The 72,089-nt window shown below is 44.4% G+C and overlaps 1 protein-coding gene and 1 long non-coding RNA gene across 2 annotated transcripts; one reads left to right on the top strand and one right to left on the bottom strand.

Annotated features, from left to right (window-relative positions):
* Window positions 1–29,487: 29,487 nt before the first annotated feature.
* Window positions 29,488–42,757, bottom strand: LOC101471004 (plexin-C1). The gene is made up of 16 exons (XM_014408373.4): window positions 41,686–42,757; window positions 39,849–39,971; window positions 37,557–37,691; window positions 37,382–37,482; window positions 37,200–37,305; window positions 36,956–37,121; window positions 36,590–36,692; window positions 36,339–36,414; window positions 35,843–35,884; window positions 35,589–35,722; window positions 31,942–32,121; window positions 30,936–31,044; window positions 30,598–30,768; window positions 30,354–30,521; window positions 29,904–30,003; window positions 29,488–29,731 (listed from the first exon to the last, which is right to left on the bottom strand). Exons 1-16 carry the CDS (start codon window positions 42,688–42,690, stop codon window positions 29,673–29,675), a joined length of 2,778 nt encoding a protein of 925 aa, XP_014263859.3. The 5' UTR covers window positions 42,691–42,757; the 3' UTR covers window positions 29,488–29,672.
* A 5,217-nt stretch (window positions 42,758–47,974) lies between these two features.
* On the top strand, window positions 47,975–49,446 carry LOC143413183 (uncharacterized). The gene is made up of 3 exons (XR_013093802.1): window positions 47,975–48,230; window positions 48,684–49,211; window positions 49,290–49,446. It is a non-coding gene; the product is annotated as an uncharacterized LOC143413183 (long non-coding RNA).
* The last annotated feature ends 22,643 nt before the right edge of the window (window positions 49,447–72,089 follow it).

Below are 72,089 nucleotides of genomic sequence, written 5' to 3'. Positions count from 1 at the left end.
AGAGTGGACAGCTTCAAATACCTCGGAGTTCACATCACGCAGGACCTGTCATGGTCCTGTCACATCAACACCGTGGTGAAAAAGGCCCGACAGCGTCTCTACCACCTCAGACGCTTGAGAGACTTCCAACTGCCCTCCAAGGTGCTCAGGAACTTCTACTCGTGCACCATAGAGAGCATCCTGGCGGGAAACATCTTAACCTGGTTCGGGAACAGCACCATGCAGGACAGACGAGCTCTACAGAGGGTTGTGCGGTCAGCTGAGCGCACCATCCGCTCCGAGCTCCCTGACCTGCGCTCAATCTACAGCAGGCGGTGCTGGACCAAGGCCAGGAAGATCGTGAAGGACCTCAGCCATCCCGACAACAGACTGTTCTCTCTGTTGAAGTCAGGAAAGCGATTCCGCTCCCTGAAGACCAACACAGAGAGACTGAGGAGGAGCTTCTTCCCGCAGGCGATACGGTCTCTCAATCACACCACCACACAGTACTGACCCACACATATGGTTCTTACACACACACTGGACTTTCTGGACATTGTTTTTGCACAACACTGGTCACTATATTCTTCATTTCCGGTTAATACTTGTACAGCTGCTGTTATTGTGTATATATTTATTTATATTTAGATTTCTTCATACATTCTTATATAGTTCTATATTGTGTATTGTGTATTTTGTTGTACAGTTATTTTATTTTCAACTTTAATTTATATATTTTATCTTATTCTTCCCAGTTAAATTTACCCTTCATTCTAATTTGTGTTGTACAGTTATTTCATTTTTAACCTTAATTTATATTTTATTCCTTCCTAGTTAAATTTACCCTTTTTAATTTTTCATATTTATTTCCTATCTTATTCATAGCCTTTTCCTTTTTTGTTTTCTTTAGGTCACGAGCAGTTGTCCAAGCATTTCACTACATATCGTACTGTGTATGACTGTGTACATGACAAATAAAATTTGAATTTGAATTTAACACAAACACTAAATCCTCCTGTTTGTAGCAGTGTGTACACCTGAGGCTGTCACCTGTCTGTCTGTCCTGCACTCGCTCTCTGTTTCTTTCTCTCTGATTGTGGAATAAAAGTATGAACATGTATTTATAAGTTACACTTGTGTTTGAATCCTGCAGCTTCTCACACATTTGATTTCCATGTGTGACAACTGCAAGTGTCCAGAACGAGGACAGACAGAGGGACCCACTGCTGCACATCATCTGTGAGGCTTTGCACCCCTGATGATCCACCAGGACAAACTCAGCAGTGTGTGAGGAAGAGGAGGAGGAAGAGCCAGCAGCAGCTGACAGATGGAGAGAATAGACAGACTGTTCCCTGTTTGTGAAGGACTGCTAGAAAAGTTTAAAATAACTAATTGTCTGTCCTGAATCAGTCTTATTAGGTAATGTTCAAATAATTATATCATTCCAGTGTTTTCAGTGTGGGAGAAAGTACTCACGGCCTTCAGGTTACACACTATGAAAGGCAGCAACAAGTTTAATATTCAGAAACCTAAAGTATGTATCAGCAGCAGAATGGACCTAAAAGTAAATGTTTGTTTCAGTTCTGTGAAGCTTTGAGTATTTTGGATTAGTAGCACTGCTGTGTTTGTTGCATCATATTGCTGTAATTGTTTATATGCTTTATATATTCTGAGGTAAGTTGATCTATAGTGTTACATCATATTCAATAAGGATGTTATGTGTTTGGATACTTTCTGCCCAGTTTGACCCATTTAGCAGAAGTCAGCCTGTTTAAGGCTCTGATATCTATTCTGTGTGACTTAAAGCAGTTATGACATGGTCTGATTTTCTCACCCAATAAAGGAATATTTCATATATCAGTCTACTCTTCATTCTATCAGAAACAGTTATCACAGCTCGTACATTTGCTTTTTACACATATATGTAAGCATTGAGCCAAATTTAGTAATGCCAGTATACTGAAGGAATAACATTTGTCTCTTATATATAATACATCTATATATACACTGTCAAAGATACTTGAGTGTCTTTGAGTGAAGATTTAAGGTGATAGGACATATAAATAAATGCAACTTGAATCTTTACTGAAGCTCAGTATTTGACACAGAGTTCACTCACATGAATTTCACTCACATGTGCTGTACCAGTGTACCTGCACATGTGATGTGACAATAGAAGTGATTTGATTTGAGAGTTCAAACTCACTGCTGTAATAACTAATAATGATTAATATAATAACTATAATATTGGCCATATCATATTTACACTCATGTAACAGTCTCATGAACAACATTAACTATTTGTTATTTACAAGCTAATCTTATATGACTGTTCAGTATCGATATGAAGCCCAACAATCATGTTTTACAGTCCTGTGGTTTCAGCCTCAGATACTTATTAAATCACACAAAGCTCATGTAGAAACAAACAAACGAACAAAATATGTTCTCCTTCATTTCTGTCAACCACACGTTTCCAGCTATCATGGTTGCTAGTGTTACCTTTTCACAGTTTCACCCGGTTCGTAGATTCCTCAGGCCTCCAGAAAGAACACCGGGGACTCAGTAGTCAATTCACAACACTTTTATTAATTCACACTCATTGATCACACTTATTGATTACACCTATTGATTACACCTTCTAGAAGGGAGATGTACAGGACCCCGGAACTCCTCTGCAGATCTCAACTCCTTTGTCTGTTACATGCAGTTTTGTATCAGTGACCCCCCTTCTAAACCCTCTACAACGTGCCATAAAACTAAGTACTATGTTTACATACTTTCACTTGTGCCTGTGAATGCCTACATGTGCGCGTGTGTAACTGTGTACGCATACCTGTGTGTATGTGTGAGTGCACATGAGTGAGTGTGCGTGTGGATGTTGTGTGCGTGACAGTTAAAACACTGTGGGTGTAGGTAACTCCCTAGAGGTCATAAAACCCCTCTCCCTTCCAGACCACAGTTATCCTGTTATAAATGTTGAGACCCCCACCTTAAAACATCCTCTGGGGAATTTCCACTCAGTGGGGGAGAGGCCTTTATTACTTTAAGGGCAGTATCAATGTCTCTACAATTAGTTCTACATTCTATGATAAAACATTTCTAAACTCTAAAATAAGCTAAACATTCTACACTAGGCAACCTGGGCAGCGCAACGGAGGCTAGACTGTCCCATTTCACAAGCCTCACACTTCCAGCCTTAGCGGTCTTTGAGTACGCGGCCCTTGAGGACCATTGAGGCTGCGTACTTTAAGGCTGCAGACCCTGAATTGGGATACAGCCAAAGACTTCGGGAATGGACATGTGATTGCATCTGCTTATTTGAACAACATTCACTCATGGCCACTGATTAGATTGGAAGATGGAAAAGCTCTTCAGGCAAGGGCATAGATTTGGTTTTGGCATTGGTGGGGACGGATGATTCAACCACCGAACCCTGCCCTGTTTCTTTTTTCCCCCTTTTTGTCTTTGCTTCTTGTCAGAGTATTTTTGCTTTTAAAGGTTTTATTATTCATATAATGATCAGCTAAGAGTGTTTATATTTCTGTTCTGTACTCAACCAGCTGCATATTTTAATTGCTGGCTCCCTACTTTATAACGGAAACTGCTTGCCTTCACATTATCAGTCTTTGCCTTCACATTGTCACTGTTTGCCTTCACACTAGCAGGAAACCGCCACCCACGAGTAAGAAACAACCTTGTAGAGAACACGAAGTTTTTTGATAAACCACACCTGTTTTCTTGACAAGATAAGGATGATATTTCCTTTTTCTGTATGCTTCATGATGTGTATAAATAAAGCCAGACTGCACCAAGGAGGTGTGTGAGTCTCTCCCTGAGTCTCTCACCCGTGCACGTTTAAAACTGCTCTAAGTGTCTGAGTGATATTTCATTGCATCTGAGTACTTTGATAATAGAATATCTTTTACACTTCTTGATAAAAAAGGAGAAATATACTTGCCTACATATGCTATTCTACATGCTTTTAAACCATTTAAAATTACAATTCATAGTTTTATACTTGAATTATATAATGTTAAATTACTGGCTTTGGCCCACATCAGTCTAAAACTGTATGTAACCACGAATAACGTGTTTTGGAAACTAACTGCACAACATGCAGCACTATTAGTTCTCTAAGTCTCCCACAGTAGCATTTCTAATTTTGATTGAAACTGTCAGAGAAAACGGCAGCCTCGAGCAAACCAGGATATTAGTTTACAGAGGCTGTTAAAATTATATGTCTAACGTTAAATGTTGGTGACACAATAATTTCATCCTAATGGTACTGACATATTCATAGGGTTAATTTTTGAGACAAAATATCATGAGGTAGTCATGATGTTGCAAATATTCCAATCAACACAAAGCTCAGACAGTAATGGTGATACAAGATCACAGGTGAAATTGGATGATGACTTGATGGTTCATGACTGTATTTGAAGCACATATGTGACTGCATGTATCTGGAATGTCTCATTGTTATTTATCAGGTGACAGAGGCAGCTCTGCCATGTTGTAGCTCATGTGAGATTATAATATTATTTTATGCCATGTTAGACCCCTAATTAAAGATTGTGAATTATTATGTAGTTTTAGTTTGCATTATTCTCCTGAATTAGAAGAAGGTGATAACTCTTGCATTTGTTAAACTGATTTGCATTACATTAGACTGCTGATTTATTGTGAATGAATGATATTGTTTTATGATGCATTATACTGTTGAGTTATAAGAAATACTGTTCGCAGAAAGTCATCGCCTTATTTGTCTGATTAGAAGAGAACAGAATATACTGGAGTTTTCTGCCCCATCTCAGCAGGAGCAGATAAACAGGGAGCCAAGGTCGTACCTTAGGCGCCGTGTGAGAGAAAAGCATGTGAATGTTTAGGCTTTTATGATAAGGTGGGGGCCACTAGAGGCTATAAGAGTTTGATCAATGCTCCACCATTTTGAGATCCGATGCTGTCTGCGTACGGTGTCCATCTTCCACGCGTGTGATCATTAAAATCATTGTTTGACTCAACCCGGCCGGACCAGTGTTGTTCTTTTGGTTTTTCCTCTTGTATCCATCCCCAATATTTGAATCCGTAACAGTTTGGGGGCTCGTCCTGTGGTATTGGGGTGGAAGTTGGAGGTTTGGTCGGTTCGAGGTTGTCGAACGGACAGGCACAAGCCAGTGGTCTGACGTGAGTGGGCATAAGCCGGCTTATACAAAGGTAAGGCACTACCTGTTGAATTATTTCCAAAGTGTGCCAAATTGGACATGATTAAATTAAAAGTCTACTCACTGAAATTACTGGTAGAAGGCCTGTTTTGATTTTAATGAAAAATCTCATGAGTTGAAGCAGTTAAAGTCTGCTAAAGCAGTTAGAGTCTGCTAAGAAGAAGTTAAAGCAGTTAAAGTCTGCTAAAGCAGTTAGAGTCTGCTAAAAGTTTAAATACTGGGTTAGAGTCCCAAGAAATTGAGTTAGAGTCTCAAGCAGTTTGATAGGGAATTGGTCATTTTGTTGGTTAGAGTCCAAATTGGTTATAAGAGTGGACCTGAGTGGTCATTTTGTGAGTTAAAGTCTCCATTGACCTCTAGGTTGCACCTGCCTCAGTCATACCCTTGTTTTGGGGGGTTGACTGTTGTTTTAAAGTGTTATAAATTATTATAGGACGGCAGTTAGAGTCTGCTAGGAAGCGCAGTGCTCAGAGGTAACGCTTGCCAAGGTCGGGGACGCCTAGGCCTTGTCCTCTTTGAGGGATAGTCAGTTGGTCACTGTGGAGTTTGGGGCACTCCAGAATAACTAGTGGTTGCACCACTTTACCGTTTGGAACGGTATCTGCGCTTTTTTGGACACTGTTAAATTGAGTTAGGGACTTTAGAGATTAGGCCAGATACAGTTAGAGTCTGATACTGGTTAATTGATTACAAAAAAGTTGGACTTTCTTCAGTTGGACCCGTTAACTTAAATTTGTCAAAATTGTGTAGGCGCTAAATCTGTCGGGCCTTACAGTGACTGTAAATATAAGACGTCTTTGTAACATAAAATAACAGAGCTTTGTGTGAGACTGTGTGTGTGACGACAGCGCGCTGCAGCGCTGCGAGCTATTTTTAAACTGTGTGTGAACATGCAAATGAGGTGGCTGCTGTGAAGCGCACAGAGGACTTTTGCTTCCTGTTTAGCGTGTTTTTGAGTTTTATAATTATGATTTGCAAACAATGATACATGCCTGTAATTAAAACGCTGATTTTGCTGATTATAATATTACAAATAAGGTTTTGAATGACTACGGTGAATATTTGATGTTTGGCTGGGTTTTGATATAGAAGAGACAAATCGTGCATGATTTAGACCGGCACTTCAGTTGGCAGAGTAAGATTGTGTGATAATTACGGGGGTGATTTGTTTCAGTTTTGTGGTGTGAAATATGTTGGGTTTTAAAACTGAAGTAGAGAAAGGAGAAATAAAGGGAGAGTGGAGAATTATTGAGAAGTAGAGAGAGGAGTGTGTTGGGAGACTGGCATGTAGTCTGCACTGTAAAGGTGGGCGTGTTGCCTGCTGGTCTATTTAACAGTGATGAAAATGATATTAAATAAATCTCTTAGTGTGTTAATACAGGTGGCTACGGGCCTGGACCAACTGCCCCCCACAAGCACAGCGGCCGAAGCAAAATTATAGTAATGGAAACCACACTCAGCAAGAATCAGCAGCTGTGGAAAAGACAGCAGCGAGGAGAGAATTAGAGGAGAAATTAAGAGAAGTTTTTAACACATAAAATTGGGGCCGACAGACTTGTGGAGGTTGGGAAGGCGTCCGGAGCATCACAACAAAAGGTGAAACAAAAACACACACAAGCAGAGAAATGTGAGAGAAAGGCACGTGTTAGAGAAATGTCTCGTTTAAGAAAAAGTTAAATTAACCCACCTACAAACGCACACACACGCAATGAAGAAACAGCTTACATTCATGAACACGTGAAGATTTTCCAGCAAGGTTAAAGCAGCGAAACTTAACATACACCTGTTGTTAAATGATAAAGTTTATCCACTACTAACAAATAAACTCTCTGGGTTGTAGGACAACAACTTAACTTCAAAAAAAAAAAAAAAGACACTGTGATGACACAACAAATTTAGTGGTAAAAAGATTCAAATTGTGACATGTTTTCTGCTGATTGATTAATACAAGTGATTACTGAATGAAAGAAAATTCCATTTTTGGGGTTTTAAACATGATCTTAAGAATTTTAACATGTACCTGTGTTGTCCTGTCAACTTGGTGGGTTATGAGTTGATTATATGGTGAGAAAAAACAAAAAAAGGGGGAGAGAAGGCTGACACAGGGCCTGGCCCCGTTGTTTCTCCCTTCTCTGAATAACACAGCCAACACAACATCATTTTCCTGTTCGTCCGTTTTTGTTTTGTTTTTGTTTTGTTTTTTCTCTTTATGCTTGATTACAGGCTGCTTTGTCGGCCCTGAAAGCCGAGGCTGACCTGGACTCCTGCTCTCCCCTCTACCATCTTTGCTCACTCCTCTACCATCTTTGATGTGACCCTGACCAAATGCTACAGCAGCTGGACCCACAACAACAACCTGAAAACGTCAACACTGCTGCAGGAAAACGATCTCATGCAGCGGAGACGGAGAGCGTTAAATCCAAGGCCCGTTTCACTACACGGGGGAGATTTCCAGACAACTTCAGCTGACAGAGCTGTGACAAGATGCCCATTAAGCCCGGATGAAAAGTGAGGCCGAGCAAAAGAATGCTGACCTTAACAACTCTGCATTAAAACTGTGCAGGACAGTGACGGACCAACACTGATGATCAGGCAGCAAAAAGGGCGTGCCAGAGACAGGAGGAGTAACTGAGGTCAGGAGGCACCTCAGCATGGACAAAAGCACAAGAAGGAAATAAGCTGAAGGCACAGGTGTCGGGGCTCGGCCAGGAGCTGACCTCTGAAAAGAGCCGAACAGCAGAGCCGCAGAAGGCCGTGGAGCAAAGCAAGGAAAACATCAATAAACTTCAATCTGATGTGTACGGAAAAGACTCTGAGGTTTCTGCCCTCAGTAAGAGCTCAAGGCATCAGAGCAGAAACTGAGCATGGCTCAGGAGGAGCTGGCTGATAATCGAACCCATCAGTCAGGCTTGGAGTCCCAGACACAGGACTTGAAATCAGGCCGGAGCTTGCTGGAGCAGGAGGTCGCCAAACCTGACGAAAAGCTCCACACAAATCGAAATGCTGATTCAATTCACTGAGAAGTGATCCACACACACACACATGCACACACTTGTGCAATGAAGAGTGATACACACACACGCTGATGCAATGAAGAATGCTTTACTAACAAATGCTGCACACAAACATCCAAATACAGAATCTGTTACAACAACAAGAAGCCATTGATTGTTTATTGGTTAAATGCAGTTCATGTCACCCAGAGGGCACTTGTGTAGATTTAGGGGACAGGGTCCAAGGCAGTTTGGTTATGAAAACAATGTCTGTGCGTGATGTCTGTTTATGGCTTAAGGCCTCCACTGAATTGTTTACTGTGCTTCACACGGCCTGATAAGGAGCAGTGGTACAGAGTAAAAATGATGAATTAACGGTGTGAGTTTTATTTCGGAGCGCCACATTGTTGTGAGATTTAATTGAAGGAGGAAAACACTGAAGTAAAAAGGGGCCAGCCCTTGGATTTACGTAAGCATCTCACGTGTATTTAACACAATTGCCTCAGGCTTTAAAGATCTGTACGAAATTCTGGTTTCCAGTGTGAGAGAAAAAGTCATGCAGTTATTAGAGCTAGGTTAATGGATGATTCTAAATTATCCATGAATGTAACTGTAAACGGCTGTTTGTTTCTATCTGATAGACTGGTCGGCTGTCCGGGGTGTACCCTGCCTGATAACCTATCACTTCAGGGTTATTTCCCAGCCCTGCTGCAACCAGGATAAAGATAGGAGGATGGTAGTTGTTGTAGACCCATTCATTTTTTATGGTAACCAGGATCTAGATTTTGTTGAACCGCATGCAATATGAAGACAACATGTAGTATTTAAGTGACCAAGTAGTATTTGGATAAAAGTTATTGAATAGTGTTGAAATAAACTGACATAATTGTGAAGGCTTAAAATATTCCAGGAGCTCAACTTACTCCATCTGAACATGTTTCAATCGTGTTTTATGAACACAAAATGCACAGGTTTACTGAATATGAAAAGGTTGTGTTGATTTAACTCAGTTGTTTAAGTTTCTGCCAAAGCAAAACATTTGTGTGCAACCAGTGTCCACTATTGAATCAAGACCTCCTGCTTTTCATGTATTTCATGTCTGTGGCTTATGTTGTCAAGTTCAGGTTGTCATGTCTATGTCTCACTCTGTTTCCTGTTTTATTGTGAAGAGGTCTGGCGTTTCTGTGTTCATCGTGTTCAGTTTTACTCTCCCACTGTGACGTCATTTGTCGTGTCCAAATTCATGGGCTGCATTCTCCTGAGGCCGCATTTGTAGACCGATTACGTCACAGCGACGCGCCGAAGGCTGTCCAAATTCGTAGACCCCTCCGAATGCAGCCGACAAATGCGTGCTCCTTTTTCCGAATTTGAAGGATGGGTCGGGTGTGTCCTTCATGGCCCACCATATCCCAGAATTCATAGCGCGGCCCAGCCAAGCTCCAGTTTCCGGCTAATGGCGGCCGCTACTAAGTTTTAAAATTACTCTTATTAATCCTTCTGGGTCACAAAATAAACTTTTAACATATTTTCAGGCGAGAAAGTAGCTGTGTAAACATCAAATATCTGCTCGGTTTATCAAGATATCGCATCTTTGCTAAAGTGCTTCGACGTTTTCGGAGACGTCTGCTACCCACCAGCTCGATAGCTAGCCGGGAGCTCGAGGGTTACTGATGCGGCCGAGAATGGCACAACTCCCGGCACATCATTTTCAGATCACCGCGGACTTTCGCTGCTCGGGTTAAACGTTGTCAGCCGGTGATCAGCTGTGATCAGCTGATCACGGGGCCGGGGTTAAAAGAGAGACGCCAGACATCATTCTCTTCGTGTCAGGAGCTCCGAAACTCTGCCGACGTCAGTCTCCGCCTGATTCAGCAACCGTGAGTGATTATCCCTTCAATCCTTTTTCTCTTTCCGGCTCCGCTCGCTCTCTGTCGGTAACGACCGTTCCGAAGCCACGCTTCGTGCACTGATCGTTACTAGAATAACTGCGTGCCTGCTCCAAACCCACCGCTAGCCTTCGCCGCGCTTGGGTCTAGCCAACACGCCACACGGGCACGCCGAATTACTGTGTGTAACCCGCCCGGCCGTGACAAACGTAATATATAAGTCACTTAGACAACCTAAAAATGTTATTGTTGGGCTTTTTTCAGTGTTTTGTTTGTTCGTGAGTAAATCGGTTTGGCTGAGATTAAAGTTATTAGATTAGATAAAATAAAACTTTATTAATCCCCAGGGTGGGTTCCTCCTTGGTTTTTACACAGCTGACTAAACGTCAAACAGAAAACTGATTAAACAGAAGTGTGAGATGGCCGAGAGTTTACTCCAGTGTCCTGTTATATTTTAGACAACAAGGAGCAGACGGCTGAGTTTATTAAACTCCACCGAGACAGCGGTGACGCTAATCAGAAGGCTAGCCCGTCCAATTTCACGGCCGTTTACTTCCGGCCTACCCGATCTTCTGAGGACCCGGCCCACGTAGACCGCGAAGGCCGGGTCCTCAGGAGAATGCAGCCCATGAATTTGGACACGACCGTTATGTTCATGTGTGCCAGCTGTTTCCCCAGGTGTTGCCACTTCCCTCATTATCTTCCTGTGTCCATTTAGTCTGTGTGTTCTCAGTCATTCTTTGTCAGGTCGTCCGTTGTATTCACCCGTTGTACTCGTCCGTTGTTTCCTATGTCTCCGCTCCAGCTATCCCTGTCAGTTTGTTATGTTTAGAGTTTTCTATGTTTTGTTTTAGTTCACCCAGTTTAGGTCATTGTTTAGTTTTCATCGATTCCCTATTATTTTGTACCCTCGTTTCTTTCCTTAATAAACGGCTTGTTTTGTTATTCACATCTCATTTCGGTCTGCGCTTGAGTCCTTCCCTGCAACATACGGTCTGCCCTAGCCAGACCGTGACACATTTGTTAAACTGATTTGCATTACATTAGACTGCTGATTTATTGTGAATGGATGATATTGTTTTATGATGCATTATACTGCTGAGTTATAAGAAATACTGTTCGCAGAAAGTCATCGCCTTATTTGTCTGATTAGAAGAGAACAGAATATACTGGAGTTTTCTGCCCCATCTCAGCAGGAGCAGATAAACAGGGAGCCAAGGTCGTAGCTTGGGCGCTGTGTGAGAGAAAGGATGTGAATGTTAAGGCTTTTATGATAAGGTGGGGGCCACTAGAGGCTATAAGAGTTTGATCAATGCTCCACCATTTTGAGATCCGATGCTGTCTGCGTACGGTGTACATCTCCCACGCGTGTGATCATTAAAATCATTGTTTGACTTAACCCGGCCAGACCAGTGTTGTTCGTTTGGTTTTCCTCTTGTATCCATCCCCAATATTTGAATCCGTAACACTCAGACAGAGGTGAAGAGGCGAGGTCACAAGTGACTGACTGATGATTTGGTGCTATAGATTAACTAGTATCCTAGCATAGCCTGTAACGTTATTATGACGGACACATTTTATGAGTGAACTTGGGTTTAAGTGACTTACAGGTTTCTTTGAAAAATACTTTCTTATATCCAGGTTCTTCCTTTTTGCTGCCATCCTCCTCTCCTCCTCGCAGCGCGGGCTTGCCGCTGCTAAAACTAAACAGAGCTCCCTGAAAGGCACAGCCAATCACATTGGCCATATTTGTCACATGACGTAGGACTCCAGTAGAGAACGTAATTTAACTCTTTCTGCACCACTAGGTGAATGAGACGTCTACAGATGTTTTTTTTCTTTCTATCGGGTTAGTTTTTCTTTACTCGAAGAGATCAAATTATTGGTGGGGACAATTCAATAATCGCTGGATATTGGTGGGGACATGTCCCTTCCGTCCATGCCAAATCTACGCCCTTGTCTTCAGGCATATTGTTTGTTCCTATGTGGATGCTGCAATGCAATGGAAGAGATGACTGATCTCTTTGAATACCTGCCATGTCCTCCCTCTACTGCATGACTTTTTAATTTTGGGGGAGCTTTAGGGTCCCTAATAATATATCAATCATAAAATTTGACACCCTGACACCAACAGATATTGGTTTGTTGCTTCAAGGCAACACTGTGCAACAAGGGTAGTAAAATGCCAAGTTATTCTATAATAAGATGTATTAGTACAACAAGGATGAACAAATAAATAAACAACAAATTGTCATGGTCTCCGCTCCTCGACAGCTGACAGCTGTCAGGTGCTTTGTTTTTGTTTCCCTTTCTCTCTCGCCCTCTTCCATTCTCTCTTTCTCCTGCCGGGGCGGAGCACAGTATGGGCTCCTTCCCCTGGCCTACACACCTGGAGTTGATCAGCACATCTGTTGCTGATCATAAGAGATTGGAACCCTTCTTAAGAGGGCGAGTCTGCTCTACTCGTCGCTGGATCGTTGAGCCATCAGCGTCAGTCGTCCTGTATTTTGTAAAGTTAGTTTGTGAGCCTATCTGAACCAGGAAACTAATGGTTTTTTTCTGCCTGTGTATAGATCGCCTCTGGACCTGTTCTTTCCCTGTGCATGGCGACTGAACGGAAGCAAGAGAGATAAAGGAAAGGAGAGGAGATGTGCGAGGGCTGAATGAAAACCTTCCCTTCCTGGACTCCTGCCTCTTTCACTCCTGGACCCTGGAACCCCGGCCCCTTTTCCCCTTGACATCACTATATGTATATATGAATTCCACTGTAGAGGAACACTGTAAATAAATGCACCTTTTGAAGACACTAGTGGTCTGCGCGTGAGTCCGATCTACAAAACCTGACAGAACGATCCAGCCACAACATGGACTCAGCAGATCAGAATACCATCGGTCAGGCACTGGCTGCCCAAGAAGCGGCGCTGACTCGCCACGAACAAATGCTACATCAGCTGCGAGGTGAGATCGCCGCACTAACTCAAGCTGTTTCCGGTTTGACTACGCCAGGGGGAGTACAGCCAGGGACCCCCCAGCCGGCTCACCCTGCCCCGCAGGAGACACTCGCGGCGGCTACGGCAGGTCACTCCTCGGCAGCCACCCCATCCTCTGACGGTCCCCTGCCTTCGCCTGAGCCCTTTTCGGGGGAGACAGAGAAGTGCCCTGGCTTTCTGGCCCAGTGTTCATTGATTTTCCGCGAACAGCGGCGTTTTCATAACAATGACGGGGCAAAGATTGCTTTTTTGGTACAGATGCTTCGTGACCGGGCTTTGAAATGGGCCCAGGTCATGTTAAACTCCAACCCGGAGATCTCTTTTGAGAGGTTTGTGATTAACTTTAAGACCGTGTTTAATCAGGGCTCTGGAGTCGAGGCTGCGGCGCTCCACCTCCTTAACTTTAAGCAAGGTAAGCGGAGTATGGCAGACTATTCAATCGATTTTTGGATTTTGGCAGAAGAAACCGGCTGGGGACCGGATGCGCTGAGGAGCACATTGTTAAATAACATCCGGGAAGATCTGAAAGATGAATTGATTATGCGGGACCTACCCACTGCTTTTGACGAATTGATGTCGTTATGTATTAAGGTGGATGAGCGGCTATGAGCTCGTCGGCAAGCACGGAACTCCAGTTCCCAGGAGGCCGCAGGGCCACGAGGGGCGGAGGCTTCGGCCGATTACCGATCCTCCCGGACATCAGGGGGCACCGACGGAGAGGTACAGCCCATGCAAATCGGCAGCTCTCACCTAACTGCTGCAGAACGTCAGCGACGCATCACGGCCGGTGAGTGTCTGTATTGTGGTAATAAGGGACACATGATTGCCTCCTTTCCGTCGCGAGCAAAAGGCCGTGCCCGCCAGTGATGGTAGGAGTACTGGTGGGTGGTTTGAATCAGGATAAATCTCCTCCACGTTTAGCCCTGCCGGCTAAGCTTTTGGTCCACTCCAAGTGTCATTCACTTTCTGTGCTTATTGATTCTGGAGCAGAACAAAATTTCATTGACTCTGAACTAGCAAAACAACTCTGTGTGACTGTGGAGTCACTACCCCACGCCTTACGCGTCACGGCTTTATCAGGGCAGCGCCTCCCCGACATCACACACATCACTGAGCCGCTCACCCTCACACTGTCTGGTAATCATTCGGAGGAGATTAGCTTTTTTGTTTTTCACTCCACTCAGACGCCGTTAGTTCTCGGTCATCCCTGGCTCCAGCAACACAACCCCACGATTAATTGGCAGAAAGGAGGCATCACGGGCTGGGGAGAGGAGTGTCATATGACTTGCCTTAAGGCTGCTGTTCCTCCTAACAAATCGGTCACCGGCCCAGAGCCACCGCGGTCTTCCGACTTAGCAGATGTGCCGTCTGTTTACCACTATCTCGCTGAGGTGTTTCGGAAGGACCGAGCCCAGTCGCTGCCACCCCATCGGCCCTATGACTGCGCCATAGACCTGCTGCCGGGAGCTCCCTTACCGACCAGCCGCCTCTATAGCCTCTCGCTGCCGGAACGGGAGGCTATGGAGAAATATATAACTGAATCCCTCGCTGCCGGCATCATCCGTGCCTCTTCCTCACCCGTCGCAGCAGGTTTCTTCTTTGTGGAAAAGAAGGATAAGACCCTCCGACCCTGTATTGACTTTCGGGGACTCAATAACATTACGGTCAAGAATAAATATCCACTGCCCCTGCTCACCTCCACTTTCGAACTTCTCCAGGGAGCCGTCATATTCAGCAAGCTGGACTTGAGAAACGCTTACCACCTGGTTCGGATTCGGGATGGCGATGAATGGAAGACGGCGTTCAATACTCACCTTGGACATTTCGAGTATCTGGTAATGCCATTCGGCCTCACTAACGCACCTGCAGTATTCCAGGCTCTGGTCAACAATGTTCTAAGGGACTTTATTAACCGATTTGTGTTTGTCTATCTAGACGACATTCTGATCTTCTCTTCCTCCCAGGCTGAACACGAGACCCAGGTCCGGCTGGTACTGCAACGCCTTCTGGAGAACCGGCTGTTCGTCAAAAGCGAGAAATGTGAGTTTCATGTGCCCTCAGTTGCCTTCCTAGGGTACATAATTGAGTGTGGAGATCTCCGACCCGACCCTGTGAAAGTCAAGGCTGTTGTGAACTGGCCCGAACCAGACAACCGTCGCCAGTTGCAACGCTTCCTTGGCTTCGCTAACTTCTACAGGAGATTTATACGGGACTTCAGCAGGATTGCCTTACCATTAACCCAGTTAACCTCTCCCAAGCTTGCTTTTCAGTGGAGTGACGCTGCCCAATCAGCCTTTCAGGAGCTCAAGAAACGGTTTGCTTCAGCGCCCATCCTGGTCCAACCTGACACCACTCTTCAGTTCGTGGTGGAGGTCGACGCATCCGACTCAGGGGTGGGGGCCGTCCTTTCCCAACAGAGGGAGGGTAAAATGCATGCTTGTGCCTATTTTTCCCGTCGTCTCACCCCTGCAGAACGTAACTACGACGTGGGCGATCGGGAGCTCTTGGCGATTAAGCTCGCCCTGGAAGAATGGCGGCATTGGCTGGAGGGCACCACTCAACCCTTCGTGGTCTGGACCGATCACAAAAACCTGGCCTACCTTCAAACGGCGAAACGTCTTAACGCTCGACAGGCCAGATGGGCCCTGTTTTTCACCCGTTTCCACTTCTCAATCACCTACAGACCCGGTTCCCGAAACGTCAAGCCGGACGCTCTCTCCCCTCAGTTCTCCGCTGCTGACGAAAAGGCGGATCCGGATTTCATCCTGCCGGCAACCTGTACTATCGGGGCCATCACCTGGGAGATCGAGGCGGCTGTCCGGGCGGCTCAGGTAGGCGAACCGGATCCGGGAGGGGGGCCCGCCCACCGACTCTATGTTCCGCGCTCTGTCAGATCCCAGGTTCTACAATGGGCTCACACGGCCCGGTTCTCATGCCACCCAGGGATACATCGTACCATTAAGTTTCTCCAGCGGTGCTTCTGGTGGCCCTCACTCACCCAAGACACTCGGGAATACGTCACTGCTTGTACGGTCTGTGCCCGAAACAAACCATCGAACCAACCCCCGGCGGGTCAGCTACATCCGTTATCCACTCCTTCCAGGCCATGGTCTCACATAGCACTGGACTTCATCACCAGACTACCTCCATCAGCAGGTAACACTGTCATTCTCACCATAATCGATCGTTTCTCTAAAGCGGCTCATTTCATTGCTCTGCCTAAGCTTCCCACAGCTCTAGAGACCGCACGCCTACTCGCCACTCACGTCTTCCGCCTGCATGGGATCCCGGAAGACATAGTGTCCGACAGAGGGCCTCAATTCACTTCTCGGGTCTGGAAAGAGTTCTGCAACTCCCTGGGCGCAAAGGTTAGTCTATCCTCGGGTTATCATCCTCAGAGCAACGGCCAGTCCGAGTGGGCCAACCAAGAACTGGAGACCGCCCTGCGCTGTGTCGCCTCCACCAATCAAACCATCTGGAGTGAGGAGTTGCCGTGGATCGAGTACGCCCATAACAGCTTGACTGCCTCTACCACCGGCCGGTCTCCATTCGAAGCGTCCTTGGGATATCAGCCTCCTCTTTTTCCTGCTGTGGAAGGTGAGCACTCTGTACCTTCCGTCCAGGCTCATCTGCGCAGGTGCCGCAGAGTTTGGCGGGCAACTCAAGCGGCCCTACTACGCACGAAGGAGAACAACAAACGCATCGCAGACCGGCACCGGACTCCAGCACCCGAATACTCTGTCGGCCAGAAGGTATGGCTCTCTACCCGCTTTGTTCCGGTCAGGACTGAATCTAAGAAACTTACACCCACCTTCATTGGCCCTTTTGAAATCTCTGCCTTGGTCAACCCAGTTTCTGTGAAGTTAAAACTCCCTCGCAATATGAGGATCCATGACGTTTTCCATGTTTCACAGCTCAAACCTGTCCGGTCCAGTCCTCTGTGCCCTCCTTCCAGGCCCCCTCCTCCCGCCCGGCTCGTGGATGGGTTGCCGGCTTACTCCATCTCTCGCATTATGGACTCTCGGCGCCGGGGACGTGGCTGTCAGTACCTGGTTGACTGGGAGGGCTATGGCGTGGAGGAGCGCTCCTGGGTCCCTCGGGCGGCCGTTCTGGACGTGCCCATGCTCCGGGAGTTTCACCGCCTGCATCCGGACAAGCCTGGTGGGTCGCCGGAAGGCTCCCGTTGAGGGGGGGGGTACTGTCATGGTCTCCACTCCTCGACAGCTGACAGCTGTCAGGTGCTTTGTTTTTGTTTCCCTTTCTCTCTCGCCCTCTTCCATTCTCTCTTTCTGCTGCCGGGGCGGAGCTCAGTATGGGCTCCTGCCCCTGGCCTACACACCTGGAGGTGATCAGCACATCTGTTGCTGATCATAAGAGATTGGAACCCTTCTTAAGAGGGGGAGTCTGCTCTACTCGTCGCTGGATCATTGAGCCATCAGCGTCAGTCGTCCTGTATTTTGTAAAGTCAGTTTGTGAGCCTGTCTGAACCAGGAAACTAATGGTTTTTTTCTGCCTGTGTATAGATCGCCTCTGGACCTGTTCTTTCCCTGTGCATGGCGACTGAACGGAAGCAAGAGAGATAAAGGAAAGGAGAGGAGATGTGCGAGGGCTGAATGAAAACCTTCCCTTCCTGGACTCCTGCCTCTTTCACTCCTGGACCCTGGAACCCCGGCCCCTTTTCCCCTTGACATCACTATATGTATATATGAATTCCACTGTAGAGGAACACTGTAAATAAATGCACCTTTTGAAGACACTAGTGGTCTGCGCGTGAGTCCGATCTACAAAACCTGACACAAATAAACAATGTAAACATTTTACAAAACAATAAAACACCAAAATACATCCAACATTTCACCCTAACCCCATGCACGTGCGCGCGCGCACACACACACACACACACACACACACACACACACACACGTTGTGTTTCCATTACTTTTGGGGACATTACTTTAACTTACATTAATTTCCTGGAGACTTATCCTGACTCTACCCATCACAAGTCCCTGCCTGAACCTTACCCTAACCCTGACTCAAGCCTTCACCCTAATATTGAATGATTTACCTTGCAATTTGTCCCCATAAAGTAGGCGAGACCTCACAATATGAGTGTGTAAACAAATTTGTGTCCCCACAACATTAAGTAATACATGACCAGACACCCTGGTCGTCCTGTGCTGGCCCATGTGTGGATTACCTCTGGCAAACCTGATCTGGGCCACCAAAGGGCCATTATTCCTTGCGGTATGTGGGCCATCTGTAGGTGGTGTGCAGCCACGGGCCAGTTGTAGACACACTGCTGGCCCTGTGCTGGCCCAGAACGGTTTCAGCTCTGGCCCCAGATGTCAGCATAATGTGTACCTTAATCAAGCCATGCAATAACAACATGTGCCGGAACATGCAAAACAGTGCAAAAGTAACATGCCGAAACTCTGTTCAGACAGTGAATGGACTGATTTTTATGTAGCGCTTTTCTACTCTCCCAGATTACTCAAAGTGCCGGCTTGATACCAGATCCTGGCCAGACCTGCTTGCTATGTGGGCACTAACACACACACAGACACGGTTACTTTACCAACCGACCCCTGAGCTCCTAAGTGTCCCTCAAATCTCATTCAGGGATCCATTCCTCTACTTCACTGTCACTCCCTGAAAGCTCACTGTCCTCACTTTCTGAGGACAGAAAGTGCACATTCCCTTGGTTTCCTTGCATAAAAAGGTTTTTACATCCATGTCCTGTAATTATGAGTAGATTGTAAAGTAAAAAACATTGAGTATGATCATATAAATGCACACAAACACATCTCTACACACATATCCAAATGCATTATATTGCCTGAAAAAAATTGGGCTAACTGCGCAGTGTTGCCTTGAGGCAACGAATGAAAATGAACAGTTTTACAGTATAAATAAATTTAAAAAAGTAGAACAAACAATCAAATATGCTTCTTAACATATTCATGCACATACAAGTATTTTTTAATATACATTTATTTCACTATAAACATGCAAAATAGTGATCTTTATCTTGCCTCCTAATGGAGATGTCTCTCATGTAGTGCAGCTTGCAGAAAGGGGCCCTGCCCCCCCCCCCTAAATCAAAGTCACACCACCTTCAACTCATCATTTTATTGGAAAGAGATGTGCCTGGTAGCATTGTTTGAAAAAAAAAGTTGTTTTTTTTGAAGGGCCACCGTAAGGCATGAAAATGTGGTTTGTTGCCTCAGGGCAACGCTATGCAGTGGAGGGTTAAGACCCAAGGGGGTTTCTGAGCTGCTCGAAACTGTAATGCCCAAATCTAATTGATTATTTCTCTGCAATTACAAACTCTGTCCTTACAATCTTGGTATCAAAATAAAGCTAACATTTGTGAAATTGCAGCTGAGGTGTAAATATTGAAGCAGATGTTACTGTGTCAAAGTTACTGAAACTGGAACACAGAAAAAGTGAGTCGATTTTATCCTCGCCTATTTTTTTTTTTTTTTTTTTTAGCATATGACCCTTTTCCATACACACGGCCCTTTTCTGCCGTGGGCATGGAGCATTTAATTGGCCTGTGGGCCTTTAAACTCTGAGGGGTTGTAACTTTGGTTTCTTTTGGTCAATTTGCATGATTGACACCTCTTTTTAATCGTTTGAGCCAATAGAATCACAGTAATGATGTCACGTTCACGTCACTTCAACCAATCAGACGTTGCAATGAAAAAACCCCAAGTGGGCCAAAATTTACTGCATGTAGCATCTGTCCAGTAACGTGTATGTAGGTGGGTATAAAATGGAGGTTGTTGACGGAAAAAGGTTGCCTACCCCTGATATACACAAATCACAGGGGTTTTATACAGACAAGTTGAATCATGCTGGGAGGAAGACAAAGATTCTCCTACGCACCATGGGACAGGAGAAAGAGGTGGAGTTTCATTGTACCTGAACTTGAAGTTGCTGGATTGGACAGTGACATCTACTGTGATATGCCTAACCTCTTCACTCAACATAAAATGCCTGTAGATATTGGTAACATCCCAAATCAACAGGACCTGGATGACTGGCCATAATTGAGGCATGTTCATTTGCCAGAAATTAAGGCCAGTGTGGAGCCTTTGATTGGCATGAATATGCCCAGAGCTCTAGAACCTTTGGAGGTCATCCGGAGTGTAGGTGATGGACCTTTTGCCATTAGGACTGTGCTTGGCTAGACAGTGAATGGGCCACTTAATCGAGAATGCTGTGGAAGGCCAGGATGTTTGGCAACAGTTACTGCCAACGGAGTTTCTGCTGTCACACTGGACAAGCTATGGAAACAGCAGTTCAAGATGGACTTTCCTGAGAGCAGCAATGATGAACAGATGGGGCTGTCAAAGGAAGACTTAAAGTTCCTGGTGTTGGCCAGCAAGATGGTTACCTTGGGGGATGGGCACTACAGCATTGCCCTGCCACTGAAAGACCGAGACATAAGAATGCCTGACAACCGTGCAATTGCTGAGCAACGGGCCTTAGGTTTGAAGAAAAGGTTCATCAGAGATAAAGACTTTCACATAGACTACACTGCCTTCATGACAGATCTCATATCTAGAGGATATGCGAAGAGAGTGCCAGTCGCAGAATTAGAGCGCAGTGATGGGAAGCTTTGGTATATCCCTCACCATGGGGTTCACCATCCTACCAAGGGGAAGATGCGGGTCGTCTTTGACTGTGCAGCATCATTCCAGGGTGTCTCTCTTAATGCGCAGCTCCTGAGTGGTCCTGACTTAACAAACGGTTTGGTTGGCGTACTGACGAGGTTCAGAAAAGAGCCTATTGTTTTGATGTTTGACATCCAGGCTATGTTTCACCAGGTGCGTGTGCCAGAAGAAGATGCTGACCTTTTGAGGTTTCTTTGGTGGCCCGATGAGGAAAGAGCAAATGAAGTTAAGGACCTAGACCTGGATTGTGACCTTTTACCTGTTGAGCTGGCATTGGGAGTGAGGTGGTGCCTACAGTCAGATGCATTTAAGTTCTTCATACCCATCCCAAACAGGCCATTGACTCGGAGAGGGATCCTATCCACAGTAAGCTCCTTCTATGACCCTCTGGGTTTCCTTGCTCCTGTTATCTTCACAGACAAGAGGATCGTTCAAGATCTGTGCCAGAGGGGGATAGGATGGGATGATGCTGTACCATCAGCAGTTGCTCAAGAGTGGGAAAGCTGGGTAGAAGAATGGCATCTGTTGAACAACATCAGCATCAGGCGATGCTCTAAACCTCCTGATTTTGGAGAGACGACCACTGCTCAGTTGCACCACTTTGCAGATGCAAGTGAGAAGGGCTATGGTGCTGTTACCTACTTGTTGCTGCACAACAGTCACTCACAGACTCACAGTTCCTTCATAATGGGAAAATCCAGGGTGTGACCTTTAAAACCAGTTGTGGCGGAGGTGTGGTCCGGGGCGCGGCTGCAGGGGAGGAGTGGTGCAGTGAGCTCAATGTGCTGGTAAGAACAGCTGATGGCGATTTTGGACTGATGGTGGTTTTCCTTTCCTTTATATAGTGAGGTGGAGAGGAGCGGAGGGGAGAGACGCTGGGGAAACCGACCGCTGTCAGACGGTGTTCTGTTGTGATTCAGTGCACACTCTTAATAAATGTGGGATCTGATGACAACGACCTGTGTGTGGGTGTATCTGTGCCTAGCGTGTGTCACAAGTGGTGCCGAAACCCAGGAGCCTGCCGGTGTGGGGATGTCCGACCCGCAGGCTGCGCCGCCCGCCCAGCCTTTGCAGTTTTTGGCGCAGATGCTGGCGGGGATGGCGAAGATGAGCCACGACCATGCGGCGGCCCAGCGGGCTCACCTGGCTGCGCTGCAGGAGCAGACGGACCGGCAGACTCTGGTTCTGGAGCGGCTGGTTGGCGCCGCTGCCCCGCCGAAGCCCCCACCGCTGTCGGTGGCGGTGCCCCGGATGGGGGACGGGGACGACCCCCAGGTTTTTCTGGAGACTTTTCGTGCCACGGCGGAGGCCTGCCAGTGGCCGCAGGTGGAGTGGGCTCCGCGTTTGCTTCCTCTGCTGTCGGGGGAGGCTCGGACGGCGGCCCTGAGTCTGCCGCCGGCTTCGAGGGGCAGCTTCCAGGACGTGAGCCGGGCGGTGGTGGACAGGTTGGGGCTCACCGCTGAAGATCATCGCCGGCGGTTCCGGGCCTGTCGGCTGGCCGTGGCGGATCGGCCGTTTGCTTGGGCCCGGAAGCTGCATGACGCGGCCGTACGCTGGCTGCAGCCGGGATCGTCAGAGGGCGAGACGCTGCTGGTGGACAAAGTGGTGCTGGAGCAGTTCGTGGAGGGGCTGCCTGCGGAGACGGCGAGATGGGTCAGGTGCCACCGTCCCGCGAGTCTGGAGGTGGCGGTTACGTTGGCGGAGGACCACCTTGCCGCTAGAGCGGGGGAGCCCGGGGACAGCGGCCGGAGGCCGAACAGACAAGCCCCGGTACCGGCACTGAGGCGCCGGGTGCCTGCGCCAGCGGACGCTGGCGTTGGGCCCCACTAATCCTTTTGCTGCGTTTGTGCCTTCCCAGGGATCGGACCTGAGCAGTGCCGCCCCTGAGCCACGGAGAGCAGCACAGACACCGGGGCAGGAGTGCTGGAAGTGCGGACAGCTGGGACACCTGAGGAGGGACTGTCCTTTGATGGAGGTGGGGCAGGTGTTCCGCGTTGCCGGTGCTCCAGCACCCTCTCCCGGTCCGGGAGGGACATACAGCATTCCGGTAAGGACTCGAGGGGGTATACGCCATGCTTTGGTGGACACGGGCTGCACGCAGACCCTCGTGCACCAAAGCTTGGTTCGCCCCGGGGCATTGCTGGAGGCAGAATGGGTGGTGGTGAGGTGTGTGCATGGTGATGTTCACAGGTATTCCATAGTGCCGCTGTTATTAAAGTATAAGGGCAAAACGCATAGAGTAACGGCTGCGGTTAGCCCGCGCCTGTCGCATCCCCTAATTCTGGGTACGAATTGGCCGGGGTTTCATCATCTGTTGGGACAGTATGCGGGGGTGCGGTCACGACCGCTAGTAGCATGTAGTGTCTGCGCGGCGCTCAGTGGTGACGCGGGGTCGTCCGACACTGACTCTGGGGAGGGGGAGACGGCGGGTCCTTCACAGGTAGCCCTGCCGGCTCCGGAAGTTCTCCCCACGGGTGATTTTCCACTGGAACAGTCTCGTGACGACACCCTACGCTCAGCCTTTGACCAAGTGATTGAGATTGATGGTCACGTGGTGCGCCCCGAAGCCGTGCGGACCTACCCACGCTTCATTTTATCGAAAGACAGGTTATATCGAGTGAGTCGTGACGCTCGCACGGAGGGGACACACACCCAGCTGTTGGTGCCGCAGGGCCGCCGGGAAACGATTTTCCAGGCAGCTCATTATAACCCCATGGCAGGGCATATGGGATACGAAAAAACTCTGGAGCGAATAACGGCCCGATTTTATTGGCCGGGCATCCGAGCAGATGTGCGCCGCTGGTGCGCGTCCTGCCCGGACTGCCAACTTGTTAATCAGCCGGCCATACCAAAAGCGCCTTTGCGTCCGCTTCCACTCATAGAGGTCCTGTTCGAGCGCATTGGCATGAACCTCATCGGGCCGTTTCACCGGAGTGCACACAGCTACCGCTTTGTATTAGTCCTGGTGGATTATGCAACGCGGTACCCGGAAGCAGTCCCGCTGCGCACCATCTCTGCAAAGAGTGTGGTGCAGGCACTGTTTCAGGTCATCTCCCGAGTCGGAATCCCGAAAGAGATACTGACTGACCAGGGCACGTCGTTTATGTCTCGTACACTGCGGGAACTGTACGAATTACTGGGCATTAAATCTATTCGGACCAGGGTCTACCACCCTCAGACGGACGGGCTGGTGGAGCGGCTGAATAAGACCTTAAAGTCCATGATTCGTAAGTTCATTAACGAGGATGAACGCAATTGGGATCACTGGCTAGACCCTCTGTTATTCGCAGTGCGGGAGGTGCCCCAGGCCTCCACGGGATTTTCTCCCTTTGAACTGCTGTTCGGCAGGAGGCCACGTGGGGTGCTCGACCTGATTAAAGAAAGCTGGGAGGACGGTCCGAGCCCCGCCAAGAATGAGATTCAGTACGTGTTGGACCTGAGAGCAAAACTCCACACTTTGGGGAGGTTGTCACGGGAGAATTTGCTCCAGGCTCAGCAGCGTGAGCAACGCCTGTATGACAGAGGGGCTAGACTCAGGCAATTTTCACCGGGAGACAAAGTGCTTGTATTACTCCCTTCTTCTAGCTCAAAGTTGCTCGCCAAGTGGCAAGGACCCTTTGTGGTCACACGGCGAGTCGGGGATGTTGACTATGAGGTCGCTCGGTTGGACAGGGGAGGGGCCACGCAGATTTATCACCTCAATCTCCTTAAAGCGTGGAGGGAGGTTGAAACCGCTTCTCTGGTGAGCCTGGTTAAGGAGAGAGATGAGTTGGGGCCGGAGGTGCCAAATTCCATCATCCCCGCCTCCCTCCCTTGTGATGACCATCTCACACAGGCCCAGAGAGCGGACGTTGTCGCGTTACAACAGCGTTTTGCTGACGTGTTCTCCCCCCTGCCCGGCCGGACGTCTCTCATTGAGCATCATTTTGTAACGCAGCCTGGCGTGACAGTGCGTTCACGGCCCTACAGGCTTCCTGAGCATAAACGGCAAATCGTGCAGAGGGAATTGGCTGAAATGCTGAGAGTGGGAGTGATAGAAGAGTCGCACAGCGCCTGGTGTAGCCCCATCGTTCTGGTGGTGAAGAAGGATGGGTCTATACGGTTCTGTGTCGACTATCGCAAGGTGAATGAAGTGTCACGTTTTGATGCTTATCCCATGCCCTGGGTCGACGAGCTCCTGGATCGGCTGGGCACGGCCCGTTTTTTCACGACCCTGGATTTAACCAAGGGCTATTGGCAGATTCCCTTGTCTGCCGAGTCCAAGGAGAAAACGGCCTTCTCCACTCCGTACAGTTTGTACCAATTCGTTACGCTTCCGTTCGGCTTGTTCGGGGCCCCTGCCACCTTCCAGCGCCTCATGGACCGGGTGCTGCACCCGCACGCTGCGTATGCTGCTGCCTACTTGGATGACGTGATCATCCACAGCGACACCTGGGCGGAGCATGTGCAGCGGGTGGCCACGGTCCTGGAGTCCCTGAGGCAGGCGGGGCTCACGGCCAACCCGAAGAAGTGTGCGGTTGGACAGTATCTGGGGTACCACTTGGGGGGCGGGCAGGTGCGTCCACAGGTGGAAAAGACGGCGGCTATCGCATCCTGCCCGCGCCCCAAGACTAAAAAGGAGGTGAGACGGTTTCTGGGGCTGGCGGGTTACTATCGCCGGTTCGTGCCAGGGTTTGCGCAGCTGACCAGCCCCTTAACCGATCTTACCCGGAAGGGTGCTCCAGATCTGGTTCAGTGGACGGGGCCGTGCCAGGCGGCGTTTGTGCAGGTGAAAAAGGCTCTCTGTGGGGAGCCGCTGCTTCACACCCCTAACTTTTCCCTCCCTTTTGTTCTGCAGACTGACGCCTCGAACAGAGGGTAGGGGGCCGTTTTGTCCCAGCAGGTGAGGGGGGCTGACCGTCCCGTTCTTTACATCAGCCGGAAGCTGGCAGAGCGCGAAAGACGGTACAGCACCGTGGAGAAGGAGTGCTTGGCTATCCGGTGGGCGGTCGACTCCCTTCGCTATTACCTCCTGGGGCGCTCATTCACCCTCTGCTCGGACCACGCCCCGCTACAGTGGCTCCACCGCATGAAGGATGCCAACGCCCGGATCACCCGGTGGTATCTGGCTTTGCAGCCTTTTAAGTTCAAGGTGGTCCATGGGCCGGGGGGGGGAGTAGGTTCGGCTGGTGGGCTTCCCGGCCTCAGTCGGGCGGTGGGGGTGTGTGGCGGAGGTGTGGTCCGGGGCGCGGCTGCAGGGGAGGAGTGGTGCAGTGAGCTCAACGGGGCGGTGCTGGTAAGAACAGCTGATGGCGATTTTGGACTGATGGTGGTTTTCCTTTCCTTTATATAGTGAGGTGGAGAGGAGCGGAGGGGAGAGACGCTGGGGAAACCGACCGCTGTCAGACGGTGTTCTGTTGTGATTCAGTGCACACTCTTAATAAATGTGGGATCTGATGACAACGACCTGTGTGTGGGTGTATCTGTGCCTAGCGTGTGTCACACCAGTCACATTCCCTCGCATGGAATTGACGGCAGCAGTGGTAGCAGTTCGCATGGATAGAATGTGGAAGAGGGAATTGAGACTACCTTTCCTAAACTCTGTGTTTTGGAGGGACAGCACCACAGTGTTGAAATATATAAACAATGAGACTTCTAGGTTCCATGTTTTTGTGGCAAACAGAGTGTCAGAAATCCTCAAGGCTTCAAGTGCCTACCAATGGAGGTATGTGAGCACCACACATAATCCTGCGGACCTTTCCTACAGAGGTATGAAGGCAGAGACCTTTTCACGTGACACTGAATGGATATCTGGTCCTGCGCTCCGACAGTGGGACCAACTTTGTGGGCTGAGACAAGCTATGGTAGAGTGGAATCAGGAAAAGATCTCTGATGCTCTGTCTTTGAAGGGAGTGAAATGGATCTTTAGTCCTCCACCTGGATCGCATCATGGCGGCGCATGGGAGAGGTTGATTCATTCTGTCAGAAAGGTCCTTAATTCCACTCTGCACACACACCGTTTGGATGAAGAAGGGCTCCACTGCTTTTTGTGAAGTGGAGTCAGTCCTCAACAGTAGACCCATTACTGTGGAATCCACCGATCCAAATGATTTAGAAGCCTTACCACCAAACCATCTCCTCCTTCTCAAGTCCAACCCGTGTTTACCACCTGGCCTGTTCCAAAGAGATGATCGCTACACACATAAACGATGGAGACAAGTCCAATATATATATCTGACCTGTTTTGGAAAAGATGGACTAAAGAATACTTACCACAACTTCAGCAGCGCCAGAAATGGGGAAGGATTAAACGCAACTTTGTTCCTGGAGATGTGGTTCTCATAGTGGATGACTCTGCACCTCGTGGTTCTTGGACCATTGGCAGAGTCACAGCAGCTGTGCCTGACAAAAGGGGCCTTGTACGTCATGTCTGGATTAAGACCCCAACCAGCCATGTGTGCAGACCCGTCACAAAGATATGCCTTCTTCAGGAGGCCTCTGACCCATGACGATGACAATTTGGCACAGCGTGACATAACTAACTTTGAATTGACTTTAATGTTATGAGATGTACATCACAGACTGACTATATTTAGGCTAAGTGCTGGTAACCTTTGGCCTATGACTGACCGTCCATGTGCAGACAGAAGAAAAGAAGAGAAGAAATGAGAAAATAGCTTTTTTTTTGAGTATGTTATGCTGTCTCACTGGGTGTCTGTGATATAATGAAGTGTATGTCTTGAGTTATGGTGTTGGATGTGTAATTGTCATTGTAAGAATGTAATAATTAGGGGCCGGAATATTGTGGATAGGCGTAGCTTTGGGTCATGTGGTGTTGGTAATAGTACTAGTGATTGCTATATCATCTGTTCACGGCCCGAGGGAATTTTTGTGAATGAGTTGGAAGTCGACTTTTGCTGACCGCTCAAGCCTGGAATGTTTTTTATCACTGTTTTTCTATGGGTTTTAAGGATTTTGATAATAAATAAAGGAGTTTTTAAACTGGAACTTTGACTTGCGTTTTGAACAGGGGGTGCGTCAACATTATTCCCCCATTCAGCTGCTCGGCGACTCAAAGGCTTGATAGTCGCCAATAATATCTATATATTAGACTCCAATTTGTTAATGTAAATGGAGAGTCCTCTTCATACACTAAGGTCAACTATGGTGTTCCATAGGGTTCAGTGCAAGGACCAATTCTGTTTACATTATACATGCTTCCCTTAGGCAGTATCATAAGAAGACCGGCATAGCATTTTCACTGCTATGCCAGTGACACCCAACTTTATCTGTCCATGAAGCCAGATAACACACAAGTTTAACTTTTCCAATTAGTTAAACTGCAGGAATGTCTTAAAGACATAAAGACCTTGATGGCCGCTAACTTTCTGCTTCTTAATTCAGATAAAACTGAGGTTATTGTACTCAGCCCTGAAAACCTTAGAAATATGGTATCTAACCAGATTCTTACTCTGGATGGCATTACCTTGGCCTCCAGTAACACTGTGAGGAACCTTGGAGTCATTTTTAATCAACATGATGAACATGTCCTTCAATGCACATATTAAACAAATATGTAAGACTGCTTTCTTCCATTTGTGCAACATCTCTAAAATTAGAAATATCCTGTCTCAGAGTGAAGCTGAAAAACTAGTTCATGCATTTATTACTTCCAGGCTGGATTACTGTAATTCATTATTATCAGGATGTCCTAAAAACTCCCTGAAAAAGCCTTCAGTTATTCCAAAATGCTGCAGCAAGAGTCCTGACAGGGACTAGAAAGAGAGAGCAGATTTCTCCTGTATTGGCTTCCCTTCATTGCCCCCCCCCCCCCCCCCCCCCCTTTAAATCCAGAATTGAATACAAAATCACATACAAGGTCTTAAATAATCAGGCCCCATCTTATCTTAATGACCTTGTAGTACCATATCACCCTATTCGAGCACTTCGCTCTCGCACTGCAGAACTACTTGTTGTACCTAGAGTGTCTAAAAGTAGAATGGGAGGCAGGGCCTTCAGTTTTCAGGCCCCTCTTCTGTGGAACCAGCTTCCAGTTTGGATTTAGATTTGATTCTACTCTTAAGATTAGGCTTAAAACTTTCCCTTTTGCTAAAGCATTTTGCTAAAGGGCTGGACCAGGTGACCCTGAATCCTCCCTTAGTTATGCTGCAATAGACGTAGGCTGCTGGGGGATTCCCATGATGCATTGAGTTTTTCTTTTCCAGTCACCTTTCTCACTCACTATATTATAATAGACCTCTCTGGATTGAATCGTACCTGTTATTAATCTCTGTCTCTCTTCCACAGCATGTCTATATCCTGTTTTCCTTCTCTTACCCCAACTGGTCACAGCAGATGGCCCCATCCCTCCCTGAGCCTGGTTCTGCCAGTTTTGTGATTTTTAATTTATGATGATTATTTTATTAACACAAATCCTGTGAGGTGTAAAACTTCCTAATTTATTTTTGCCACCAGGGGTCACTGTTGGCTTCAATACAACATTTAGCATGAAATAAAAGTTTTGTTTTGCTCTCTTTATGAAGAAGAACCAAAGCATCTGAAAATGTAAACTACGAAGAAAAATAGTTTCAATTCCTAAATAACTTCGTAATAATTTTGTTAAACTTCATGAACTGAAGCAAAAATTGTTTCTTTATCCCAATACTTATGGACCCAGATGTCTCATTTTTACATCTGAACCCCCCCCTATCCGATTTAAAACCTGTTACACTAAACATGGAAAAGACAAAGGATACAACAGATAAAATATTTTTTTATTTGTGTCCTGATAATATGACTTCAGCTAAAACACATTTGCAATATGATTAACATCGTAAAGACAGAAAGAAAAAATAAAACAAAGCAAACTCTGCAGGAAGCTTTATAATGCCTATCTTGAGACAAACTTCTTCCTAAGAATACTCAGGCCAGTCAGTGGTCAGAGCTTATTCATCTCAATGGTGAGTCTCTTCTGCCAGAAATAGATGATCACCAACACTGAAAGACAAACAGTAACTCACTTAAACTGAAACACCATCCATAAAGTGGAGAAGAAAGATTTTCTATTATTTCTGCTGAAATCAAAGTGGAAAGTGGTGTAAAACCATCATTTTGCCTAAGATTGTCTAATAATCCGTAAATGTAGAAAAGAAACAATTCTCTCACTTACCTGCAATAACACAGGGTATCAGCATGAAACGTAATATCTGCAGGGCTTCGTGTAACTGGGAATCAAGCCCAAGACTTACTGTCCTGTCACCATAATTTATCTACAAAATAAAGAGAAACATTTTACAGAGAGAGTTCTCACCAGAGCAACAGGCCAAAAATTGTTATTGTATGCATAAATATCATTTTGAAGTTTGAAAGGCAACTGTTTGTTACCAATACAGATGAAAAAGTCTGTTTGCCCTCAGTTTCAGGTTTCTCCTCTAGAAAACATCAAACTGAGAACTTTGATGTTGTCATCTCCACAAAGAAAGGATGTTTTCTAAAGAACACCTCACCTCACCTCACCATACATTTCAATTCAATTTTATTTATATAGCGTCAACAAGTTCGGTTTGTTTTTTTCCGGTGATACTTATCTAGCTGGGGGTAGCATGAAAGAAAGATTTACCAGCAACTCCTCAAATTCAGGGTTGGTTAGTCTTTTAATCTCACAGATGAAAGAGTCAGAGTTGTTACTGGTTTCTTTGGCTTTCATGATGCACTGGTATTCCGTATTGTCTTGAACGCCCCACGCTGATAACTCATCTATCATCATCTCCAGCTTGTCTGTCTTTTTCTAAATGAAGAAAAACAAAGGCTAGCTGTCACATGTTTGTATATGTATGAAAATTAAAAAAAAAAAAAAAACTAACCTGAATGGTGATGCGCACATCTTCCCCTGTCCTTATAACTGTGAAGCTGGTAAACTCAGGGTCTGGATAGTAGGGGAGTTTAATGGAGCAGGCCAAGGTTTCATTGGCTACTTTGACAAACATAGTGCTGCTAGAAATGCTCCCAGCTGCAGGTGAATTGTAGGTGAGATACTGCAATGAAATTAAATAAACAGAAAAGACAGCATGACATGACTAAAGCAGGACATAAGATTATGACATGCGTGTGTCAGATGTCCACATCCGAAATGTTCAGAGCTCATGTATGAAAACATCTTGATGTCATTTCAAAGGCACATTGTTTGTGTCTACAGACCAACCTCAGAGCTGATGTTTCTGGGAAGTCTGACATCCTGCATTGCGTGGCTGTGGAAGACCCCTTCAACAAAGTTAAGGTGAGACCCCATGAGTGTGATCTTCCTCTTCCCACTGCAGGACAGGAAGCGGGCTTTAGTCAGAGCAGAGGGACTGCAAGGAAAAAAATCATCTGATCCCACACTCCTTTCAAACAGTTAGCATAACCCACATTTTTGTCAATTCTCAACAGTGTGAATTATTCAAACTGTGTTTTAAACATGATTTGATAGAGTAGTGAGAGATGTCCAAAAACATTTCCTCCAGATTTAACAGTTTTCATTTAATAAAGATCTTTTTATGTTTAGATGTTACTGTTGTTTTCAGCTTGATTAAAAGCTCACTAATAGGAGTTATTGCTATCTGGGACTGATCCAACATGAAAGCATAAGCAAGGTCTGGATGAGAATGAAGGCACGATCATTCACATACGTGCACAGGTAGGGGAAGGAGTTGTAGGAGGTAAAGAAGATGCCAGTTTTATACTAGTAAAAATATTTCACTGGAAAATTAAGAGCTCTCCACACGTAGGCTGCAGTCTGAACACTGAATCATTATTTTAGCATAGATAATATGCCTGTAAACTAAAGTGTGTGATGGACTCAGAAGCTAAAAAGTACCCCACGTATTCATTCTGCAGACAGCAGAGCAAAAAAAAAGAAAAAAGGCTGGTGACTGAGGCTGCAGAGCTCAGAGGTGTGGACTCCAACAGGAAGTAGTCGGGTGACAGATACTGCTTTCTCAACCATGAGGTTCAGTAAAAGCGGAAGAGGTCAAACCAATGCAAAAGCTTCCTTCCTCTTATGATAAATATCTCTGTTCTCTCACAGCAGGATGTAGCAGCACGTGATACTGCACACAAAAGACACACACACATGTACTGTTTCTTTGGTCAAAACACTTTCTGAGACATTAGCAGATAAACGTTCTGTATCTTCTGTGTTTTTTAGGTTTCAGCAAAACTGAACATACCTGATCCAGCTGCTGCTTGGAGTAATATTGGTGCATGATGGTAATGAGCTGTAGGTGATTTTAGCTTTGCCATGGCAACGACCATCTGGGAGGAGAAGACATACGTTGACCACGCCTTTGATATTTGAACTGGGAATGTGGAACGTCAGACTGAAACCAGTGTTGTCCCAAATGGAAGATCTGACCAGAACACAAAGAGAGAAACAGAGTCACTAACATCATCACAACATGCAGAAAACCCCAAGAAAGACTAAAGCTGAGCAGCAAGGTCTTCCTTAAAATTATCAAATTGTGTGTTTTTATGAGTTTAACACGTCTTTGATTTCATTTGGATTACAAAGTAAACAGTAAATCCAGATTTAACCCTTTCACACACAGTGGCCACTACAGTGGACAGCTAGTCAAAGGCTGTTTTTTTTTGTATTTGTTTCAGTGTTTATGGTATACTTGCACATAAACACAACAGACAGTGCATATTATTTATTTGTTTGTCAAATTCATGAATCAAAATGTATGTTGTCCACCTAAGTGGACATGTAAAGAACTCTTTGAAAAGTACATGTTTAGAAAAATGAAGTTCAAAAGTCTTTTTTTCCATGTCTAATGATGAATAAAAATACTTAAGAAAAAAATCCTAATTGTGGTTGTCATAATTCATGCAAAAACGGGTCAATGATTGATTTTGTAATCGTATCACAAGACCGGAGGCCATATGTTTTGGACACTCGGGTAAAGAGAGGGGCTGAGCTGTCAACTGATCACCACCTGGTGGTGAGTTGGATCAGGTTGTGAGGGAGGACGCTGGACAGACCTGGTCAGAATCAGAATCAGAATCAGAATGGGGTTTATTGCCAAATGTTGAGCAGGTTTACAACATTAGGAAATTGCTGCGGTGCTTCAGTGCAAACATAGTGTCATAAATAGCACTTAAATAGACATGAGAAAATAAAAGTAGGAATAAGAATTAAAAGTGCTATGTAGAAAGATATGTGCATGAGATATACATGAGATATATACATGAGAATAAGAATTAAGAGTGCTAAGTAGATAGATATATACATGAGTGCAGGTGGTGATCAGTGACAAACATGGAATGATGCAGTGACACAGCGTAGGGTCATGTGTTAGTGGCAGGAACAGTCATACGGTTATTGTTCATGAGTCCAACAGCAGAGGGGAAGAAACTGTTCTTATGGCGTGAGGTTCTGGTGCGAATGGACCGGAGCCTCCTGCCTGAGGGAAGCAGGTCAAACAGACTGTGTCCAGGGTGAGAAGGGTCAGCTGAGATCCGAGCTGCACGCCGCAATGTCCTGGAGGTGTACAGGTCCTGCAGAGATGGGAGTCTGCAGCCAATCACCTTCTCAGCAGAGCGCACAACACGCTGCAGTCTCTGTTTGTCCCTGATAGTGGCTCCAGCATACCACACGGTGATGGAGGAGGTGAGGATGGACTCGATGATTGCAGTGTAGAACTGCATCATCGTCCGTGTTGGCAGGTTGAATTTCTTCAGCTGCCTCAGGAAGTACATCCTCTGCTGGGCTTTCTTGATGACGGAGGTGATGGTGGGCTCCCACTTCAGGTCCTGGGTGATGGTGGTACCCAGGAAGCGGAATGAGTCCACAGAGGTGATGGGGGTGTCAGTCAGGATGATGGGGGGGAGTGGGGCTGTGTGCTTCCTGAAGTCCACAATAATCTCCACTGTCTTCTGGGCATTCAGCACCAGGTTGTTGTGGCTGCACCAGGACACCAGACGTTCAACCTGGTGTCCTGGTGGGAAATCCCATCACTAGTCGCCCCTTCTCCCAGGCGGAAGTGACGTCCACACTGCCGTCAGTTACCGGCAGATTCAGTGAGTCAAGAACAGTGTTTTTGTTTTTTTCTGCTCCATCTGAGCCTGCATTCACGAACACTGTCAGTTATTCCTGAGTCTAGAAATTCAATGCCAGTTAACTCAGGTTTATTCAAATTTGAAAAGATTAATTTAGAAACAGTTAATACTTTGTCAAACACTTCAAAGTCTGTTAACACCCGCTCTGAGGATTTAAAGGACTACTTTCATTTTGCTTCTTCCGAGTCCAGTGTTATGCTAACCAGGACTTTTAGTCCGAAATCTGAAAATGAGAAGGACTATCTACTGACTGCTCAGTCAGAGCGTGGAACTCTTCCCACAAAGACTGGTTCTTCAATGTCTGCAGCTCAGTTAGCCGCCCGGCCAGAAGCTCAGTCTCCAACTCCACCACCGTTGTCATCCCAACCATTATTTCAGTCGCCCTCAGTTCAGCCTCATGTTCAGCAGCCACTAGCCCTGCGTCACTTGCTCCTCCTGTACAACAATTCAAGTCAATTCAACCTGAAGTGAATTGTTTTTCATCCATCCATTCTAAGCAGAGAGACAAACCCATTAAAACTTATCATTCCTCAAAAGCTGTCCAGTTCTGAGACTATGATGCACTCCAGGGCCTCCCCAGAGGCTGGGGTTCAGCCCCAGCAGACTCTGGACCCCTGGAGGTTAAGAAGCCAGCTGAGGACTGCACCCGGCTGTCGCTGCCTGAGCAGAGTCAATGCTCTGCGCAGCTGCAGTCTGCTATGTGTTTGCCAGAGGCCACCGTGCCTGCTGGTTCAGCCCTGCGTGTGCCAGGGGCCCCTGTGCCCACTGGTTTTGGGACTGTTTTTGCTGAGTGGCCCGAGGAGCCCATCCAGCAACCTGCCTCGTCAGCTGGGGGGCCCGAGGAGCCCGTCCAGCCACCAGCTGCTCTACCATCAGCTTCACCCACGCTGTCGCCTGGTCCAGCGGCAGCCTCTTGCGCCTCGCCTGGTCCAGCGGCTTCAGCTACATAGATCACTTAAATTACACAAGCACTCATATATATTCAAATAATTTAAAAAAAAACATGTTCATTTACCTGTTACTACCACACACCAAATCCGGTCGTTCTTAATTGCTGGCTTGTGTAGCCTCTAGCTAACAAAAGCTCAACACTGCGCCTAGCATCCTGGAGCACTTCTGTTGTCTTTTGTTTTGGAGTTTGTACGTGCTTTGTCTCTAGGGGCCAGCGTAAATATACTTTTATTTATTCACTCCACATAAAATGTAATAAATAAATCATTTAATACAGAAACCAACTATTCACATTTCAACTTTTAACTACTTAAATTTTCAGCTTTTTCCTTTTAAACAAATTTAAAATGAAACAACACAAAACACTGCAAACCACAACACCATTAAATATAAATTAAAATATGAAAACAAAAAGAAGATGCACATTCTCTGTCATATGGGCCTGCATGAATAAACTTTCTGAATCCTTTAACATCCACAACTATGATTACTATACCTTTCTAATGTGACGTTGTTGTCCCTGGCTCTCTTTCTCTCTTTCCCTCCTGCTCTGTTCCTGCGCTACTGCGAGTGTAACTACCACCCCTCCCCCCTCATCCCAGGGAAAGCACAAGGCTCGCGTGCGGAGTGAAGTGGAAAAAAAGTGCGAGAGAGAGAGATGGTGTGAGAGAGAGAGAGGGTGAGAGAAGGGAAAAACAAAAAAACACGGCTTGCAATAAGGAGCCGGCTCGCGTCGTTCACGTCAAAGAGCCGGCTCTAAGAGCCATTTCGTTCGCGAGTGACACATCACTAGTGTAAAGTGACTCACTCTTTTGGAGTACAGTCAGTATCGGCCTGCATCCTCACTGCAGTCACATTATCGAGGTTACGACCTGACAGCACTGCGTGGTTTCTACCGTAGAAAGACACCACACTGGGAGTGATGGAGGAGATCTCTGGGATCTGACAGTAAGACAAAAAATGATCAGCTTTAATCCACGGCCATCAGCTGATGTTGGAAGCTTTGAACACGAATAAGGTGTCAGAGGAACAATGAGTTTGAGGACTGAGGTTCAGACTCACAGAGAAGTTCTTCCCAGACTGCACATTTTGGCAAACGCTGTCCTGCAGGAGGAAGCAGAGGGAATCAATATGGCAGGTTTACTGTCATTGTCTAAAGAAACTATGTAGGACTGATGAGAATGGAAGTTCTGTCTTATTTACAAGGAAAGAATTTAATCACGATTTTTGTCAAGCAACTGAATTGGTATTTGTGAGTTGTCATAATCACTTAACATATTATTGCATATAATATTGCTGCTTTTGAGAAGCAATAGATATTTGAACATTAGACCAACCCACCCTTAATAATGATTGAAAAATCTCAAAAGTAATATAAACTTAAAGTGGAAGACTTAATTATATGATAAGATAGACTTTCTTATTCCCAAAAGTAGATTTAAAAAAGATACATCAAAATAGCCTAAACATGTAGAATGGTATCAGCGAAATAAAATTAAAACAAATATGTTAATGAGGAAAAACCTGAACTAGGTAAACTAAAGGCATGAATTATTACATTGATCTCTGTTTGATCGGCCCAGGAACATCTGTTTGTGTTCCATCCACAACCAGCTTTGATGCACTGCTGACACCTGAAGAGAAACAATTACATATTAGTGTTGAAATCATCAAGAAAACGATAATGTCCAAAAATACAACATAAAACAAAGAGACTCCTCAGTAGTAATACATTTTACTTGGTGATGACACATAATGTTGTGTTATTAGTGATCCATCTTCATAATCTTTATAATTGATTGGACTTACAAGACTGAACTTGGTGGTCCACTGATGTCAGAGCAGTTAGTCAACCTCAGCTGTTCTGACAGTTGTGTTGAACCAAGTCTAAATTTCACTGTGACATGCAGACCTGTTAAATAAAATAAAAAAATAAAAAAAACATGATCAGTGTCATAGCCTTCAATTGCTAATTTTTAGACATATATGTTTAATGAGTTGCAACAGTTTGTAATAACGAACAGCTCAGATTTGTCAACTAGTAAAGAATATTTCATCTGTCAGAGTCAGCTCTGTAATGTTTCTATTTTGCTTTTTGGGAAGTGTTGCAGATCAGTAAGCAGGTCTGACTGCAAAGTATTTCATTCGTTGGATTATTTATGAAAACTCACTGACCATCAGCAGGAAGTGTACGATCAGACAGGATGCAGGTGCATTGTGGGAACTGTGGAGGAGGGTTATTCAAAGCACAAATCGAGCTGGACCTTGCAGTGAACTGACAGGTAAAGTTGGACGACACTTCCTGGCCCACAGTCAAGTGTGTGTGGATTTTTAGTAAAATCTGAAAATGAAGAACATGTGTGAGAAATACCTGAAAGCCACAAATGATTGCAGTCCCGAGTGTGTTTGTAAGCTGTACCTGTCCGTTTGTGTCCTTTTCAACTTTGTGGGAAATCATTTTGTGCTGGGACTCATCAGGAATGGACAGCCAGTCTGAATCTGTGCAGTCATCTTCAAATGTGCAGCTAGGAGAAGAAGGAGAAATGATCACCAAGTTCAGAATAGTTTGGAGACATCAGCTGCAGATGTTGTTTCTCTCACCTGCTTTTAGAGCCACACCAACCACAGTATGGATCCTGTGCAGACCAACACTCCTGCACATTTGTGTACGTGCTGCACTTTGACACAGGAACTCGCCTTATCTAGAACAACAAACACTTTAAAATGCAACACAGGTACATGTGACATTAAGATAATCAGTAAATAATTTAAGTACCTGGTTTCTAAATGGCACATACACATGTTTATGACCCACTGGATCCAGATGTAATTTGGGAAACACTTTGCGATCATCACTTGTCCTGTAGAGCACCGTGGGACAGGCAGCGTGATAGTTCCTGTCCACAGACAGCTGACAACAAGAATTTGTGAAAATAAGAATTCACGTTTTTATGTTTAATGAACATTTCAATTGCTTATTTTTCTCTGACCACTATCTTCCAAATGAAAGGCTGTTTATTTTAAGTTTTCCCTCGTTCATAAGAAGTTCTCATGTGTTTGTGCTGCTTGGATTCAGTGTCATGCTGATATCTGCTGTATATGTTGTGAAACAGTCGGTATTTCTTATCTGTAAAACAAACTTTCCGACTTAATCACAAACTGTGATCAAAGAGTCGATATTAGGGCTGGGTATCGTCACTGATTTCTAGAATCGATTCAATTCCGATTCACAAGGTCCCGAATCGATTCGATCCACGATTCGATTTAATTCGATTTGATTCGATTTAAATCTGGGAAATTTTGACAGTCAGAGATATAATTCAGATCAGGACATTTACATATTTTTGTATCTATAAAAAGGAAGCTGACACTCTCAAGACTTTATCCAAGGTGTGAGCATCACAGCAGATGCCTTTGTGTCAAAGTAGCTGAAGATAAAACACAGAAAAACATGTAGGTGATTTTCCTGGCCTGGGATTTTATAAAAATATTCTGCAGTACATCAAAAACGAAAGAAAACCATTAATTAATCAACATTACCTCTGACGTTACAGCGGTTTTATTAGAGACATGGCTAAGCATTTTGCATTTTGAATAATTTTAAAAAGTTTCAATTTGTTCAGTATTGAACAGCAGAAATGAGGTTTTCTTTTCGGAAGAATGTAAAAGGGGAAAAAACAGCGGCCGACAGCGCTGTAAGCAACAGTAGACTTGTGTAACAAGCAAGCGAATAATGAAGAAAGCGAAACTGTTCGAGAGAGGGGGGAGGGGGAGGGAGAGAGGGAGAGAGAGCTGCGCATCGCAATGGAAGCAAAACAGTAAAAGAGTGAATTCATGACAATGTTTATGTGAAGCGTTTGGATCTTCTTTTGCTGCTGATTCGGTCAATATTGTTTGGAGAGAGATCAAACTAACTGCTTTAGAATCAGCGCATAAAGGGCGTGAACACAAAGCGCGGACCCGGATCAGCGAGCTGTCGGCTTTCAGCCCCGACTGTGAGAAAGGCGACATCTAACTGATTCTGATCCGCGGGTCGCGCTGTGTGTTTAAGTCTATGTGCAGAATCCCTGTACCTGCTCTCATTTACTGTTTGGTGGTTCTTGAAATTTTGTGAGATGTCACCAGAGATTCTGGCATTTCGGACAAAATAAATTTATATTAAAAAATCGATTCAGGATTTTAATGAATCGATTTTACGTTATCCAAGCCAGAATCGATTTTAATCGATGAATCGATTATAAAAACCCACCCCTAGTCGATATGACCGAAAAACTCAAACCATGACAACATCCCTCTCAGCTTGTTTCTCTATCTCTTGCTCTCGTCATCCATCCATCCATTCGCTTCCGCTTATCCTTTTCAGGGTCGCGGGGGGCGCTGGAGCCTATCCCAGCTGTCATAGGGCGAGAGGCCGGGTACACCCTGGACAGGTCGCAGGGCCAACACACAGGGACAGACAACCATTCGCACTCACTTTCATTCGCACATTCACACCTAGTGACAATTTGGATTATGCAATTAACCTGTCCCCACAAGCTGCATGTCTTTGGACGGTGGGAGGAAGCCGGAGTACCCGGAGGGAACCCACGCAAACACGGGGAGAACATGCAACCTCGCTCTTGTCATATTCAATAAAATACTTGTTGAAGCTTTTTGAGCTTTCAGGGTCACAGCTCTCATCTCTCCACTCCACAAACAAAACCTTGCAGTGTGTGAGCAGATGAACTCACAGTGAGACTAAGAGCACACAAAGAAGCTACAGGGACCACAAGTGACTGCAGTTTGCAGCAGACTTCAACAATGAAATAAAATGAGACTAGTTCAAATAAGCAAGCTAAAAAATCATGAATAATTTGCCTCTTAAAAAGTTTTGGTTTTTATTTATCTTGGGTCAACGGTTGTTCGTGATTTTATGAATAGATGCTAATTCAACAAATATATTTTGGTGACAGAACTATCTTTCATGTTTGTTTCATGTGAGGAAGCCAGTGCATTTCAGGATGATGAAATGGCATCTTAAAATCAGGCTGGTAAACTAAGTACTTTAGATGTTTCATTTCATACACACCTTAATGAGCTGGCCGTCTCCTGTCCCAATGAAGAAAACCATCCAGCCTCTCTGCCTCACTGCCAGCACAGAGGTCATGTAGCTGTGCCTGAAGAGGACTGCCTTAGGTTTTAGGATCTTTGGCTGAGAAACAAACACACTGATCATCAAATCTGATATTGTAGATATGTTAAGATTAGAACTCAAGATGGTTAAAATAGAAATAAGTTGTATTCCCTCCAAACCTAATGAAGTGCTTTAAATCTATGAACCCAAACAGCATATTCATTAATTGTGTTTACACCTTGAGAAATCACATACTCAGCTTGAAAATCATTCAAATATGATTTAATGGTGAATAAACTGAATCAACTATGATGCAATTTTCTTATATATAATTAAAGAATGTGCTATTTCAAGGGTTCACAGAATTTCATGAAGTATGGGAGTAACTATTATACAGATAATGAATCTTTATGAAGTCACATGAGAGCAATGACCACAACTGACATCTGTCACCACAGCAGCACCTCTGCTAGTGACTAATTAACTGACCTCTCACTAGGAGCATGATAGTGTGGGGACAGTGGCACTGAGAATTTAGAGACCCATTGATATGAGGAACCGTGGTAATGTAGGGATGGAAAGTGTCTTTTTGTTTGCATTTTTAAAAATTATTTCCAAGTAATCACTGTTATGGTTAGAACGGCGTGGTGGAGTGACTGAACTATAATTCCAAAAAGGTAACGGCTCTTTCATACCGCCTTCACCCTTTACAAATGATAAACAGTAGTTTAGTCCATTTCGTAGTGGGATGTGCCTCCACATCACAGAAACAAAGCAACATCTGGGTATCAAAGAAAAAAAAAGTAGAAGTCAAAGCAAACTGATCAGCAGCCGTTACGATGGCAAAATATTGTAACACAAGGGGAACTCCTACAGAAGCAAATAGAAGTTTTTCCAAGTAATGATTTGTACTCTCAGCAGTTTCAGCTGAAGGTTTAGCATCACTGAGACCAAGCAGCATTTTGCTTCAGGATGGTGAAGTGCTATTTTTAAAATATTATTTCATTGTATATTTCTAATATTACATTTTTTTACATTTCAAAGTTTGTCATAAATCAGAAAACTTTATTGTAGGACAGAAAACTAACCTCCAGTGCAATGGTTGATTTTAATTTCTTTTTGTTAAAAATATAAAATAAAAAGATTTGAAACTGATGTTGATCAAATAGTGATGAAGTCAAACATCATTCAGTGAAACTCAGTTTGTTTGTCACATGCACCAGCAGACATACCAGCAGCTTAAATAATTCAGACTCCTTTTTCTTGTGTCTTCAGTAAAACTTTTGAATTTCTTTGATTTTGTGTAGAAATTAACAGAGATATTGTTTTTTAAACCGCTTTTTGCCTCATATTTTCTATCTATCTTATTTTTTTATCATGGTAATTATTGGCTTCTCCTTTTTATATTCATAAAAATACAAATATGAATTCATTTACTATATGTATTTTTACATTATATAAACCTATTATACATATATATATGTATAATAGGTTTATATATATATATATATATATATATATATATATATATATATATATATATATATATATATTTCTTTTTTTTTTTTTTACGGGAAAGTTTGAGCCTAACATTAACTGTTTATGTGAAGTAGCAGACTGAGTCTGAATCGATTGATGTTTCTAGTTTTGTGACCACACTGTGTGATAAAGTAATCTGCCTCTCTGTGAACATTTTGCTTTCATGATTGTCCACGTGAAAATGTGGAGGCACAGGTGGAAACTACATTCAGGAACCATTCAGAACATGTTTAGAAGTTATACAGCGACCCACCGTCACTTCTGATGGCACAGAGGTATAGAAGTCTGGATCTCTGTCGGTGTTCCTGCTGTAATCAGGGCTGATGTCAAACACCATCAGCTTGGTGTCGGTATCTCCTCCATCCACACTGAACACGCCGCTCCAAAGCACCGGCTGCTCCCCCGGGATGACCGAGGAGGCCACGAGTCTGCTGCTGTCACCGTCAGAGACACTGAGAGTCGCGCCCCGCAGAGACTTGAGTGTATCAGTTTTGCTTTTTTCGCCTTTGAGCCAAATGAGACGGACTCTGTTTGTTTGAGCTGAGAGCGCGTTGGAGAACAGATAGATGGTTGAATTAAGCTGAAACCCGTCAACAAACTCCACATCACCTTTACTTGTGATCTGAGGTGTGCCTGAAGCTCTATCAGTTACAGAAAATATACCTCCACCTTGTTTGTTATCTGTATTTTGAAGGTTGATAGTCTTCTGATTGACACCACACTTGTTGTTTTCGGGCTTTTCTCTGTTTTGTTGGATCGCGGTCAGAATGTAAGTGTCAGTCTGAGTTTTCTTCTTCACATCCACCAGAAAGCTGACTGACCTGCTGCTGCTTTTCAGAGGTCCCACCTGGATGTGTTCTCTGTACAGAAGGTTGGAGATGTTCTTCAGGTCCAGAACCTCGCAGTAACTGCAGTCATCGTCAGTCACACCGCAGCTGATCAGAGAGTCATTGCTTGTAAAAGGCAACAACACGTTGATGCTGAAAGTTGTGTTCCCCTCAGCTGTGTCAGAAACCCGGTGAAACTGCACATCATCCTGCTGGTTTCCGGTCTTTATTATTCCCCTCTGGGTCAGACTGTTGATCAGAGTCAGGTCGTGGCTCAGCTGGTACAGCCTCTCCTCTGTGGCGATGTAAACCGTGTTGGAGGTCATGGCGAATTGGCGGATATTTCCATCAAATGTAAAGCCTCCATCCTCCACCAGGCACAAACTCGGTTTTCCCAAAAGAACAGAAAGCAGAGCGAGCAGCAGGATCATCTTGTAGCAGCAGTGATACTTGTGTCTGGGACACCGTCATACACTGAAGGTCTGCACGGCACTCTGCTCTGAGACACAGTGCCTCTAGACTCATGCGTAAAAGCGCAGTGCGCCTCTGCTGAGAAGAGAAGTGTTGAAAGTGGAAGGAGGCCCGCCCAGCTAATAGAAAAATCAGATTCCAATTTTAGGATTTAACATTTAATATTTTCTCTCAGCTGTTTTCTCTACTTTCTGCCATGTTCTGAGAGTCTGTACAGTTTAGTGTTCATTAGAACCTCAACAAAATCAAAACAGTTACAGCACTCAGCTACTGAGAAAGCGTTTGTTGAACCTTCAGTAAGTTGTTACACACTGAAGGAAGACAATGTTCGTGCAGGTGCACACTGAGGTTTATTAATCTGAAACATACCAGAATACTAGTTCTGTGTTGCTGTTGACTTCCATTACCATGACTGGCCTGCGTTACTTTTGTAAGGGATTACTTTATCAGTCACTCATTTGTCTGAGCAGCCACTGCCACCTACTGGAGACACTGAAAATCGCCTTAGAGCCACATCAGGTGAGAGCAAATGAGCTTTTTCACTCTGTACTGTGATGTCAAAGGATACACACTGTATGGTTTTAATGAAGACAGAATATTTTCATTCGATGTGTTTTTAACATAATCTTTACATCAGTTGCATTGAACACAGGCCCACTGATCCATGCAATCACGAAGTCTGTGCTGGCTTTGAAAAGTCGCAGAACTTCCTACAAGTTCTAATGACAGAACCACTAAGGCGACATCTAGTGTCACCTCTGTGAAATTATTTTCTCAAGTTTCTGGCATCTTATATCATATTATTGATCACCGACCAATAATATGATAATATGACTTCTTCTACTCTGACAGAGACCACCAGACTGTTATTACCGACAAATGTCAGTAATAACAACCTTTTTATTTATTCCTATTTCTGATGCTAGTCTGAACAAAGTGATGGTAACAACACAACTGCGACACACCAACCAGGACCAGAGCCCCAGCCAGGAGGCAGAGCACACCCAGAACCCCAAGTCCCCAAGCCAGGGCAGCCAGGCTACCAGGCCAGTAACCTATGTCTGCCAGCACAGACCCATCCCCAGCCCTGCTCCATGCATTCACTAGAAAAACACCACCCAAAGAGCCACCAGATCGTCATCCAGGTTATGACCACAGCCCCTGGGTTGAGCCCCCCAAGAAACCCGTCCCTAGGGAATCCCCAGACACCCCAAGCCCATACCTAGCCCCAATATCAACCACAATAATAAAGTCAGGACAAAACCACGACCCCCCCCCCCCCCCCCCCCCCCCCCCCAGAGGGATTGATCTAATGTTGTGGCAGAAGCTTTATCAAGACTAATATGATCTAAAATGAATTTAAATGTTTTTAAGCATTTCTGAGACTAGAAGTTTTGGTCTAGGCTCACTGATAAATCTGCATCCCACTTTGCAATAGAAAGGCATATTGATTCACCTTTTTTGGAGAAGTAAATTTGTAAACTTCAAACCCCAAACAGTAAATTTGGGGTTTGAAGATTAAGGAATTGTACCACACTTGATGGTGTTTGTAATTCAACTGGATTAGGTTTACATTTCTTTTTTGTTATAGACTTGATAATAGACTTAGAATTAGAATTTACTATAGATAGAGGTTATAGACAGAGCTATAGAGCTTTATAAGATTTAGCAATTTAAACTTCAATTTAACAATTTGATATTGAAGAATGTTTCAGTGATTACTAATTCATGTAAGGCAAGACAAAGTGTGACAACCAACCAAGGTCTATCTCAGGCTGGACTGGGACAAAACAATTGGCCCTGGCATTTTTCATCCAAGTGGCCCAGGATGATAACGAGATGATGATGGATCGCTGGACAAGAAATGAACAAATGGGCTGCTGCAAATTTATGGCCACTGCCCAGAGGCCCAAATGTGCATTGGAAAATGGCTGATTACGAGTTCATGTGTGATCTTCCCAAATTATTACACTGGTGTAATATTTATCGGCTGGAACGCAGGAACCTCATCTTTTTCTTTGATGATACTACTGATCTACTTCTGGATTTTCATTTGGTACACATGTCACGTGAGACATATTTCAATGAATGGGTAGGAAATATCACTGGTATGGCCTTTTCAAGGATTTTAACTTAACTTTTTATTTGTGCTACTGTCTCCAGATTATACATCATAGCAAGTCTCACTACCATCTTAGTAAAATTTAGCTTTCATGCTTGCTGCTCTGCCTATGCCACCAAAATCTCTTACACCTGTCTATTCCCACTCCATCCTACCTACACTCTTCACCTCTCTTGTACACTATCCATTGCTTTGGATGGTTGACCCCATGTATTTAGTTAACTCATCTGCTTTCACTACATACCTCTATCTACCTCTCGCTGCAAATCACATAGTCATCTGTGAACATCATAGTCCATGGAGACTTCGGCCTGACCTTGTCTAAAATCACTTCACACTTCAGTGCTCTCCTGCTGATAATAATGCAAATTTCAGTTCGGAAGAAAAGAGTTAATGTGATTTTTAAATTACGGTGATTATTTTATTAACACAAATCCTGTGAGGCGTAAAGCCTCCAAATTCATTTTAGCCACCATGGGTCACTGATTTATTTGGCCCGTTTATGAAGAAGAACCAAAGCATTTGAAAATGGAAACTACAAAGAGAAATAGTTTCAGTTCCTAAACAGCTTTGTAATAATTTTCTTAAACTCCATGAACTGAAGCAAAAATTGCATCTTTGTCCAAATACTTGGACACAGATGTCTCAGTATTACATGTGAGAAGAACATAATTACAACCTGTTACACTAAATATACAAAAGACAAAGGATACAACAGATAAAATATTTTTTTTATTTGTGTCCTGATAATATGACTTCAGCTAAAACACATTTGCAGTAAAAAATAAAATCTTAAACAGAGAAAGAAAAAAAATATAACAAAGCAAACTCTACAGGAAGCTTTGTGATGCATATTTTGAGACAAACAGTGAACTCCTTCCCAAGAACACTCCGGCTGGTCGGTGGTCAGAGCTTATTCATCTCAATGGTGAGTCTCTTCTGCCAGAAATACAGGGAGTGCAGAATTATTAGGCAAATGAGTATGTTGTCCACATCATCCTCTTCATGCATGTTGTCTTACTCCAAGCTGTATAGGTTCGAAAGCCTACTACCAATTAAGCATATTAGGTGATGTGCATCTCTGTAATGAGAAGGGGTGTGGTCTAATGACATCAACCCCCTATATCAGGTGTGCATAATTATTAGGCAACTTCCTTTCCTTTGGCAAAATGGGTCAAAAGAAGGACTTGACAGGCTCAGAAAAGTCAAAAATAGTGAGATATCTTGCAGAAGGATGCAGCAGTCTCAAAATTGCAAAGCTTCTGAAGTGTGATCATCGAACAATCAAGCGTTTCATTCAAAATAGTCAACAGGGTCGCAAGAAGCGTGTGGAAAAACCAAGGCGCAAAATAACTGCCCATGAACTGAGAAAAGTCAAGCGTGCAGCTGCCAAGATGCCACTTGCCACCAGTTTGGCCATATTTCAGAGCTGCAACATCACTGGAGTGCCCAAAAGCGAAAGGTGTGCAATACTCAGAGACATGGCCAAGGTAAGAAAGGCTGAAAGATGACCACCACTGAACAAGACACACAAGCTGAAACGTCAAGACTGGGCCAAGAAATATCTCAGGACTGGTTTTTCTAAGGTTTTATGGACTGATGAAATGAGAGTGAGTCTTGATGGGCCAGATGGATGGGGCCGTGGCTGGATTGGTAAAGGGCAGAGAGCTCCAGTCCGACTCAGACGCCAGCAAGGTGGAGGTGGAGTACTGGTTTGGGCTGGTATCATCAAAGATGAGCTTGTGGGGCCATTTCGGGTTGAGGATGGAGTCAAGCTCAACTCCCAGTCCTACTGCCAGTTTCTGGAAGACACCTTCTTCAAGCTGTGGTACAGGAAGAAGTCTGCATCCTTCAAGAAAAACATGATTTTCATGCAGGACAATGCTCCATCACACGCGTCCAAGTACTCCACAGCGTGGCTGGCAAGAAAGGGTATAAAAGAAGAAAAACTAATGACATGGATTTATATAGTGCTTTTCAGGGCACCCAAAGCGCTTTACAATACCACTATTCATTCACTCTCACATTCACACACTGGTGGAGGCACACAGCCAGCCTTGACATATAATTGTTCTTTCAATTTTTGATAAATATTAATTGAGATGTAACGTGGCCCAGATGTACAGTAGGTGACTGTTACGAGTTCAATTACTGAGGTTGAGCACAAAACAATAATGGTCCAGAAGAGCTTCGGTCAAACAATGATTTTAATGAACACAAGCGTGGGGAGATGAACACTGCCCACAGACAGCATCGATCTCCGCCCGATAATACACAAGCAGTTGTTTTATAACATCGGGGTATTGTTTATGCGTCATGCGTCAAACAGATACAATTCATGCATAAGTTTCAAAAACAACAAATGTTCTGTTGACAACTTTTGACACATTTAAAAGGACATCTTCTCTTGACCACAAGAGGTCACCATACATTGCGCTGTGTCACTCCTCAGCCAACTCAGCTGCTTCCATGTCCATCAATGGCATCATGGGCCCGGGTCACCGATCCCAGGTCCACTGCCATCGCTCTGACCCTCTCTACCCGTGGCTCAGGGAGTTGGGAATCACATCTGTAACCGGAAGGTCGCTGGTTCGATCCCTGGGCTCTCTGTCCTGGTCGTTGTGTCCTTGGGCAAGACACTTTACCCTACTGGTGTTGGCCAGAGGGGCAGATGGCGCGATATGGCAGCCTCGCTTCTGTCAGTCTGCCCCAGGGCACTTGTGGCTACAACTGTAGCTGCCTCCACCAGTGTGTGAATGTGAGAGTGAATGAATAGTGGTATTGTAAAGCGCTTTGGGCAGGGATAGCTCAGTAGGTAGAGTGGTGGCCCCATGATCGGAAGGTCGGGGGTTCGACTCCACTGAACGGCTACCCTGAGGTACCCCTGAGCAAGGTACCGTCCCTACACACTGCTCCCCGGGCGCTGCACTGGTGGCTGCCCACTGCTTCACTGGGTGAATGGGTTAAATGCAGAGGAACTATTTCCCTATGGGGACTAACACGCACACTTTACTTTACACTTTACACTTTGGGTGCCCTGAAAAGCGCTATATAGAATCCAATCCATTATTATTATTACCCGTCCTCAGTGTTGGGACTAACGCGTTATTAAGTAACGCGTTACAGTAACTACGTTATTATTGTGGTAACGAGCACGGTAACTAGTTATTATGCCAAAACCAGGAACGCGTTACTAGTTACTGGGATTTAAATATGCTCGTTATTCGTTACTTCGTGTGGTGGCTATCGCGGAGCTTCCACAGATTCAATAACATTAGCAAGTGGTGGAGGCCAGCAGGTGGATGAAGGAAAAGGGAGGCAAGAGGAGAGACCCGAAGTGGCCGCTGGTCCGAGAGTGTCAGGTGAACTGAACTTCAGGTAAGAAGTTATAACCTGCAGTCCATCTGGGTCAGATTATGAACCAAGTTTAGGTGGAGTTTATTTTCGTTATGCTGACTTTTTCGTACTGCGTGCTAGCTAGCATGACGGAGTTTCTATACAGCTGGGTGGGTGCTATGTTACTGATGTTGAACTTTATTTTGTTCATAAGGTTAATTATTAGAGTTGCCAACCGTCCCGTAAAAAACGGAATCGTCTCGTATTCAGAGAAAATATTACGGGTTTCGTGTTGAGGTGAAAAGGAACATTTTGTCCCGGACTTCAGCTACAATGAAAAAGACACAAAGCTGGAGTTATTCTGTGTTTACGCTGCACAGCTGCCTCTTCTTCTCTCATTCTCTCCTCTCCTGTTTCTACTTCAATCATAAAACTGATCAATGATCAGCTGATCGGCTTTTCTCTCTTGTTTGTTTATCGCCCACTTTGCGCCAGAAAGAGGAAACCAGCCCGTTCCCTGCCCGTTCCCTGGTTCTTGAGAGGTACAGATCCTGGATGGAGGGCAGGGGGGTGCCGATGATCCTTTCTGCTGCCCGTACAGTCCGCTGCAGTCTGCTCCTGTCCTGTTTAGTGGCTCCATACCAGACTGTGATGGAGGAGCACAGGACAGACTCAATGACCGCAGTGTAGAACTGGATCAGCAGCTGTCACGGACCCGGTGCCGGGGACTCGGGGTTCGTGAACAGTGTGGACCTTTATTGTTATTAGTGTATTGGATGTACGTTTGCTGCACTGTGCTCTTGTGTTCCATGCTGGTGTGTGTGTGTGTGTGTGTGTGTGTGTGTGTGTGTGTGAGGCTGGAGGATGAAGGACAGCCACCTGCAGGCCTGATGGGTGTGGCCCTGCCAGCTGCTGGTCACGCCTAGCTTACCACACACCTGCTTCTGATCAGGATCGTCAGGGGAGCTACTTAACAGAGCGATGGAGCTTCCTCCGGCGCAGGATCGTTGAGTTAGACTCCATGTCAGTGTTTCTAGTGTTGTTAAAGTGTATGCCTGCCGGAGTTGGTGCCATAACGGCTGTGTCTGTGTTTTTCCCCAGGAGGACAGCGGAACACAGGACTGCAAGACACACGGGGTGTGTGAAGGCACAGGGGCAGAGAGCACGGGATACCAGCACTTGGGAGAAGACACGTCACGGGAGTCGAGGGAGCACTTTTGGAGATTTAATGTGTGGTGTACAATTACCTCACTGTAAATAAACCCACTGTTCATTCCATTAAGTCTGCGTTTTGGGTCCTTTCTCCTACATCCCCCACGGTCTGCCCTCCAGACCGTGACAGAAGCTCCTGTGGAAGACTGTACTTCCCCAGTTGTCTCAGGAAGTACATCCTCTGCTGGGTCTTTTTGAGGATGGAGTTGATGTTGGTCTCCCACTTCAGGTCCTGGGAGATGGTTGTACCCAGGAACTTGAAGGTCTTCACAGTTGACACAGGGCTGTCTGATATGGTGAGGGGGAGCAGAGTTGAGGGATGTCTCCTGAAGTCCACTTTCATCTCTACAGTCTTAAGTGTTCAGCTCCAGATTGTGCTGACTGCACCAGAGTACCAGCCGCTCAACTTCCTGCCGGTATGCAGGCTCATCACCATCTTGAATGAGGCCAATGATAGATTGATACATATATACCATCAGAACAGTGTACATCACTGTCACAACAGCGTTTGTTTTCATTCAAAGGCTTTATGATTTTTCCTATAATGGTGGGAAAAATCATATTCCCATAGTCATATTCCCTGGGATGATTTTTTTTTTTTTTGTCCCAGTCCAGCCCTGTAAGCAGCTCATCTGCAGTCTGGTGTTACCTGCATCTTCCTATTCAGAAGGCAGAATTTCCGAGTTCTGAGTACAATCGAAAGCACCTCGACTGCAGTTTTTGAGTTGGATGTAAAAAGCAGGCTAAAATTTCTCTTGTGGAAATGTGCACATTATTTTTTTCCTTTCGATTGGTAGGTGGCACAATGCACTTGTGGCAAGTAAGCAAGCTAGAAGACTGGCAAACTTGCTGGGTATCCAGTTACGGAAGTAACACATTAACAAGAGAATTCTGAGTAAAACCAAAGTTACTTTCCCTAGTAACTAGTTACTCTGAAAGTAACGAGTAACTTGAAGTAACTGAGTTACTTTTGATAGAAGTAACTAGTAATGTAACTAAGTTACTAATTTAAAGTAACTTACCCAACACTGCCCGTCCTCTGGCCGAGGGAATGAGACAACAACCTCTGAGACATGAGACAAAAACAAACACCTTTCCCTACTACGCCTCCCACACTTACCTCCTCAATTGGTCTCTTAATTCTTCAAACTTGGTTCAAGCTATCATGTTTGGGACTCTCTAATCAAAAGCGAGCCTGACTGGTCACGTGGTACGCCCGCCCAAGATGGCAGCTTAAGTTGGAGACGCGCACTCCTCTTCCCCCGAAACCTCGTTAAAAATAGGTCAGAGCTGGTTATTTGTCTTATTTGGGATCTGCCCTGGTAAATTCAGTGGAAGGAGTCAGAAGAATCATTACGTTTTACGCAACGATTCGATTATGCCGCGAGGAAAAACACACAACACTCAGGCTACTTCATTAACTACTATGGCGGAGACACCTGATGGAGTCGATGCCAGGTGTCCTTCCCAAGATGGTGTGGCGGCCGAGCTGACTTCTATAAGATCTCTGCTTGAGCAGGTAGCACAAGACATGACGGCGGTGAAAGGTGGTATCGAGTCTCTCAAGGAAGCTGTGAACAGTTTGGGTGTGAGAGTGGATGAAACAGAGACAAGAATTTCTCGATTGGAGGACGAAGAGGCTAAAGCCAGCTCAATATGTAAGATCTTGAAGATACAGAACCAGCGGCTGCAGGAAAAAGTAACGGCGCTTGAGGGTTCCTCACGGCGCCAGAATATTAGAATATCGGGTATTAGAGAAGGATCCGAAGGCAGTAATATTGAGGATTACGTGAAGAATCTGCTGTCTGAAGCTCTGGACATTGAGATGGGAGATTACTACGAAATAGATAGAATCCATCGAGTGGGGCCAGCTTTTCCGAAGCCCACTGCGGACTCCAGACCGAGACACATTATTGTTCGCTTCCTACGGGATAAAGCCAAGATGTCCGTGCTGGCGGCTGCCAGAAAAAAGGGGCAGATCGTTTGGAAAGGCATGAGAGTTCTTTTTTTCCAGGATTACGCTCAGGAGGTACAAGAAAAACGCAGGAAGTTTGATGAGGTGCGCCGCTTGTTGCAACAGTACAAGATTGGCTATTCTCTTCGTTTTCCGGCTGTTATGACTTTTTCAGTGGATAACCAGTATCATCAGTTTTCCAACCCAGCTGAGGCTAAGCAATTTCTAAGCGGCCTGGATTTGGTTAACATTCCGGGTGATGTAGATTAAGAGGATTTGATAAGCTATGGGTTGGTTTACTTCTGAGGGGGGGGGAGACGTAAGGAGGGACACCATCTGGGAATTTTTTTTGAGTGCCACGGACCTGCGATTTTTTATGTTTTTATGTTCTTTTGTTTTTTTTGTTTGTTTTTTTTTTTTTTTTTTTTTTTTTTTTTTTTTTCTCTTTTCTCGTGTTTGGTTTTGTTGTTGGTTTTGATGGTATGGTACCAACTGTCCTGTATAGACCTAATTTTTGGATCATTGGGTTGTCTCATGTTACTGGCTCTAAGAGTTGTTATATGGGTAAATGGGATATTCCTCTGGATAAATTTGTATAATAATTCGGCTCACATGGTGTTATGGAGTTATGTAAAATTGTGTCGTGGAATATAGCGGGTTGTCATAATGTTATTAAAAGGAAGAAAATCCTCACATATCTGAAACAGAAAAAGACTGATATAGCCCTGATTCAGGAGACCCATCTTGATGAGGCCGAATCATTAAAGCTTAAAAGAGACTGGGTGGCGCAAGTTTATTTTAGTGCATTTTCGGCTAGAAAAAGAGGGGTGGTCATATTGATTAGAAGAAACTTGGATTTTCAGGTCTTTAAGCATTATACAGATCAGGAGGGTAGATGGGTGGTTTTGGATGCATGTTTACAGGGGCGGAAAATGACATTGGTCAATATATATGCTCCTAATTCTCCTCAGCCACAATTTTTTCATGAAGTCTGTAACATGGTGCGGACTATAGGTAACACACACATTGTAATTGGGGGAGATTTTAACCGGGTCAGGGATGTCTTATTGGATAAATCTTCTTGTACTGGACTAAGCAAGGACCCAACAAACGCTGCGGTGGACGTGATGTCAGAGGAACTGAGTCTAGTAGATATATGGAGACTTCTTCATCCTCAAGAAAGAGATTATACCTTTTTTTCGCATCCTCACTCAACCTACTCCAGGATAGATTATTTTTTGGTGTCCCGTTCTTTGGCAAGTCAAACTATTGGGTCCTCTATTGGTAACATTGCTATATCGGATCATGCTCCCATTGACCTTGTTCTTACTGACACTGATAATATTAAACCGTCACCTAGGTGGCGCTTGAATAACTCAATACTGAAGAATAAGGGTCATTGCGAATGTATAAGGGAAATGATAAAGGAGTTTTGGTTGTACAATGAGGGCTCTATTGACGACGTTGGAATGACCTGGGATGCTTTTAAGGCCTATTTGAGGGGGCGCCTTATTCAATATTGCTCCTTGATTAAAAAAGCTGAGAGGGATAAGCTGATGAAGTTGGAACAGGATATCAAGGAGCTTGAAAAACAACATATGTTGCTCCCAGAGAGGGACTTATGGAACAAATTAATTAAATTTAAATTTGAGATGAATAGCATATTGGAGAAAAAAGTGGAATATGCAATGTTTTGTCTAAATCAGAAGTACTTTGAACAAGGGGAGAGAACAGGTAAAATGTTGGCACACAGGGTTAAGCAGATAAAATCTAGTAACCTTATACCATCTATTTTTGATCCTAGTAATAATAATAAGTTGACTACTAGTAAAAAAGAAATAAATGATATTTTTACTAAATATTATCAGGAGCTGTACACTTCTAATGGACTGGTGGAGGAACAGAGGCTGTCAGATTTCTTCTCTTCTATTAAAATTCCCAGCCTGTCGGAAGATCAAAGAAGTATATTAGAAGGTAAGATTACATTAACTGAAGTTAAGCAGGCAATCGGCAGCCTTAGAGTGGGTAAATCTCCAGGTAATGATGGATTTCCATCAGATTTTTATAAGGTGTTTGTGGACGAACTAGCTCCAAGACTACTGTTGGTATATCAAGATGCGTTTCAAAGAGGGAGACTACCGTTTAGTATGCGATCGGCAGTGATCACGTTATTACATAAAAAAGGGAAAGACCCACAGCATTGTGGGAATTATCGTCCAATTTCATTAATTAATGTGGATGAAAAAATTATTTCTAAGATATTAGCTTTTAGGCTTGAAAAAGTTCTTCCGTATTTGGTGCATAGGGATCAGGTCGGTTTTGTGAAAAATAGAAGCTCTGCGGATAATCTACGTAGGATATTGCATATACTCTGGAAGAGCAGGACTAAGCTAGACCCTGTCGTTGCCTTCTCTTTGGACGCAGAGAAAGCTTTTGATAAAGTTGAGTATCCTTTTCTGTTTCATACCTTGAAGAGATTTGGTTTCGGTCCCTTTTTTAGGCAGTGGATTCAGGTGGTATACACAGATCCAATGGCTACAGTTATTACCAATGGGATAATGTCACCCTCATTTTCGTTAAGTCGGGGTACTAGACAAGGTTCACCCTTATCACCTCTCATTTTTGCTCTGTTTTTGGAGCCTTTAGCCATAGCTTTACGTGAATGTAAGAAAATTAGAGGGGTGGATTTGGGTCAAGAAGAACATAAAACTTTTTTGTATGCAGATGATATTTTACTGATTTCAACTAACCCAGAACAGGCCGTTCCTGCAATTTCCTCAATTATTGATTCTTTCTCTGTAATCTCTGGATACACTATAAATTGGTCTAAGTCTGAAGCTATGCCTATTTCTAAATTGTGTCCGCCTGTTATGAGGAGTTCATGGCATTTCAAGTGGATGCCCGAGGGTCTGACTTATTTGGGGATTAAATTGACCCCTGGTTTAGACAACATAATGAAAGTAAATATTTCCCCAGTGATTCAAAACATCCGTTCGCTGTTGCAGAATTGGGTTAAAATAAATCTGTCCCTTTTGGGCAGAATTAATTTGGTGAAGATGATTATTGCCCCTAAACTTCAGTACTTTCTTCACATGTTACCGATAGCAGTCCCACATAATTTGCTAAAGCTTTATAATACATGTGTAGAGGGTTTTGTGTGGGCAGGTAAAAAGCCATTGTTCAATCGGTCTAAATTATATGCTGCTAAAGAGAGTGGTGGGTTGGCATTGTCTAAGATGGTCTGGTATCATTATGCTTTCTCCCTCTCTCAGTTAGTTAAGATACATAATTCCTCTACTGATAAGCCATCATGGGTTGGGATTGAGGAAAGTCTTGTGGCCCCTTCGTCTTTAGAGGCCTTCCTTACTCAGAAGGGAGGGCCAGTACCGTTTAAAGATCCAGTACTGTCTTTCATGCAAGAGACCTGGCTTAGAGCTCACCAATATACCAACAGCAGCCCTTATCTCACCGCTAGAGCCTCTATTTGGTATAATAAGAAAGTATTAATAGGTAAGAAACCGGTCTGGTGGGAGGCCTGGGCTAGGACAGGTATTAATCAGATGGGGGACCTATTTGGGCAGACTGGCATGAAATCGTTTGCAGAAATCAGACGAGAATTCAATTTGGATCCAAGGGAAATTTGGAGGTTTTTTCAAATAAGACATTGTATTAAAGCCATTTTGAAAAATAATCTAGACCCTCCATCTAGTGTTCAGAAGATGTTTGCAACCCCTGACAATAACAGAATCAGGGCATCTAAATTTTATGGGAGCTTCAGAGAGGCACACGCTCCCAGTTTGGGGGGACTGAGGCGGTGTTGGGAGAAAGATCTGGGTATCCAGATCTCAGAGGACAGTTGGAAGATGCTGATCTCATCATGGTATGTCTGCTCACCTGAAACACAGTCTCAACTTATCCAGTACAAGTTGCTTCACAGAAACTATTGGACACCCAGTAAATTAGTCAGGTTGAAGCTCGCAGATAAGGACATTTGTTGGAAATGTCAGCAGGAAGTCGGGACTCTAGTTCATATGTTGTATACATGTCGGAAAAATGATTATTTGTGGGATGGGATCATCAACTTGGTGAATGATATTTTTAAACTTAATCTTTCTAAATCTCCAGCTATATGCGTCCTGGGCCTACTACCTGACGATAACACTCTCTCAAAAAAACAGAGATTGTGGATGCGTCTGGCTTTTATAACTGGTTGCAGGGTAATTCTTAGGCATTGGAAGTCATCCAGCCCCTGTTCTTTCAAGGAATGGACCGAACAAATGTCTAGGATGGCATCATATGAACGGGTTATGTATAGAATGAAGGGAAGAGAAGATATTTTTGAGCAGGTCTGGGGTCCCTTTTTGCGGTACATTGACAATGTCTCTTAGACATTATGATAAATGGTCTCTTAGAGGGATATTTCATGTGTCATTGGTATTTTGGTTGTTGTCTTTTTTTTTTTTTTTTTTTTTTTTTTTTTTGCACCAGGGGGTTTTACCCTTATTCGTTTTTGTTTTTGCTGATGTTCTCCAGGAGGCGGTGTATTATTTTGTTTCTCCTGGGTTTTATTTATTTTATTTATTTATTTATTTATGTAATTTTTTTTTTTTTTTTTTTTTTTTTTTTTTTTTTTTTTTTTTGGTGTGTTGTTTGTTTGCTTGTCTTAGTTAGTTTGTTTGTTTAGAAATGGACAGAGAACTGACAGTATGATTATTGCAGTTGTATATTTATTTATTAATGTTTCTGTCCATCCAAAAATATTAATAAAAAAAAAAAAAAAAAAAAAAAAAAAAGCGAGCCTGACTTATGGCCTTGGCTCCCTATTTCGTCTACCTTCAACAATGGTGGGGGTGAAGCTCCCGTGGAATGTGCTCTCTGTCTCCTCTATTATCAGAAAAAGCAAGGTCCTGACTCTGAAAACAGTATTTCTTATAACTCAGCAGTATAATGTATCATAAACAATATCATTCATTCACAATAAATCAGCAGTCCAATGTAATACAAATCAGTTTAACAAATGTAATAGTTATCACCTTCTTCTAATTCAGGAGAATAATTATCTGCATTTACAACTCTTCTCCTGTCCTGTTGTCACAGCAGAAAAAGATTTCTAATAGGAAATTAGATCAAGTTGTTTATGATCTTCTCCCCCCTTTTTGAGTCATATCAATCCCTTGGCTCAAAACTTCAACCAGCCTTGCAGAAGGCTTCTCTGCAGTGCATCAAATCTGCATGGCAAAATGACACACTTTAGGTGATCTTCATCCTTGGGAAGAGTGGTGTCAGCTATTTCCCAGTCTTCTAGAATCTGTGCTTCACACAGAATCACAATCCCACCGCTGAACGTCTTCTGCGCTGTCTCTTTTGGAGCTTGGCACGCTCCCTTCATCCTCCAGGTTCACACGTTCCAATGCTGCTGAAGATTTAAGGCAGAGCATGTACACCTTAGTTGTCTTCCTCAACATCAACATCGAAACTCTTTCATTTTATTTAAGATTTTGCTTTGCGAAATCTCCTCACGATGATCTTCTGGAAGCCCGATGTCTGCTGTGCTGAAGATGATCTCTGATCCTCCTGAAGCCACTCTCCTGGCCTCAGCTTCCATCTTGTGGACGATCCCCTCAGTCACTCCTTCTCGTCATGGCACCTCACAACATCTGCAAATTAAAAAATGACACTCCTCTTGCTGCACGGCTCTCGCCATGTGTCAACTCCCCAATGAGACATGCACAAGAATGTTGCCACATTCTCTCTAAAACAATCTCCAGGGTTTCCCACTTGGAGCAGCCATACTCCAAACCTGTAACCCTGTGTAAAACATTAGTCAGCAATTAAATGTTTAGCTTGTTTAACTCTCAGCTCCACCCAGAGCCTGTATCCTAGAAGACAAAGTCTTCAAGTTAAAACAACTTCACATTTGCAACCAACTGCAGCTCATAAGTGTAATAAAGTATTCAGCATCCCAGAGACAGGTATCATTGCAGGTCTATTCTAAACTCATTTAACTCCTACTTTTTTCCATAGTTTGCTCCAAATCATTGAACATCTCAACATCATTCCACATTGTAATCATTCCTTAAGTTTGTCACTCACCATGAGCCCAATAGTGGTCAGATAATGAGCCCCATGTAACTATTCAGTAACCACTGCGCATCTGTTCAATTGTCACTTGTCTGTCTGTGCTGAATCCTTTACAAGCACTCTTAAAGAAAAACAAACATTAGCCAAACACGCGGATCATCCTGGTGGTCAGGCGTCGGCCACCCATATTCCAGAGGTGCTGTAAAAGGTCATAAAGTTAACACTCTGCTGTAAAAAGAAGCAACACTGGTTTCAAACACAGTATCACACTTTATTCACTTCCCCCCTGTAATTTTCAACATTTTCTCCAACATTTTCTCAACAACATTTCATCATCAACATATAGCCTGTAACCACAGTTTTCTTCACACAAAATCTCAGCAATCCTGTGGTAGAAAAACATTAAGTTGTATCCTGCTATAAATCACATGATCAAATCACATGATTAACCACCTGCTGTAGAAAAGAAATGTAAATGATAGATGTATACACTCTTTCTCACAGTAATCTTTGTGAGCAACACATGCCCATGAATAACACACCCATGGTAAATTCAAAAACATCCAGAAAAATTATAACTAAAAGGTTAAATTTGCGGCAGCACGGTGGTGGTTAGCAATTGAGGAGAAACACCTTCAGCTTGAAGCAGATATAGCTGCAACTGTTGCAAAGATGAATGTGCTGAGAACTGGATCCAGTATGTGAAGTGTTGTTTCGCATAGTGGATCCAGTGGATCTAATGGAATGGAATCATATTTTAAAACAAAAGGAAACAGCCTGGAAATTCTTAATGCGGATGTAGAGACTTTTGTTCCACAGATGCTTACAAAAGGAAATGCAATCACTGGGAATGCAGAGCTTCAAGTAAAAACAGTGCAACAGAATATGAAAGGGGAAAGGCCTGCACCCACTCTTATGGGGCCTTCTGATGCTTTTAGACCAATTCCACCTTTGCCTAAGCCACAAGCTGCTCATCCAGTACCCAATGAAAATCTGTTGTCCATTATGGAAAAACAAAATGAATTAACTTGTATGTTGGTCCATTTCTTCACTGCCCAAAAGGGAGATTCAGACCTTTGATGGCGATCCTTTACATTTTGAGGCTTTTATGCGCTTGTTTGAACAGGTCATAGAAGCAAAGACTGGCGATGCTGGCGCCTGCCTGCATTATCTTGCACAGTACACCAAGGGGCAGCCCAATGAACTTGTTAAAAGCTGTCAACATATGTCTGAGAGTGCTGGATATGTAAAGGCAAAGACTTCGGGAATGGACATGTGATTGAATCTGCTTATTTGAACAACATTCACTCATGGCCACTGATTAGATTGGAAGATGGAAAAGCTCTTCAGGCATATTGTTTGTTCCTACGTGGATGCTGCAATGCAATGGAAGAGATTACTGATCTCTCTGAATTAAATATACCTGCCGATGTCCTCTTAAGCCCCAAGGGGGTTTCTGAGCTTCCTGCTCGAAACTGTAATGCCCAAATTTAATTGATTATTTCTCTGCAATTACAAACTCTGTCCTTACAATCTTGGCTTCAAAATAAAGCTAACATTTGTGAAATTTCAGCTGAGGTGTTAATATTGAAGCGGATGTTATTGTGTCAAAGTTACTGAGACTGGAACACAGAAAAAGTGAGTCGATTTTATCCTCGCCCATTTTTTATTTTTTTTTTATTTTTAGCCTATAACCCTATAAGGCCAGTGTGGAGCCTGTGATTGGCATGAATATGCCCAGAGCTCTAAAACCTTTGGAGGTCATCCGGAGTGTAGGGGATGGACCTTTTGCCATTAGGACTGTGCTTGGCTAGACAGTGAATGGGCCACTTAATCAAGAATGCTGTGGAAGGCCAGGATGTTTGGCAACAGTTACTGCCAACGGAGTTTCTGCTGTCACACTGGACAAGCTATGGAAACAGCAGTTCAAGATGGACTTTCCTAAGAGCAGCAATGAGCAGTCAACATTGCAACAGGGCCTGGACTGCTGTCTTAGGCCATCAACATTACACAAGGGCCTGTGCTGCTGGCTGACGACATCCAAAGTACACCATGGCCTGTGCTGTTGGCTGAGGCCATCAACAGCTCACCAGGGCCAGTGCTGCAGGCTGAGGCCATCTACAGTACCCCAGGTCCTGTGCTGCTGTTGGTAGAGGCCATCTACAGTATGTGTTGATGGCTGAGGAAAGCTACATTACACCAGGGCCTGTGCTACTGGCTGATGACATCCAAAGCACACCATGGCCTGTGCTGCAGGCTGAGGCCATCTACAGTACACAACGGACTGAGCTGTTGTTGATAGCCTCTGATGCTGGCTGAAGCCTTCTAAATTACACCAGGTCCTGTGCTGCTGGTTGAGGCCAACTTAATTGCACCAGGGCCTGTGTTGATGGCTGAGGCCAGGTACATTACAGCAGAGCCAGTGATGCTTTCTTAGGCCATTTACATCACACCAGGGCCTGTGCTGCTGGCTGATGACATCTAAAGCACACCATGGCCTGTTCTGCTGGCTGAGGCCATCTACAGTACACAACGGACTTAGCTGCTGTTGGTAGAGGCCATCTACAGTACACCAGGGCCTGTGCTGCTAGCTGAGGCTATCTACAGCACAGAAGGGCATGTGCTGCTGTCTTAGGCCATCAACATCACAGCCCGGCCTGTGCTGCTAGCTAAGACCATCTACAGTACACAAGGGACTGAGCTTCTGTTGGTAGAGGCCATCTACAGCACACCAGCACATGTGCTGCTGGCTGATGCCATCTACATCACACCAGGGCCGGTGCTGATAGCTAAGGCCATCTACATCACGCCAGGGCCTGAACTTCTGTTGGTAGAGGCCATTTACAGCACACCAGCACATGTGCTGCTGGCTGAGGCCATCTACAGTACACAATGGACTGAGCTGCTGTTGGTAGAGGCCATCTACAGGACACCAGGGCCGGTGCTGCTGTTGGTAGAGGCCATTTACAGCACACCAGCACATGTGCTGCTGGCTGAGGCCATCTACAGTACACAATGGACTGAGCTGCTGTTGGTAGAGGCCATCTACAGCACACCAGCGCATGTGCTGCTGGCTGATGCCATCTACATCACACCAGGGCCGGTGCTGCTAACTAAGGCCATTCACATTACACTAGGGCCTGTGCTGCAGGGTGAGGCCATCTATATTACACCAGGGCCTGTGCTGCTGTCTTAGGCCATTAACATCACCCGCTACATTACATCAGGGCCGGTGCTGCTGTTGGTAGAGGCCATTTACAGCACACCAGCACATGTGCTGCTGGCTGAGGCCATCTACAGTACACAATGGACTGAGCTGCTGTTGGTAGAGGCCATCTACAGGACACCAGGGCCGGTGCTGCTGTTGGTAGAGGCCATCTACAGCACACCAGCGCATGTGCTGCTGGCTGATGCCATCTACATCACACCAGGGCCGGTGCTGCTAACTAAGGCCATTCACATTACACTAGGGCCTGTGCTGCTGTCTTAGACCATCTATATTACACCAGGGCCTGTGCTGCTGTCTTAGGCCATTAACATCACCCGCTACATTACATCCAGGGCCTTAGCTGCAGTTGGTAGAGTCCATCTAAGGAACACCAGGGCTGGTGCTGCTTGCTGAAGCCATCTACAGCACACCAGGGTGTGTGCTGTTGGCTGAAGCCTTCTAAATGACACCAGGTCCTGTGGTTCTGGCTTAGGCCATCTACATTACACTAGACTAGGGCCTGTGCTGCTGCTTGAGGCCATTTTAATGGCACCAGGGCCTGTGTCGATCATTGATACCACCAACAATACACCTTGCCCTGTGCTACTGTCTTAGGCAATCTACATCTCACCAGGGCCTGATCTTCTGATGGTGGAGGCCATCAACAGCACACCAGGGCATGTGCTGCTGGCTTAAACAATCACCAGCACACTAGGTCCTGTGCTTCCGACGGAGGCCATCTACATTGCACCATGTCCGGTGCTGATGCTGGTAGAGGCCATCTACATCACACCAGGGCCTGTGCTGCTGGCTGATGACATCCACAATACACCAGGGCCAGCGCTCCTTGTGAGGCCATCTTGACTACCCCAGGGCCTGTTCTGCCTAGCTGATACCATCTACATTTCACCAGGGCCTGCGTTGCTGGCTGATGCCATCCACATTGCACCAGGGCCTGTGCTACTGGCTGAGGCCAACTACATTTGACGAGGGCGTGTGGTGCTTGCTGATGCCATCCACAATACACAAGGGCCTGTGCTACTGGCTGATTCCATCCACATTACACCACGGCCAGTGCTTCCTGTGAGGCCATCATCACCACACCAGGGCCTGTAGTGCTGGCTGAGGCCATCCAGATAACTCCAGGGCCTGTGATGCTGGCTTATACCATCCACATTAGACCGGGGCCATTGGTTCCTGGGAGGCCATCTTACCACACACAGGGCTTGTGCTGCTTATTGATGCCATCCACATTACACCAGGGTACGTGGTGCTGACCAATACCATCCATATTTCACCAGGGCCCGTGTTGTTAGATGAGGCCATCCACATTGCACCAGGGTGTGTGCTACTGGCTGAGGCCAACTACATTTCAGCAGGGCCTGTGCTACTCGTTGATGCCATCCACATTACAACAGGGCCTGTGGTGCTGTCCGAAACCATCCACATTTCACCAGGGCTTGTGTTGCTTTCTGATGCCATCCACAATACACAAGGGCCTGTGCTACTGGCTGATGCCATCCACATTACACCACGGCCAGTGGTGTTGGCTGAGGACATTCATATTACACCAGGGCCTGTGGTGATGGCCAATACCGTCCACATTTCACCAGGGCCAGTGCTTCCTGTGTGGCCATCATCACCACACCAGGGCCTGTGCTTCTGGCCGAGGCAAACTACATTTCACCAGGGGCTGTGCTGCCCTCTGAAGCCATCCAGATTACACCAGGGCCTGTGCTGCTGGCTGAGGCCAACTACATTTCAGCAGGGCCTGTGCTACTCGTTGATGCCATCCACATTACAACTGAGGACATTCATAATATACCAGGGCCTGTGGTGATGGCCAATACCGTCCACATTTCACCAGGGCCAGTGCTTCCTGTGAGGCTATCTTCACCACACCAGGGCCTTTGCTTCTGGCTGAGGCCATCCACATTTCACCAGGCCACGTGTTTCTGGTTTAGACCAACTACATTTCATCAGCGCCTGTGCTACTCGTTGATCCCATGCACAGGGCCTGTGGATTTGGCTGTTACCATCCACATTTCACCAGGGCCTGTGTTGCTGGCTGATGCCATCCACAATACACAAGGGCCTGTGTTACTGGCTGATGCAATCAACATTGCAGCAGGGCGAGTACTCCCTGTCAGGCGATCTTCACAACACCAGGGCCAGTGGTACAATATACACAAGGGCCTGTGCTACTGGCAGCAAACTGACAGCAAAGGTCCTTCAAATCCAGAGACAAAGAGGAGTTGAAAAGGGTGCAGAGAGAGCTGAGGGGACTGATAAGGAATGGGAAGGACAGCTACAGACAGAAGATGGAGAACCACCTTCAGTAAAACAACGTTGGTGAAGTCTGGAGAGGCCTCAGAACCATCTCAGGCCACAAACATCAGAACTCTCTGCCTGGGTGGGCAAATGAACTGAATCATTTCTTCAACAGATTTGATTCAGCCATGAGGCAGTCTCCAACATCGGCTGCAGACTCACCCACCCCCACTGCTGCTGTTCCACCTCTGACACCTCAGACATTTCACACCTCCTCTATTCACCCTGCTCACTCCTCCCCACCCCCAACAACAGCATCCAATACACATTCAACACAAGGCTCCAGCCTGTCTGTCTCAACTACCCAGGTTATGAGGGAACTGAGGAGGCTGATGCCATCCACAATACACAAAGGCCTGTGCTACTGGCTGATGCATCCACATTACACCAGGGCCAGTAGTCCCTGTGAGGCCATCTTCACCACACCAGGGCCTGGGCTGCTTGCTGATACCATCTACATTTCACCAGGGCCTGCGTTCCTGGCTGATGCAATCCTCATTGCACCAGGGCCTGTGCTACTGGCTGAGGCCAACTAGATTTCACCAGGGGGTATGTTGCCAGCTGAGGTCATCTACATTTCGCCAGGGCCTGTGTTCATGGCTGAGGCCAACAACATTTCACCAGGGCCTGCGTTGCTGGCTGATTCCATCAACATTACACCGTGGCGAGTGCTTTTCTTGCACGAAAAAAAAAATTAGTTTTCATCTTGTGAATAACTTGAAAATCTTAGCTCAAACAGCTGCAAAACCTGTTTGCCCAGCACAGGGATGTTGAATTCTATAAGATAAAGCCATAAATATGTGTGTCTGAGTCTTCTATCAAAAGTTACAGCTATTTATATGAAGTTGTACAAAAACGCTTTATTTCGTCAAGACAGTACGTTTCTCACTGTTACATGTGCCGATATCATGCACATTTCACCAGGGCCAGTGTTGTTAGATGAGGCCATCCACATTATAACAGGGCCTGTGCTAGTGGCTGAGGCCAACTACATTTCACCAGGTCCTGTCTTGGTGGCTGATGCCATCCACAATACACAAAGGCCTGTGCTACTTGGCTGATGCTATCCACATCACACCAGGGCCAGTTCTCCCTGTGAGGCAATCTTCACCAAACCAGGGACAGTTCTACCTGTGGGGCCATCTTCGCCACACCAGGGCCTGCGTTGCTGGCTGATAGCATCTACATTTCACCAGGACCTGTGGTGCTGGCTGAGGTCATCCACAATACACAAGTGCCTGTGCTACTGGCTGATGCCATCCACATTACATCAGGGCCAGTGGTGTTGGCTGATGCCATCCAAATTAAACCAGCGCCTGTGATTCTGGAATGGGCCAACTAGATTTCAAAAGGTCCTGTGTTCATGGTTGAGAACAACTACATTTCACCAGGGCCAGCGGTCCTTGTGAGGCCATCTTCACTACACGAGGGCCTGTGCTACTGGCTGATTCCATCCACATTACACCAGAGTGTGTGGTGCTGACCAATACCATCTATATTTCACCAGGGCCAGTGTTGTTAGATGAGGAAATCCACATTACACCAGGGCCTGTGCTACTGGCTAAGGCCAACTACATTTCACCAGGGCCTGTGTTCATGGCTGAGGCCAAAAACATTTCACCAGGGCCTTTGTTGCTGGCTAATCCCATCCACAATACACAAAGGCCTGTGCTGCTTGCTGATGCCATCCACATTACACCAGGGCCAGTGCTTTTCTCGCACGAAAAAAAGAGTATAATTTTTCATTATGTGAATAACTTTAACATCTTAGCTCAAACAGCTGCAAAACCTGTTTGCCCAGCACGGGGAAATTGAATTCTATAAGATGAAGCCATAAACATGTGTGTCTGAGTCGTCTATCAAAAGTTACACCGATTTATATGAAGTTGTGCAAAAACGCTTTATTTCGCCAAGACAGTGCGTTTCTCACTGTTACATGCATTTGAATGGGGAACTCGCCTGAAACAAAGTATAGGTTTTCATTATGTGAATAACTTTAACATCTTAGCTCAAACAGCTGCAAAACCTGTTTGCCCAGCACGGGGAAATTGAATTCTATAAGATGAAGCCATAAACATGTGTGTCTGAGTCGTCTATCAAAAGTTACACCGATTTATATGAAGTTGTGCAAAAACGCTTTATTTCGCCACGTTAGTGCGTTTCTCGCTATTACATGCATTTGAATGGAGTTCTCGCCCGACACAAAGTAGTTTTCATTATGTGAATAACTTTAACATCTTAGCTCAAACAGCTGCAAAACCTGTTTGCCCAGCACGGGGATATTGAATTCTATAAGATAAAGCCATAAATATGTATTTCTGAGCCTTCTATCAAAAACTACAGCTGTCTTCATGAAGTTGTACAAAAACGCTTTATTTCGCCAAGACAGTGCGTTTCTGACGATTACATGCATTTGAATGGGGAACTCGCCTGAAACAAAGTATAGGTTTTCATTATGTGAATAACTTTAACATCTTAGCTCAAACAGCTGCAAAACCTGTTTGCCCAGCACGGGGATATTGCATTCTATAAGATAAAGCCATAAATATGTATTGCTGAATCTTCTATCAAAAGTTACACCGATTTATATGAAGTTGTGCAAAAATGCTTTCTTTCGCCGAGACAATACTTTTCTGACGATTACATGCATTTGAATGGGGAACTCGCCAAAACAAAGTATAGGTTTTCATTATGTGAATAACTTTAACATCTTAGCTCAAACAGCTGCAAAACCTGTTTGCCCAGCACGGGAATATTGAATTCTATAAGATAAAGCCATAAATATGTATTTCTGAGCCTTCTATCAAAAACTACAGCTGTCTTCATGAAGTTGTGCAAAAACGCTTTATATCACCAAGACAGTGCGTTTCTGACGATTACATGCATTTGAATGGGGAACTCGCATGAAACAAAGTATAGGTTTTCATTATGTAAATAACTTTAACATCTTAGCTCAAACAGCTGCAAAACCTGTTTTCCCAGCACAGAGACCTTGAGTTCTATAAGATAAAGCCATAAACATGTTTGTCTGAGTCCTCTATCAAAAGTTACAGCTATTTATATGAAGTTGTGCAAAAACGCTTTATATCACCAAGACAGTGCGTTTCTGACGATTACATGCATTTGAATGGGGAACTCGCATGAAACAAAGTATAGGTTTTCATTATGTAAATAACTTGAAAATCTTAGCTCAAACAGCTGCAAAACCTGTTTGCCCAGCACGGGGATATTGAATTCTATAAGATAAAGCCATAAATATGTGAGTCTGAATCTTCTATCAAAAGTTACAGCTATATATATGAAGTTGTGCAAAAACGCTTTATTTCGCCACGTTAGTGCGTTTCTCGCTATTACATGCATTTGAATGGAGTTCTCGCCCGACACAAAGTAGTTTTCATTTTGTGAATAACTTGAAAATCTTAGTTCAAACAGCTGCAAAACCTCTTTGCCCAGCACGGGGAAATTGAATTCTATAAGATGAAGTCATAAATATGTATTTCTGAGTCTTCTATCAAAAACTACAGCTGTCTTCATGAAGTTGTACAAAAAGGCTTTATTTCGCCAAGACAGTGCGTTTCTGACGATTACATGCATTTGAATGGGGAACTCGCCTGAAACAAAGTATAGGTTTTCATTATGTGAATAACTTTAACATCTTAGCTCAAACAGCTGCAAAACCTGTTTGCCCAGCACGGGGATATTGAATTCTATAAGATAAAGCCATAAATATGTATTTGTGAGTCTTCTATCAAAAGTTACAGCTGTCTTTATGAAGACCATGAAAAACGCTTTATTTCACCACGTTAGTGCCTTTCTCGCTATTACATGCATTTGAATGGAGTTCTCTTCCCGACACAAAGTATAGGTTTTCATTATGTGAATAACTTTAACATCTTAGCTCAAACAGCTGCAAAACCTGTTTGCCCAGCACGGGGAAATTGAATTCTATAAGATGAAGCCATAAACATGTGTGTCTGATTCGTCTATCAAAAGTTACAGCTGTCTTTATGAAGACCATGAAAAACGCTTTATTTCACCACGTTAGTGCGTTTCTCGCTATTACATGCATTTGAATGGAGTTCTCGCCCGACACAAAGTAGTTTTCATTTTGTGAATAACTTGAAAATCTTAGCTCAAACAGCTGCAAAACCTGTTTGCCCAGCACGGGGATATTGAATTCTATAAGATAAAGCCATAAATATGTATTTCTGACTCTTCTATCAAAAACTACAGCTGTCTTCATGAAGTTGTACAAAAACGCTTTATTTCGCCAAGACAGTGCGTTTCTGACGATTACCTGCATTTGAATGGGGAACTCGCCAAAACAAAGTATAGGTTTTCATTATGTGAATAACTTTAACATCTTAGCTCAAACAGCTGCAAAACCTGTTTGCCCAGCACGGGGAAATTGAATTCTATAAGATGAAGCCATAAACATGTGTGTCTGAGTCGTCTATCAAAAGTTACAGCTGTTTTCATGAAAACCATGAAAAACACTTTATTTCACCACGTTAGTGCGTTTCTCGCTATTACATGCATTTGAATGGAGTTCTCGCACGACACAAAGTATAGGTTTTCATTATGTGAATAACTTGAAAATCTTAGTTCAAACAGCTGCAAAACCTGTTTGCCCAACACGGGGATATTGAATTCTATAAGATGAAGCCATAAATATGTATTTCTGAGTCGTCTATCAAAAGTTACACCGATTTATATGAAGTTGTGCAAAAACGCTTTCTTTCGCCGAGACAATACTTTTCTGACGATTACATGCATTTGATTGGGGAACTCGCCAAAAGTGCAAAACCTGTTTGCCCAGCACGGGGAAATTGAATTCTATAAGATGAAGCCATAAATATGTATTTCTGAGTCTTCTATCAAAAACTACAGCTGTCTTCATGAAGTTGTACAAAAACGCTTTATTTCGCCAAGACAGTGCGTTTCTGACGATTACATGCATTTGAATTGGGAACTCGCACGAAACAAAGTATAGGTTTTCATTATGTGAATAACTTTAACATCTTAGCTCAAACAGCTGCGAAACCTGTTTACCCAGCACGGGGAAATTGAATTCTATAAGATGAAGCCATAAACACGTGTGTCTGAGTCGTCTATCAAAAGTTACAGCTGTCTTTATGAAAACCATGAAAAACGCTTTATTTCACCATGTTAGTGCGTTTCTCGCTATTACATGCATTTGAATGGAGTTCTCGCCCGACACAAAGTAGTTTTCATTATGTGAATAATTTTAAAATCTTAGCTCAAACGGCTGCAAAACCTGTTTGCCCAGCACGGGGATATTGAGTTCTATAAGATAAAGCCATAAACATGTTTGTCTGAGTCTTCTATCAAAAGTTACAGCGATTTATATGAAGTTGTACAAAAACGCTTTATTTCGCCAAGACAGTGCGTTTCTGACGATTACATGCATTTGAATGGGGAACTCGCCTGAAACAAAGTATAGGTTTTCATTATGTGAATAACTTTAACATCTTAGCTCAAACAGCTGCAAAACCTGTTTTCCCAGCACGGGAACCTTGAGTTCTATAATATAAGGCCATAAACATGTTTGTCTGAGTCTTCTATCAAAAGTTACAGCTATTTATATGAAGTTGTACAAAAACGTTATCTTTCGCCAAGACAGTGCGTTTCTCACTGTTACATGCATTTTGAATGGGGAACTCGACCGAAACAAAGTATAGGTTTTCATTATGTGAATAACTTGGAAATCTTAGGTCAAACAGCTGCAAAACCTGTTTGCCCAGCACGGAGACCTTGAGTTCTATAAGATAAAGCCATAAACATGTGTATCCGAGTCTTCTATCAAAAGTTACAGCTATTTATATGAAGTTGTACAGAATAGCTTTCTTTCGCCAAGACAGTGCGTTTCTCACTGTTACATGCATTTGAATGGGGAACTCGACCGAAACAAAGTATAGGTTTTCATTATGTGAATAACTTGGAAATCTTAGCTCAAACAGCTGCAAATCCTGTTTTCCCAGCACGGAGACCTTGAGTTCTATAAGATAAAGCCATAAACATGTTTGTCTGAGTCTTCTATCAAAAGTTACAGCTATTTATATGAAGTTATACAAAAACGCTTTCTTTCGCCAAGACAGTGCGTTTCTCACTGTTACATGCATTTGAATGGGGAACTCGACCGAAACAAAGTATAGGTTTTCATTATGTGAATAACTTGGAAATCTTAGCTCAAACAGCTGCAAATCCTGTTTTCCCAGCACGGAGACCTTGAGTTCTATAAGATAAAGCCATAAACATGTTTGTCTGAGTCTTCTATCAAAAGTTACAGCTATTTATATGAAGTTATACAAAAACGCTTTCTTTCGCCAAGACAGTGCGTTTCTCACTGTTACATGCATTTGAATGGGGAACTCGACCGAAACAAAGTATAGGTTTTCATTATGTGAATAACTTGGAAATCTTAGCTCAAACAGCTGCAAAACCTGTTTTCCCAGCACGGGAACCTTGAGTTCTATAAGATAAAGCCATAAACATGTGTATCCGAGTCTTCTATCAAAAGTTACAGCTATTCATATGAAGTTGTACAAAAACGCTTTCTTTCGCCAAGACAGTGCGTTTCTCACTGTTACATGCATTTGAATGGGGAACTCCACCGAAACAAAGTATAAGTTTTCATTATGTGAATAACTTGGAAATCTTAGCTCAAACAGCTGCAAAACCTGTTTTCCCAGCACGGAGACCTTGAGTTCTATAATATGAGGCCATAAACATGTTTGTCTGAGTCTTCTATCAAAAGTTACAGCTATTTCTATGAAGTTGTACAAAATAGCTTTCTTTTGCCAAGACAGTGCGTTTCTCACTGTTACATGCATTTGAATGGGGAACTCGACCGAAACAAAGTATAGGTTTTCATTATGTGAATAACTTGGAAATCTTAGCTCACACAGCTGCAAAACCTGTTTTCCCAGCACGGGAACCTTGAGTTCTATAAGATAAAGCCATAAACATGTTTGTCTGAGTCTTCTATCAAAAGTTACAGCTATTTATATGAAGTTGTACAAAAACGCTTTCTTTCGCCAAGACAGTGCGTTTCTCACTGTTACATGCATTTGAATGGGGAACTCGACCGAAACAACGTATAGGTTTTCATTATGTGAATAACTTGGAAATCTTAGCTCAAACAGCTGCAAAACCTGTTTTCCCAGCACGGGAACCTTGAGTTCTATAAGATAAAGCCATAAACATGTGTATCCGAGTCTTCTATCAAAAGTTACAGCTATTCATATGAAGTTGTACAAAAACGCTTTCTTTCGCCAAGACAGTGCGTTTCTCACTGTTACATGCATTTGAATGGGGAACTCCACCGAAACAAAGTATAAGTTTTCATTATGTGAATAACTTGGAAATCTTAGCTCAAACAGCTGCAAAACCTGCTTTCTCAGCACGGAGACCTTGAGTTCTATAATATAAGGCCATAAACATGTTTGTCTGAGTCTTCTATCAAAAGTTACAGCTATTTCTATGAAGTTGTACAAAAACGTTATCTTTCGCCAAGACAGTGCGTTTCTCACTGTTACATGCATTTTGAATGGGGAACTCGACCGAAACAAAGTATAGGTTTTCATTATGTGAATAACTTGGAAATCTTAGCTCAAACAGCTGCAAAACCTGTTTTCCCAGCACGGAGACCTTGAGTTCTATAAGATAAAGCCATAAACATGTGTATCCGAGTCTTCTATCAAAAGTTACAGCTATTCATATGAAGTTGTACAAAAACGCTTTCTTTCGACAAGACAGTGCGTTTCTCACTGTTACATGCATTTGAATGGGGAACTCGACCGAAACAAAGTATAGGTTTTCATTATGTGAATAACTTGGAAATCTTAGCTCAAACAGCTGCAAAACCTGTTTTCCCAGCACGGAGACCTTGAGTTCTATAAGATAAAGCCATAAACATGTTTGTCTGAGTCTTCTATCAAAAGTTACAGCTATTTATATGAAGTTATACAAAAACGCTTTCTTTCGCCAAGACAGTGCGTTTCTCACTGTTACATGCATTTGAATGGGGAACTCGACCGAAACAAAGTATAGGTTTTCATTATGTGAATAACTTGGAAATCTTAGCTCAAACAGCTGCAAAACCTGTTTGCCCAGCACGGGGATATTGAATTCTATAAGATAAAGCCATAAATATGTATTTCTGAGTCTTCTATCAAAAACTACAGCTGTCTTCATGAAGTTGTACAAAAACGCTTTATTTCGCCAAGACAGTGCGTTTCTGACGATTACATGCTTCTATCAAAAGTTACAGCTGTCTTTATGAAGACCATGATAAACGCTTTATTTCACCACGTTAGTGCTTTTCTCGCTATTACATGCATTTGAATGGAGTTCTCGCCCGACACAAAGTAGTTTTCATTTTGTGAATAACTTGAAAATCTTAGCTCAAACAGCTGCAAAACCTGTTTGCCCAGCACGGGGAAATTGAATTCTATAAGATGAAGCCATAAACATGTGAGTCTGAATCTTCTATCAAAAGTTACAGCTATATATATGAAGTTGTACAAAAACGCTTTATTTTGCCAAGACAGTTCGTTTCTCGCTATTACATGCATTTGAATGGAGTTCTCGCCCGACACAAAGTATAGGTTTTCATTATGTGAATAACTTTAACATCTTAGCTCAAACAGCTGCAAAACCTGTTTGCCCAGCACGTATTTCTGAGTCTTCTATCAAAAACTACAGCTGTCTTCATGAAGTTGTACAAAAACGCTTTATTTCGCCAAGACAATGCGTTTCTCACTGTTACATGCATTTGAATGGGAAACTCGCCTGAAACAAAGTATAGGTTTTCATTATGTGAATAATTTTAAAATCTTAGCTCAAACGGCTGCAAAACCTGTTTGCCCAGCACGGGGATATTGAGTTCTATAAGATAAAGCCATAAACATGTTTGTCTGAGTCTTCTATCAAAAGTTACAGCGATTTATATGAAGTTGTTCAAAAACGCTTTATTTCGCCAAGACAATGCGTTTCTCACTGTTACATGCATTTGAATGGGAAACTCGCCTGAAACAAAGTATAGGTTTTCATTATGTGAATAATTTTAAAATCTTAGCTCAAACGGCTGCAA

This window comes from Maylandia zebra, linkage group LG17, assembly GCF_041146795.1.
Source record: "Maylandia zebra isolate NMK-2024a linkage group LG17, Mzebra_GT3a, whole genome shotgun sequence".
In the NCBI taxonomy this organism is placed as follows: domain Eukaryota; kingdom Metazoa; phylum Chordata; class Actinopteri; order Cichliformes; family Cichlidae; genus Maylandia; species Maylandia zebra.
Note: the sequence above shows the minus strand (reverse complement) of the source record. Positions and strands in the feature narration are given on the sequence as shown.

What these genes read in the sequence shown, in the direction of transcription:
- LOC101471004 (XM_014408373.4), bottom strand. Translation starts at nt 42,690, where the DNA reads ATGATCCTGCTGCTCGCTCTGCTTTCTGTTCTTTTGGGAAAACCGAGT. An exon ending in CCGATCAAACAGAGATCAAT is followed by an intron (nt 35,885 to 36,338) that starts GTAATAATTCAT and finishes TTCCTCCTGCAG; the next exon opens with GACAGCGTTTGCCAAAATGT. An exon ending in CCAGAAACATCAGCTCTGAG is followed by an intron (nt 30,769 to 30,935) that starts GTTGGTCTGTAG and finishes ATTTCATTGCAG; the next exon opens with TATCTCACCTACAATTCACC.